Source organism: Hypanus sabinus, chromosome 27 (assembly GCF_030144855.1).
Source record: "Hypanus sabinus isolate sHypSab1 chromosome 27, sHypSab1.hap1, whole genome shotgun sequence".
Classification (NCBI taxonomy): Eukaryota; Metazoa; Chordata; class Chondrichthyes; order Myliobatiformes; family Dasyatidae; genus Hypanus; species Hypanus sabinus.
In genome coordinates this window covers 31,136,685-31,208,773 of record NC_082732.1, presented here as the reverse complement: position 1 = coordinate 31,208,773, position 72,089 = coordinate 31,136,685, and the positions used below count along the sequence as shown (strand labels likewise).

Here is a 72,089-nt window from a genome sequence, read left to right as displayed (position 1 = left end):
TAATTCGCGTTCCTATAGGATTGCCGAAAAGTCAACTAGTGATACTTTGCGTGCAGTGTTATGCAATGCCTCTTATGTTTACCCCCAATGAAGTGGGTTATCAGAGGCCAAGATCCACATCCTGGGCGGCGATGTCCCTCCCACAGCGGAAAATTAAGCGAAAAATTGCTGTTGCTCACTGTGTCTAGATGACAGAGCAATAAGGGGCTGCTGGCCAGTGTCATGGTGGGGGTGCTATTCAAAGCTCATTTCTCGCTCTGTGGTAAATGGCAAATCCGTTTCACGCTCCGCTCTCAAAGCCAGCGCCGTGTTAATGGTCTCCATGTTCTGACACAATCACAATTTTCTGCTCTGAAATCTCACAGCTGTTCCCAGCTCCCCACGACCTTCCCCTATCCACAGCACACCCAGCCACAGCGGGCACAAGTACCTACACGACTCTGCTAAGCACCCCCCCCCCCACCGCATCCTTTTGTGAGAACTTTATTTTTAGTGATGTATGGGAATTGGCGGTCCACAGTTTAAAATATCATTCTATTTAATTGATTTTATCAGCGTGGCCCGGACTTGCATCAATTAGGAGCATTTAGAAGTCTTTTAAGGCTTACACATCAATGGAACTGACAGCCGAATATCCCATATGCAAAGATGTGTTAAAGAAGATAACCTTCCAACTATTGTTCAAATACGCAAAACGCTATTCACTGGGAGCTAAAGTTTACCTGCACGTTGAAGCATTAACACATTGCCAGCAGAACCGACGGCGCGGACAAGTGTTATTTTCTAAAGGTAAATTTACTGCGCAAGGACTTGCAGAAATCTTACTCGGCGTGGATCTTCCGGCTTTTCGGAAGAGTTTTGAAACTTACCATTCCGCTGTTCTACATTGTTTAAGAAGTTGTGGAAAGAGAGAGCTTGACCATTTCACCATGAACTACCGAAGCTCCGAAATACCAAGAGATAACCAAACTACCAATTCACGCTGCTCCGCCGTTCTGTAGGAGTGATCAGACTAATCTTTGTAATCAGCTGATTACATCAGCGTTTAAAAAGCTCAGCTCTGTGTAACACCTATTGCCGCCCTGGCATATCATGTCTCACCTTGAACCCGCAATGCCAGTGGAGCAGTTCTCCAATGAACAGTTTTCCGTTTTGCACCGCTCTCCTTCCCTATGGCACTTTAATTTCGCTCTTTTCAATCAAATATCAAATTGTTATTGAATCTACTAATGCTGATCCCGCAGTCAACGTATTCCAGTACATTTGCTCGTCATAATTACTCAGACCAAATGATTTAGTTTAATGTAAAGGTTCTGGAGAATTTTGGAGAATCAAGTGGCACTAGGAAGTGAGATGTTGTTATGTTGCCACCAGCCTTCAGAGAGCCATAGGATCGACCTCTTTAGGTCGTGCTTCGAGACAACCCACAGTCTTACGCCCATCCTTGCGTAATGACAGATAAAGGGTCCAAACTGGAGGGAACTCGGGGTGTGTCTTTTCTTGACGACGATTGAAGACAGTGTGTGTTGCACTCAAAAACTGATGGGTATAGAACAGGCCTTGGTCACTTTAACTTACTCTAAGATCAATCTAACCGCTCCCCCCCCCCAAACACATACACATAGCTCTCCATTTTTACTTCACCCATGTGCCCATAAGACCCTTAAATGTCCCTAATGTACCAGCCTCTACCACCACCCTTGGCAGGGTCTCACCACTTTATGTATAAAAATCCTATTCTTGACACCCCTCAATACCTTCCTCCAAACACCTTAACAATGTCATCTTCGCCATTTCTGCCCTGGAAAAAAGTTTCTGTCTGTTCACTCTATGCTTCTTTTCATCTTATACACCCCTATTAAATCACATCTCATTCCCCCCCCCTCACTCCGAAGAGAAATGCCCTAGCTCGCTCTAGACATGCTCTCTAATTCAGGCAGCATCCTGGTGAATCTCCTCTGCACCCTCTCTAATCCAGGCAGCATCCTGGTCAATCTCCTCTGCACCCTCTCTAATCCAGGCAGCATCCTGGTCAATCTCCTCTGCACCCTCTCTAATCCAGGCAGCATCCTGGTGAATCTCCTCTGCACCCTCTCCAATCCAGGCAGCATCCTGGTCAATCTCCTCTGCACCCTCTCTAATCCAGGCAGCATCCTGGTAAATCTCCTCTGTACCATCTCTAATCCAGGCAGCATCCTGGTGAATCTCTTCTGCACCCTCTCTAATCCAGGCAGCATCCTGGTGAATCTCCTCTGCACCTTCTCCAAAGCTTCCATACCCTTCCCGTAATGAGGTGACCAGAAATTATATTCCGAGTGTGGTCTAAACAGAGCTTTCTTTCCAGAGCTGCAAATAGCCAAATAGTAAATGGATTTTTTGTAATTTTTTTCATTGGACTTCATCAAACAAACATTTCCATAAGATGTATTTCAGTCATTGTACATATATATCATATATATCACAAAATCTCCACAAAGTATTTGTAACGTTCTCCTTCGCGTGTAACGAACGCCGAATTAAACGTCGAGATAAACCACAGTTAATAAGAACCAGATCGCAGTAAGATTAACCATTTACTGTTCACTCTTCACATTAACATATGGTGAAAACTGTTGATAAAACAATACAAGATTGATACAGAATTTGTTCCTTCCTTAATATCACATTTCAATTGTAAATACTTGCAAAGGTGACTATAACTACATTACACTAAGGTGCAGTATACAGGGAGAGTTTACCTGCTCCATTGACCACTTTAAATACACTTCCATGCAAACTATCCGCAACTCTTTAACTAACGAAAGCATAAACATTATCGACCGTCGTTACTTCTAACAGGATCGGCATTAACATCTTAGTTCAATATATCGATTATCTATTAACTTACAGCGTTGCTCTCACTGTGATTTCTCATGCCTGCAAAACAACTTCTGCTCAGGTGAGCCTCGTGGAAAGCCCCCACCCTCGCGCTAATTTCAAACCGGTACTTTCCCACAAGACGCGGCGAAACCGGATGTGACGTCATCGCATGCCGATATATTTTACATGCAATGAATATACTTTAAACACTTCTAATTCTAACTAGAAAATACTATAGAATGAATTACTAAGCAAAAATATTATAAACTAAATAACTGTCGTAAAGACAGCACAGTATTTATCTAGGGTATACACTTATAGAAAAGAGTGGAAAGAAAAAACAAGCAAAAGGAAAGAACTATGTACAAGTAGGGAGTGATCCTTTTTTAACAACATTCATTGATTTGTGAGAATAAAATCAGGCCTGTGAGGCATTATGTAGTTAAACCATTTTTCCCAGTACGAATCAAATTGTTCCAGCTTATGATTAACAGATGCTGTTATCTTCTCCATTTTGTAAATGTCCATTGTAATTTCCATCCATGTATTTAAGGTTGGGCTCTCTTGTGATAACCATTTCCTAGTAAGAGTCTTTTTACCAGCTACCAACAGTATATTCATTAAATATTTATCTCTTTTCAACTATTCTTGAGGTATATATCCAAAATATGTGGTCTTACTCTCCAAGGGTATTTCACATTTAGAGATGTCTTGTAGGGCATTGTGTATCCTCCTCCAATAGTTTTTGATAACAGGGTAGTCCCAAAAAATATAATGGTTTGCATTTTGATTTCCACAATTTCTCCAGCAAACAGGGAGGTAACTATCATAATGGGATTTCTGAGAGGGTGTAATAAAATATCTTATCAAGTTTTTCCATCCAAACTCCCTCCATTTCTGTGAAAGAGCTTTGAAAGATTTACGAGGTGTATGGAGATAAGGAAGAACGTATGAAAACATACAAACTTGCAAATCGTTGCGGGGAGTCGCATCGAACCGTTCAGAACGCTAGTTAACCCGCTGCCGGAATATTACTTGCAACACTGGTCGTTTAACTTTGAGAAAGGCAGGTTAGGGTTACCAGAATAGTTTCAACTATAACGTTCAGCCAGGGAAGCTGCGATCGAGCTCCGCCTGTCTGTGTTTGGTGTGCGGGGGGAGATGGTTGAACAGCTTCAGTAGAATACAAGATTCTATCTTCCCGTGTTCGCTTCCCTAAGAACTGTGCGGATTAAACCGTGGAATATATTCATGGCCGAGAGAGAGGCAAGAAATTTGAACAGAGGCCAAGAAAGACTCAGAATCAGAATCATGTTTGTTATCACTGATGTGTATCATGGAAGTTGTTGACTTGTGACAGCACTACAGTGAAAGGCATAAGTAAACTTTACAAAAGAGGAAAACCGATCCCAGCGAGTAAGAGAGCGGCAGCGGGGCTTTCGCTTGTTCCGTTTTCTAATTCCGGGTAGCAACAACAAATAACGTTTGCCTCTGTCCTGAGATGTAATTAGGGGGCTTCAGTCCGTGGCGCAGTCTCTCTGCGAGGTCCAGACACAGACTGAGCGTCATTTTCACTTTCTAACGAGTTCAAAGAAACTGTTTTAATTCCTGCGAAATGAAAGGAACAATTTGCTGAGCCGGAGCGAATCGGCGGGGCCCCCGTTTACCATATTAAATGTGACCCAGTCCCTGACAACAGCCTTCAGCCAGGACGGCACCTCGCAGCGAGGAAAATCGCAGAAACGCCTCCGTCCCATTCAGCTCCCACGGCCCGAATTCCGTGGCCACGGAGAGGGGCAAGTCACCATCCCGGGGCGCACGATAAACGTGGGGGCATCTCGCGACCAATCGATTCGATACCGCGAGAAAAATCCCGAGTGGAAAAGAGGAGGCAGTTTTTGGGAGCAGGTTGAGAGAGGGGTTGGCACGCGACAGGCCTTTGAAAGAAAGTCGAGACCAAACACAATTCCGATGGACTCTCCCAGAGCTTGTTTAAGTCACTCGAGTTTGATTAGAGGCATAGAGGGTTGGTAGGGTTATGAATGGGTGAGGAAGCCCCAATAAGCCGCATTAACATCACACTGAGTGCAGGCAGAGAGGTGAAAGGGGGCTGTGAAGAGGCAGCAGTGAGTTTATGGGCAGCGACCGGGACAAATACTTCATTGTCTTTGCGGAGCTGTTACAAAAGCGGCCGGCCTTCATTGTTATACGTGAGCTGCCTGCGATTGCTCTGGGCTGATGTGCAAACATCTGGCGGGGATAAAAAGATGCCAAGTAAAACTGCGGGGCGAGGCAGAGAAGGAACCCCAACTCCACCTGCCACGGTGAATCCCGCTTTGATTTGGAGGCAGTCGGGGGGAAATGATATTCCCCATCGGTAGCGCCCTCCCATCCACTCCCCAACACACCCACTCTCACACAAAGTTCAAAGTAGATTTATTACCAAAGTACATGTGTGCCACCGTAAACAGGCATGAGATTTATTCTCTGGCGGGCATTCACAGTAAATGCAAGGGACATAATAAAAACAACGGAAAATCACACTCAACAGGACGGGCAACAACGAACGTGCCACCCCCCTCCCCCCATAAACTGCGCAGATACAAAAAGAGCGAAAAAAGTAATAATAATAAATAGCTAATAAATATCGAGACCATGAGACGAGGAGTCTTTGAAAGCGAGTTCATAAGTTGTGGGAACAGTTCAGTGATGGGGCGAGTGAAGTTATCCCCTCTGGTTCAGAAGCCTGATGCTTAAAGGGTAATATCCGTTCCTGAACCTGGTGCTGTGAGTCCTGAGGCTCTTGTACCTTCTTCTTGATGGCAGTAGCGAGAGGAGAGCGTGGCCTGGGCGGTGGGAGTCCCTGGTGATGAATGCTTCCCTGCCCTCTGCCCAGGGAAGCAGTTGAGGCTTCTTCACTAAATATATTGGAGCTACAGTTAGTAGGTTTTTACATAGGAAGGGAATTAAGGGTTATGGGGAAAAGGCAGGTAGATGGAGCTGAGTTAACGGACAGATCAGCCTGATCTTATTGAATGGCGGGGCAGGCTCGATGGGCCGGATGGCCTACTCCTGCTCCTATATTTTGTAATGCTGCTTTCTTGTGACAGTGCTCCTTGTAGATGCGCTCAATAGCGGGGAGGCTTTTCGTGGGATAGTCTGGGCCATATCCACAACTTTTTGTAAGCTTTTCTATTCAAGGGCATTGGAAATTCCATATCAGGTCGGGATGCAACCAGTCAATATACTCTCCTTTACACATCTGTAGAAGTTTGTCAAAGTTTTAGATGGCATGCCGGATCTTCGCAAACTTCTAAGAAAGAGGAGCTGCCGCGCTTTCTTCGTAATGACACTTAGATTTTGGGTCCAGGACAGATAGTCTGAAATGGCAACATTGAGAAATTTTAAGTTGCTGACCCTGTCCACCTCCGATCTCCCGATGAGGTCTGGTTCATGGACCTCTGCACTGTCGTGTTGACAATGAATGAGAGCTTACTGTCGTGACGCCACTCAGCCAGATTTTGAATCTCCTTCCCATATGCTGATTCGTCATCACCTTTGATTCTGCCGATGACAGTGGTGTCGTCGACAAGCCTTGCTCTCGATTCGTGCTAAACCTCACAATCATAAGTATAAAGCGAGTAGAGCAGCTGGTTAAACACATCTACTTTTGGTGCACCTGTGCTGGGGAAATTCTGGAGCAGATGCAGTTGCCAATCAGTTGTGGGAAAGTAACGAATAAAGGCTAATTTGGAAGCCCTGCTTTTTCAAAAATAGGCTGCAGCTTCTGTTGCTCAGGCGGAGATATTGGAGGCAGAAGGTGGGCAGGAGGGCGAGGAGCTTCACAGCAGAAAAAAGCCACTCAGCCTCAAACCAGGGCACACAGGAACGTGTGAGTGGTTCCGTCAGCGGCCAAGGCGAACGTCTTACCAGCAGCCCAATTCTTCTGCCTGCTGCATAACCAGGATCAACGGCCCCACTCCATTCAACTTAGCTCTCCAACTTTGCCCAACCCTTTGGAAAAAGACAGTAATCAGCAACCTGCAACAACGGTTATCCCCCCTCCCCGCTCCACCCCGCCCCCAGTAAATTGCTTACAGCAGAGCTCAGAGATCCTTCGCATCTGTTACGCAACTCTTGCTTACCCGTCTAGCACCAACAATGAATTTACCTGCGGTTAAAACAGAGGAGACAATGCCAAGATTTGACAGGGAACAATCCACACTGACAGCCAAGGTTTAACACGCTTCATTACAACAGCGGTTTACCAGAGAGGGTCTCCGGGAGTCTTCAGGCATGAAGATTATGGCAAAGTATTTGGCATGCAAAGAGCTCGTGAGCACCGGCCTATCACACCTTCCGATTACCGCCCGGGAGGTTACAGAGCTTGGAAGCAATCTTTTAATAATACAGCCCAAGCCCAGGACCTTACAGCTGGTGAGGACCCGGAATTGTTAAAGCGGCTTGGTAAGGAATCCTCAGACTTTGTCAAGCTCTTTAGAGCAGTTAGTACGTGGCCCAGTTGCAGCTTTAAGAATGACCCGGGGTAGGAGCGTACTGGAGGTTATGGAAGGTGCATTTTTCAAGAAGCTGGATGGCTTTCCAAAGATTTCAAATGAGGATAACTTACAGTTAGGAGAGCTTGTGGATCTGTTAAGAGCTGCTTTCAGCAAAGGTTGGGGGGGGGGGGGGGTGGTTATCTGCCTGGATTAGCATTTTTAGACACTTCCGGCGACGTTAGTCCTGTTGTTGAAAAGCTGCCACATTCTTCGCAAGAGAAATGGATTTCTCCAGGTTCAAAGTGCAAAGAGGAAAATTGAGTCGCACATCCCTCCCTTTTCTTTCTTCGCTGATTTTGTCTGCCCTCAAGCTAAAATAAGAGCTACAGCTCATCTGAGGCACACAAACATTAAAACTCCAGTGTCAGAGTCATCCTACAGTTCAGAAAGAATCCGTACTTAAAGGTGACCCAACAAAACATTGTCCCATCCATAATAAAGTTGTGAAAGTGCAGTGGCTTCAGGTTAAAAACCATTGAGGAAGGAAAGGCTTAGCTGAAAGAGCAAGGGGTTTGCTTCAGATTCTGTTCTTCGTCATGACTCCTCGCACATAACCATAAGTGTGATGAATGCAACAAAAGTCATGTTACAAGCCCTACATCATGGTCTTCCTCCGTGGGCATCCAAGGTTTCACATCACACACTTCAGAGCATGTGGGGAGGAAGAATCTTTGCCGTCTGTGAAGTCTTCATGCACAGTGGTCACTAAAATCTGTCCCAATATACTCTTAATGTGTATCTTAAAGGGCGTAGGGTGTCTGGGGAAGGGTTGCACCTCTGGTGAAGGGGCTTGTCAAGTCTTTTCCGGAGCAGTTCACTTACCTTTAGTCCCCACTGGACACTCAGCTCTCACCTGTAGCACCATGGTACACCAAGCGGGCTAAACCAGGTGAGGGTACCCGGCGGCCTCATACCCCGGTGAGAAAGGCAGCCTGTCCAAGCATTTGAAGTCAGCTCTGGCAGACTGGGCAGATGAGATCTACAGTGAGAGCCACCTGCTAGGAAGATGGTGCTGCAGTGGTCAGTGGAGAGCAAAGGGCATGAGAAGGCATAGAAGATGTCATGATCATTCACTGCAACCAACAAAGACCCCAGTTGGTGACGCTTGCTCGTACCCAGACTTCTAAGGTCGACGGAATGGAAATGCCCCAGTGCAACGGCTCTTCCGCTTAAAAAAATCTCTCCAGTACTGGTTTCCTGTCATCGTCGGACATGATGTACACCCACCAACGCAAAGGGCAACGGGAGAATGCTTTCAAAATGTACACTACACTCAATAACCAGAACAAGAGATCCTTAGCCCTGTCAGAGTTCTTCGTTTGCCATCCGTTGAGATTCATTCTACATTTTGAAGACCTGTGCTGGTGTAATGGGGAGATCAGGCAGAAGAGCAACAGGTTATCAGATTGAAGCATGGAATGGTGACAGATCTCTTAAACCTCCAACACTGATTGAGTTCAATGTCATTCCACACAATTGCGAAGAAACACTGACTCCTGAGGCTGCTCTCTACCCACCTCAAGTGTCTTGCCGACCAGATCCCACACTAGCCCAAACCTTACTTCAGCTTGGGCGAGATATCCTCAGAGCACATCGAATCAGGAAGCATCTCAATGGTCTTGGCAATGCACCCTTCACATAGGATGGGTCCTTGTTAGTGATGCGTACTCAGAGAGCATCCACAAGCCAAATGTTCAGAGATTTCAAACAAACATTTTGGAAAATGGGAGGGGTTTACTGTTCGGACCTTGCACAAGCTATGCTAACCTTAAAGAAAAGGTAAACTGCAGTTCACATTCTCAACATGGTCCCTTGTAAAGCATCAGTATCAGCAGAATGTCCCAGGATAACCTACATCTTCAGGTAGATATTTCAGACACCAGACTTGGCCAGAGAGAAGATTTAGCTGAACACAATTTCTCTAGCAAAACCGCAGGGCAAATTCGGGATATGCTGGAAAATCTCCAAAGACTAATGGAACTGGTCCCAGAGATGAAAAGGTTTCTGGGCAGGCATTTAGAACAACAATTGTGTGATTAGATAGCAGCGAATGGAGGGTGTGTCAACTCAGTGTTTTGAGTAGAGCGTGGACCCGGCAACTGTGCAAGATGCAGTGAAGGCACAGAGGCGCGTATATCAACAGCCAAGGCTGCGCTTGGAACTTTCATCCACCACACTCCCCACCCACGGGTGGGGCACGGGAGTGCATGACTGGAGGGTCGAGGAGAATCTTGGACTCTATGCGGATGTGCACCTTTCCAAGTAAAGGTTGGAGAGTTCGCAAAGTAGGGTGCAAACTCCCAGCTTGATGCCATGAGGTTCTGAGCAATCTCAAGGCAGAAGTAACGGCAATGATCAACTCGATGCTATTGGTTCCTGTCGCTACAGATACAGACTTATCTTTAGTTCTTACTCCTGCCATGCTTCTCACACAGAGAAGCAGTGCACTGGCCCCTAGTGGAAATATTACAGGACAGGACCTCTACAAATAGCAGTGGGGTCAAGTGCAAAGTTTAGCTGATCAGTTGTGGAGGTGATGGAAACATGAATATCTGCGGGCATCACAAATGGCGAGAGTCATGCTCTAACACTGAAGAAGGTGATTTGTTCTTCTGAAGGACGGCAGAGTAGTCCGAAACGACTAGCCCACGGCATCGGTAACAGGTGAAGATGGGAGAGTTGGAAAAGTAGAGCTCAAGGTGACAAAGCAAGGGTCAAGCAAGAGGTTTTTTAGACCTGTGCCTGAAATTGTAATGCTGAAGACTAGGACTGAACCGCTGGAAGATACCCCCCCCCCCCCCCCATCACTGTCCTCTCCAAGGTGAGTCCAGCTTTCCCTTAGTCCACATCCTGCATTCACCTAAGCCGAACAGGTTTCAGAACCCTCATTGTGAGTTAATGTTCTTCATCTGTTTATGGAATGAAAGATCATTCAGCCCACTTAGGTATTCCAGCCCTCTGAAAGAAGTATCCACTTTACATTCAATGCTGCATCCTTTTGATTCTGTCCGTTCCTCTACAACCTGTAATTCACTGCACACCTACCCCTAGTTCACACTCTCCATTTACCATTTCTCAGCTGTGAAACTCATTACAATCGTAGAGCAATACAGCAGAGATCCACCAAGTTCACGCCAACCACAATGACTACCCATCTAGCTCCGTTTTCCTGCACTCAGCCCATATACCTCCCCTCCAGGTACCTACACTAGTGCTTAAATGATACTCTTGTAACACTTCCTCTGGCTTCCAGTTCCATGTACTTATCACCCTCTGCTTCAAAACATTGTCCTTCAGGTCTGCTTTAAATCTTCCCTTTTTCATCCTATATCTATGTCTCCTAGTTTTGATCTCTCCTACCCCCAGGGGAAAAAGCTGTCATCATCCACCTTATCTATACGTCTCATCATCTGAAACATTTCTGAAAGGTAGTTCCTCATTCTCCTATGTTCAAGGGAATAACGACCTAGTGTGGCCAAACTTTCCCCTTAATTAAGGCTGCTTATTCCTTTGTAAGTCTATTCTGCACCCTTTTCGGTTCAACCACATTTTTCCATAACAGGTGATCAAAACTATACACAACACTCCCAATACAGCTTCACCAATGACTTATACAACTGCATCATGATGTCCCAACTCCTATCCACGGTGCCCTGATTGAGTGCTAAACACATTTTTTACCACTCTGCCTGTTTGTGATGCTACTTTCAATGAACTATGCACATGTCCCTCTGTTCCATTTACACTCCCCAGTGCCAACCACTCAGAGTGTAAGTTCTATACTGGTTTAACTTTCCAAACTGCATCATCCTTCACTTGCCTGTACTGGAATTTATTTGCTTCTCCCTGGTCAAGATCCCATCATAATCTGTGATAACCATCTTCCCTATCAACAACTTCTGCTGGAGGAAGGACAAGAAAATCTCAAAGTCAACTGTCCACACCCGATTTCCACTTGGTTACTGAATCTCTAATATTCTGATGAAGGGAAACATGAAACGTTTACTGTATTTCATTTTCTACAGATGCGACCTGGCCTGTTGAGTATTTCCTGGATCTTCTGTTGTTAATTTAGGTTTCCAGAATCTGCAGATTTTTATTTATTTTTCACTATTATAAGGTTGACGATTGAGAATGGTCACCACCAGCTGCAGAATCCAAACGTCCACCAACTTCCCCCAGTGACTTCAGTTGTGCTAAGTCTCAGTTAAACCAGGGGAACTTTTACAAGAAACACAAACAAGATCTGTGTGCTACAGACCGGAATCCTTGTTACCAGAGACTTCATCGATGTTTACACTCGTGAGAGTTCTACAGCACAGAAAGAGACCCTTTTGGCCCATGCCTATTAAGTTGCCAATGCATACTTATCCAGTTTGCCTGCTTCAGCTCTTAACCCCCTCAGCCTTTCCTATCTGCAGCATGGACCTGTCCAAGTGCCTGTTAATTGTTGTCATTGCACTTGTTTCTGCCACCTCCTTTGACAGACAGTTTAATACACTCACCAATAGCTATAAGAAAACTTTCCCCACATCTTAAACTGCTGCCCTCTAAACATGGGCATTTAGACCTGCAAAATAGACTAATTATCTACCCTATCTATGCTCCTCATAATTTTATAAACTCTATAAGGTCATCCCTCAGTTTTCTTAGCTCCACAAAAAACAGTCCTAACCCATCCATTCCTCAGATTCCTTTTTGCATTTTCTTGAGCTTATTCACACCCTTCCTATAGCATAGTGACTACAATTGCACCTTATCTTCCAAGTGCAGCCTCACCAATGATTTGTACAACTGTACATAATGCCCCAACTCCTCAACTCAATATCTTGGCCAGTGAAAACAAACTTAACATACAACTTCTTCACTCTCTCTCTACCTGTTCAGGGAACCTTGTATTTGTACCCCCAAGGTCTCTCCGCTCGGTATAGCTCTTCAGTGCCCTGCCATTCACCATGCCTGTTCTGGCCTGATCTCGCTTCCAAAATGCACCACTTTGCACTTGTCAGAGTTAAATTCCATCAGCTCTTGTTCCCAGTGGATCTCAACCCCTGTCATAAGGTGGGCATTGAGAGCGGACCCAAATGTAAGCCACAGACACTGAAATACTAGGGACAAGACTGGGTGTGTCAAGAAAGCAAGGGAGGTGGGGAAGAAATGATGCTGGACAAGACACAGGCTCTGGACAAGACTAGAATACAGGGCCAGGGCTAGGACTAGACTAGGAAAGTGGGACCTGGATGAGGAACTTGGAACTTGGAGCCGGGACAAGGACTTTGAGCCAGAGACTGGACAGGGACCCGGAACCTGTGTCTTGACTCAGGCTCGGAATCCGGATCCAGGCGAGACAAGACATGGCAAGGCAATGGGACTGGAAGTGGGGGCAGGACGTGGGGCTCCTGGGCTGGATGAGGACTTGAAGCTCAGACTTGGACCTGGGAGACTGGAACACAGAGCCTTGATTTTGGGAGACAGGAACACAGAACACAGAGCTGGGACCACTCCTTTGGAACAGGATGTAGGGTCGGGAGTCATACACAGAAAGCTGAACACACGAGACAGTTCCCAACACAAGGTAGCGGCAAATGGCCAGACCTACCTAGCGAAGGTGAGGACACAAAGAGACAGTTCCAAATAACGAAAGACTTTTCCTTATCTAGTCACAGCTAGGCTCTGGTCTTGCTCTAGCAGTAGAACTCGATGGCAAGAATAGGCGAGGCTTCAGGTGAAAGGTAGCAGGTGAGGCCCCAGGAAAAAGGTAGGTGAGGATTCAGGAGGAAGGTGAAGGGAAGGGAACAGTCCAGTCTCAGGGTAGCAGCAAAGACAGCCTGGCTTACCCAGTGGAGGCAAGAACAGGAAGGGATAAATCCAGCTGCAGGTTAACAGCAAGGACAGCTTGACTTACCCCATGGAGGCAAGGACGGAATACTGATTAGACAAACCAGCAGCCACACTCGAACCCAGGGCCACTTATATTCACAGCCCCAAGATGAGCATCAAGTGCCTATGATTAAGCTCAAATGAAACAAGGGACAGCTGGAAGACCTGGAGTCCGGAGTCTACAGACTGGACTGTGAACCGGAATGCAGACTTCATGGATCGGACCATGACAACCTCATTGTAGCCTTAAGGCAATCTTTTCCACTCTTTGCTATACCACTAATTTTGGAGTCTCTTACAAACGTACTAACAACGCACCTACCTTATCATCCAGATCATCACTATACATGATGAAAAATGAAGGACCCAGCACCAAACCCTGCAGCACACTACTGGTTAAAGATCTCTAAACTGAAAAACAACTTTCCACTACCACCCTCTGCCTCCTACCAGCAGGCCAATAATATATTCGAATCCCTGTCAGATCCTGAACCCCGGGTAGGCTTCAGGATCTGTATAGCAATGTGGGATCTTGTCCAAAACTTGCTAAAAGTCCGTGTAGTCAACATCATCAACTTTGCTCTGAACAATCCTTTTGGTCACCTCTTCTTAAAACTCATTCAGATTTTTGAAACATGATCTCCCAAGGTCATGCCGACTATCCATAATTGGTCCTCAGAATCCCTTCCATTACTTCTCCCACTTCTAGCGTAAGGCTCACTAGCTTGCAGTACAGTGGATTGTCCTTGCAATCTTTCTTAAATTAAGGTATGTCATTAGCTGTCCTCTACTCTCCTGTGGCTAACAAAAATCCCTGCCAGGGCTCCAGCAGGGCCTTATTTCCCACAACATTGTAGGAAATTCCTGGTCAGGCCCCAGTGATTTATCGATCATTATGTGCTCAAAGACCGTAAACACTGTCTATTTCATAACATTGATATGCTTTGGGATCTCTCTGTTTTCTTCCTTGAGCTTTGTCTTCCATGTCCCTCTCCATGTTAAGTGCAGATGAGACATATTCATTTATGGCCTTGCTGATCTCCCATGGCTCCACACGTAGATTCTTAAGTGGATGTACTCTCTTCCTAGCTACCCTTACTACGCTTACAGAATTTTTTTTTTAGGGTTTTTCTTTACTTTATCTGCCAGGGGTGTCTCATGTTCTGTTTTTTTTTTCCATCCTAATTTCCTTCTTGGGTGCACTCCTACATCACTTATCCTCAAAGAGAAAGCTTTATTGCAGCGCTTTATATCTGACATATGCCTCTTGCTGTTCTTGATAAGAAATCACTATCTTCCCTCAGCTAGATTTTCTAATCTCACCAGTGTTGCTCTTCACTATAACAGAAACATGCTGGAACTGAGGGTTCTTTCTGAGTTTTAAAAGCTTATTACTTGTCAGAAGTCCCTTACCTGTTAACATTAAACATTCCTGCCTAATGCCCTAAATATCAACCTTGCCCCAATTTAACTTGGGTATTATTCTTATCTTTTTCCTTAACTATAGAACATAGTACAGTATAGGCCCTTTGCCCTGATGTTGTGCCAATCTTTTAATTTACTCTAAATTCAATCTAACTCTTCCCTCCTACATAGCCCTCCATTTTTCTATCATCCATGTGCCTTTGAAATGTCTTAAATGTCCCTAATATATCTGCTCCTACCACCATCCCTGACAATGTGTTCCGTGCACCCACCACTTCCTGCGTGAAACCAAACTTACCTCTGATGCTCCCCCTATACTTACCCCCAATCACTTTAAAATTATGCCCCATGTATTAGTCATATCTGTCCTGGGAAAAAGTCTCTGGCTGTCCAATTGATCTATCTCTGCCTGTTATCATCTTAAAAGCCTCTATCAGGACATGTATACCTCCATCAATGATCTTGAAGCTAATTGGATTATGGTCCCAAAGTATTGCCCCTCTGACACTTGCCCAACCTCATTTCCTAAGATGAGGTGGCTCCCTTCTCTGGTAAAGACATTGATTCAGACACATTTAATAATTTTTACCCTCTGTAGTCCCTTAGCAGTAAGGTAACCCCAATCAATAAAAGCAAGGGATGTTAAAATCAACTACTATTACAACCCTATTGTTGTTTTACCTATCTGCAATTTCCCTACATACTTGCTTCTCTAATTCCCACCGACTACTGGGTGTCCTTCACTCCAAAAATTATCTGAATGATCAGCAAAACCATATTGATAGAACTTAGAACTACAGAACGAGGGACCACTTTGATAGGATTGTACAATATGGTTTTGCTGATCATTCAAATAATTTTTGGAGTGAAGGACACCCATGCACACACAAGGACTCAAATACTTGCACCAACGGCACTTTGTGCATTACTGTGATATTCTGGTGCTGCTGCAACTTATTTTCTGCTACTTATCTATTTAATACCATTTTTTAAAAATTACTGTCTGTTTTTATCTATCGCTTTATTTAATTGCCTGAGACGAAGCTAAACAGAGTTTCATTGTACCTATGTATAACGACAATAAAGATCATTCAATTCAATTCAATTCGAAAGGTGACTTGTTGGAGGTGTGTAAGATAAGGGGCATAAATAGATTAGACAGCTGGAAAACTTTTCCCCCAGGGTGGCAATGGCTAAAATAAAAGGGCATAATTTTAAGGTGATTGGAGGGAAGTATAGGTGGGATGTTGGAAGTTTTTCTTAACACAGAGCGATGTGTGGGACGCCCAGCCAGGGTGGGTGGTGGAGGCTGTCCAGTCAGGAACTCTTAGATAGGCATGTAGATGAAAGAAAAATGGAGGGCTGCATTGGAGAGAAGAGTTAGATTTATCTTGGAGTATCTTAAAAGGTCAGAACAACATCGTGGGCCAAGGGGACTGTGCTGCTCCGTGTCCCATATATTGCAGTGATGCTTTCACAAATCAATCTTCCCTCCTACCTTATCTTTCCGTCAGCTGGAACACTGATCTGTCAGTCCCTGCTCATCCTTCAGCCCTGTTCCTGTAATATCAGAATCCCATCTGCTGATTAGGGATAGAAGCTGTCAAAATAGGAAACAATTGACGTGGATCTCACTACCCTGAATGCACATCTTAAAAAAATAGTCTCAAAATGTAAGGCTGCTGCTAAGGGAAAGGTTGTTTATGATCCAAAAAGGCAGCACAAATCCTCTATTTCCGCTGATTTTTTCCCCCTTGCACTTCAAGGATTACGAGCGGTTCTGTTTGTCAGCATATTTCTAAAACGTTACTAAAGTTTGTAACTTAAAGAACACAGAGCTGCGCAGATCTGACTGGGGAGAAAAGAACAACTCCGATTATTCAGCTTATTCCGTGGGTCACTGCACTCGAGCCGTGTCGCTATTTCCTGCCCATTTCAGTGAGTGTGAGGTCAAAACCTTTAATCCAAAAGGTCAGCTTTAGTCAACTCTCGGTTAAGTCTTTTCCTTTTGTTGCCTGCTCACTTCTGACTGGCTGACACAACTGAACATGTTGAGGAGGGATTTTGAATGGCGTGCTCGGGCTGCAGCAAGCATGCACAAAAATCACTGATTTCATTGAGGGGTAATTGAGGTCTATGAAATAGGACTAATCATGCGTAGTTAAGCTGTCACAGCTTGTGAAGAAAGAAGCATTTTAAGTCTGGATTTGGTCATAGAAGTAACTCTGAATATCAGGAGATCTCAGTGTTGTACTCGGTGTGGGGCTGCTGGTTGGCCGGCCTCAGGTAGACCGTGGCTCGTGGACAAGGAACTTCATTGTCCTCTGGTCGTGCTGTGTAGCCTCTGTTTGTACTCGCCATCCCGCTGAGAAGTATTAAGCCATGGACACTGAAAAGGACCATTTCCCTACGTTGGCGCTGGCTTCTGACTTTAGATTGTTAACCCTGAATTTTCTCAATCTATTGGTAAAGTGTTTTGGATGCCAGAGTCTAAAAACTCTTATAACCTAATACCAGTGTTTGGCCCAACATTGCTCCCATCTGCTCAGTCACAAACCAACTCCACCACAACTTCCGTTGGACAGGCACCTCTCAGCCCATTTCTACCAATCTTGGTCACATCTTCCTTGACTCCTTAGGTGATCAATAAGCCAACCGCATGCCTTTATGGGTTTCTGTCATCTTGGGTTTAAATGGCAATGCTATAGGCTTGGCCACAGGTAGATTAGCCACTATATTTCTGAAGGCTCCCTTTTCTCACCTCTGCAAGAACAATCCAGAAACTGGAATTGTAACTGGTAAGTTTGTAGTTTGTCATCACTGATGTACTTTGTCCAACTGCTACTCCATTTTTAATCATCACCACCTCTGGGGGACATGGCCCACTCACTTTGATCTGAAAGTCCTGTTATAAATAGTTCCATATCTGTTCTCGGAACTTAATACCTCTTCTATCAAGTGTATAGATACCTCTCCTAACTCAGTGTTAAATTTTACCTGACGCTCAGTCTCTCACTTAATATCATTAAAAATGTTGGGCTGATTATTGACAGCAGGAGGAAGAAGGAAGGAGGCCCATCAGCCAGTCTTCATTAGGGAGCAAAGGTGGAGAGGGTCAATAGCTTTAAATTTCTTGGCACTAACACATCAAAGGATCTGTCCTGGGACGGCACGACAGCACCTCTATTTAGTAATCTAGTAATCGACACTCAGTGGCCATTTTATTAGGTAACCCAGTACCTAACAAAATGGCCACAGTCCACCTGTGGTTGGCTAACTAGCAGCCCAACACTGAATACAAAACTGGGATATCCTAACATTCAGTGTTGCTTATATGTGCAAATCCACATTTCACATATAACAACAGTCCTGTTGAGTTACTGCCAGCTTGAACCAGTTCTGGCCACTTTTATTTGACCTCTCGTTAACCAGGCATGTTCACCCACAGAATTGCCATTCACTGGTGCATTTTTGTTTTTTTTTGTATCATTCTGTGTAAAGTCTAGAAACTTGTGTGAAAATCTTAGGAGATCAGCAGTTTCTGAGGCACTCAAACCACCCTGTCTGACGCAGACATCATTCCATAGTCAGTGACTTAGGTCACATTTCTTCCCTATTGGTCTGAACATCAACTGAACCTCTTGACAATGTTTACATGCTTTTATGCATTGAGTTGCTGCCTTATAATTGTCTGATTAGACATTTGCTTTACCTAATAAAGTGGCCACAAGTGTATATTTAATATAAACCCCAAAAGGTAGGGTGAACTGATGATCGGCACAGGTCTAAGTCACGTTATTGAACTACTAAGGGCCCTTTGTCAGGACCTTTATCCCTCATAATGGAATGCAAGGATATAGTCACAACCGTAAGTGGTGCCGGACGGGGTGGGCTAGGCCAAGGTTCAGTCTCCCTGCAGGAAACGTGCTCCAGGAGCTGCACAGCCAAGTGGAAGATTAAGTAAACTAAACAGGAAAACCAAAAAGTTATGTAAGCAGAGCATTGATGTAGTCCAGGCATGTCTACATACCAAGAGCCAAGTCATGCCCTTTTCTCACTGTTACTATCAGGGAGGAGATACAGAAGCCTCAAGGCCCACACTCAGAGATTCAGGAACAGTTTCTTCCCCTCTGCCATCCGATTCCTAAATGGACTTTGAAGCTTGGGACACTACCTCACTTTTTTAATATACAGTATTTCTGTTTTTACACATTTTTAATAATCTATTCAATATATGTAATTGATTTACTTGTTTATTCATTATTATGTTTTATTCTGAGGAATTGCTGCTGCGGTTCTACACTGCAGTCATTGAGTCTGTCCTGTGCACCTCCATCACTGTGTGGTTTGGAGCCGCCACCAAGCAGGATAGAACCAGACTACAGCGCACAGTGAGGACTGCCGAGCGCATCATTGGAGCCTCCCTGCCCTCTATTGTGGACCTGTACTCTTCCAGGTTGAAGAAGAGGGCGGGGAACATCATAAAGGACTCCTTCCATCCTGCGCACAGACTGTTTGAACTGCTTCTGTCTGGTAGGCGCTTCAGATCCCTCCAGACTAAGACTAATAGGCACTGGAGAAGTTTTTTCCCTACTGAGGTCACTTTGCTGAACAGTTAACTGCCGGTTAACTGTTGGCTAACTATTACTTGGATCACACTACCTGTATGTATAATCTATATTTTCATTTATATTTATCATTATTATTGTTATGAGCAGAGAGACAACATCTGCCGGAAGTAAATTCCTTGTATGTGCACAGGTACTTGGCGATTAAAGTCTGATTCTGATGCTGATTTTATTTATTATTATCATTTTTTTCTCTCTCTGCTAGATTATGTATTGCTTTGAACTGCTGCTGCTAAGTTAACAAATTTCACGTCACATGCCGGTGTTAATAAACCTGATTCTGTTTCTGAGATGGGAGACTAAATGGTGCTTCAAGCACCACCAGTGGCGGAAGAGTGTAATTACACCCCAATTTCCAATATAAAATTATAATGTTTATTCTGGGAAAAAGTTAAAACAAAAATTATTTCCAAGTTCATCCTATAGAGAGGAAGAAAATGTTAAGGATTTAATCATTTATTTGTTTAATTTTGTATAACAATAGGCTTCAGAGGTGGGACACAGAGAATCTACATTCTCTTCTCTCCACATCCACCTGACTTCATTGTCCTCGTCCCCCAGCTGCCAATCGAAGATACACTCCTGCCACTGGTTCCCCTCCCCACCTACCCTTTATTCCGTGATCTATCTTCCTCCCCACCAGCCTTTTCTCACGTCCATCCATCACCTCCCAGCTTCTGCCATCATTCCTACTCTCCCCATCATCTGCCTGTTGACCCTTCACCTGGATCCACCCACCACCTGCCAGCTCGTACCCAGCCCTTCCTTCCACTTTTTTAAAAAAGCGTCTCTCCCCTTTCTTTCAGTCTGGTTAAGAGCCTTGACTGCCGTTCCCTCTACACAGGTTTACCCCCTGAGTGTCTCCAGCACTTTCTGTGTTGCTGGCCTGAATGAGTTACGCAATTTTATGGCTTTCAAGAACCATCTGCCCGGTCTTCACTGAGGGGGTGGAGGAATGCAAATTGGGCATATGCAAGAGGACAGAATCCGAAATAGATTTGGGAAGGCAGCAGATTTGAAAAAGATTAGAACCAGGGAGACAGGCAGTGTTGGCAACAAGAGTAAGCAGTGGGTAAGACGAGGCATGGGTAGCAATATTGTGAGCTTGGGTTTATGGAGGAAGCAGGACAGGAGGACAGTCGGAATGGTTTGGAGGATGAGCAGTGGTAGAGGAGGTGAGCTAGAGGCAGCCGAAAAATCAGGTGATTAGACGCCGCTGCATCATACTTCCAGTGTTAATGCGTGGAGTGCTGAGACATTTTGAAAAGCTCATCAAAAGTCCTTTGAGTCTCAGCAACTTTAAAAAGTCTTGGTGCCCAGCCACATGTTTAAAAACCAATAGATTTTAAGACAGAGATTCCCAACCTGGGGTCCACGGCCCCCTTGCTTAATGGTATTGGTCCAAGGCATAAAAAAGGTTGGGAACCCCTGATTTGAGGTTTGCCTGTGTACTGACATTGGAAACTGATGAGCAAGCAGTGATAGATGGTTCTCGGGAATAACAGCGTAAAGAAGCTATTCCCTTGACTGACAAGTTCCAAAATACAGTATGTTAACATGTTTTAATGAGATGGAAAGAAAGTAGTTTTGTCTGGGGAAGTAGTGCCACAATTTAAGAATCTTCAACCTTTAAGTTATAGAGACTGCTGTAATGCATCAGCAGGTCAACGATGCTCTTAGTACTGCTACTTTGCCACTTGCTTTAAAACACCTTGCTGCATGACAGACCGACTTCCAGGTTAATAAAAAGAATCGTGCATTTGACCTTGCATGCAAAATCTACCTTACCGAGAAATGTTAAAGAATTTTGACAATGCAAGGCAAGTATACCAACTCATGGTCAGCTACAGCTGTATAGGACCCTGGTCAGACCCCACTTGGAGTACTGTGCTCAGTTCTGTTCACCTCACTACAGGAAAGATGTGGAAACTATAGAAAGGGTGCAGAGGAGATTTACAAGGATGTTGCCTGGTTTGGAGAGCATGCCTTACGAGAATAGGTTGAGTGAACTTGGTCTTTTCTCCTTGGAGCGACAGTGGATGAGAGGTGACCTGATAGAGGTATATAAGATGATGAGAGGCATTGATTCTGTGGACAGGTAGAGGTATTTTCCCAGGGCTGAAGTGGTTAACACAAGAGGACATAGTTTTAAGGTGCTTGGAAGCAGACACAGAGGAGATGTCAGGGGTAAGTTTTTGACGCAGAGAGTGGTGAGTGTGTGGAATGGGCTGGGACTCCGCCTCCAGCTTTCGGACATATAAGATCCAGTTGCTTACTGTCCGCCTTTAATCTCTCCCTTTTCCGATTTAAACTTTGAAATTTCAACTTTATTCTGTCGAATTTGTACAACAATAGTTATGGCTACTTCGAGGACCACCAGACGAAAGCTGGACCCGTCTAATGGGAGATCGAAGAAGACCAACGAGTATGCGGAAGAACCCCCTTGAGTTAAGAGATTAGAATCTCGAATCAGCAGTATCTGCACTGAAGTAGCTCAACTAAAAGGGAAATTTGAAGAAAAAATTGACTCGATCTTAAAGAAGTCAATCAAAATGCGGCTGATCTCTCTTCTTGTTTGGAAAGGCTCAAAAAAGAATCGTGGATTTGGAAGCTCGATCACATCGGAATAATATTCAAATTGTTGGATTAAAAGAAAAATCAGAATCTGCTGACACACTGGATTATTTTGCTAAAATATTTCAGTCTTTAATTCTGGAGGTTTGTTCGCAACTCCTGGATATCGAATTGGCTCACAGAACTGGTGCTTTAAAATCTTTGGATGAAGGTAAAAACAGGCATATTGTGGTGCGTTTTCTCCGTTTTAGAGATAAGGATCGCATTGTTCATCTTGCAAGAAAACAAAGAATATTTTCATTTCAAGGCTCAGAAATCCATTTTTTTTGATGATTTTCCATGTGAAATTGTGAAACAACGCGCTGCTTTTGGTCCTTCCATGAAACTAGCTTTTCAAAAAAAGCTTTTTCCATCACTGCAGTATCCAGTGAAATTAAGGATCATTATTAAAAATTCTGGAATTCGTATTTTCCATGATCCAGCTGAAGCATTGCATTTTATTAACTCTTTGTCTGACGAGCCCGATGGCGAATCTGAAGTTTGAAGATTGAATGATTTATAATAATTTGATGGTCTCGTGGTGTAAAGTGAAGAAATTGGAAGATTTGATGGTTATAAAAGTTTTTACCTTAAAATGTATTTTTATCTCAGAAAAAGTCTGGTTTGGAGGGTTTTAACCTCCGAAGATATAGCGGGAGAACTGTTGAAAGATCGTAGATAATTCTGAACCATTTAGACTTTTTTTTTCTGTAGCATCTAAATGTACCAACTGTTTTTTTTGTTTCGTATGCTTTTGTAAAGTTTCTTTTAAGTAATTATCTGGATTTTCTTATGTTTTAAAGAAAGACTGGACAACTTTAAAGATAGCGATGTTTTTCCTCTGTGTAAATATTTCAATGACAACAAATTTGAAGTCTGAAGTTGAAATACTTATAATGGTTTGAGTGTTTTGAGGTGTAAAGACTGATAAAATTGGAAGATTTGATGATCACAGAAAGTCTTTATTTTAAAATGTATTCTTATTTTTGAAAAAGACTTGTTTGGAGGGTTTCAACCTTAGAAGATATAGTGCGAGAACTGTTGATAGGCTGTAGTTAAGTTTGAACCATCTGGAACTTTTTTTTGCAGTATTTAAATGAATCAATTGGTTTTTTTAATTCCGTATGCTTTACTGAAGATTTTTTAAAAGTAATTATTTGGATTTTCTTGTGTTTTAAAGACAGATTTGACAATTTAAAGATGGCAATTGTTTTTCTTGTGTGAAAATATTCCAAGAATTATTTTGGATGTGTTTTTCTTCCCTTATCTAATATTATGAAAGTTACTTACAAATTGAAGGTCGTTTGCTTTCACAAGAAAAACACTATCCTTGCAGTTAATCATACTGAGATATATGTTGACTGAAATGAGATTTATATTCGGTAGAGGGAGATAGAGATGCCTTTTTTTATTATTATTTTTTTACTCAGCTAGGAGGAGCTGCATTCATGTCTATGCTTTTCTTGGGGCTTGCATCAATTGACATCGACTTGTTTCTGGGCTTTGTAGGTTGGGTTTTTTTTTTTCTTTTTTAATCCCCATTATGGAATCTCGGAGCATACGCTAATTATTTTTATTGTTGTTCATCTCCACCATTTTCAATCACTTTATCCTGACATGCGTCTAACTACTTTTTTTAGATACAAAGTTTCATGATGACATCTAAACAGTTAAATGTTTTAACTTGGAATGTTCGCGGTTGGAATCACCCTATTAAGCATAAGAAAAAAATTAAGGTTATATTTAATAATAATCCGGTTAATATTTATGGACCAAATGTTGATAATCCCTCATTTTTAAAGCCGTTTTTGCTCTATTACCTGATTTAAATGAATATGTTATTAATGGGTGGTGATTTTAATACTTGATTAAATCCTTTAATGGATAAGTCCATCCAAACATCAACTTGCTAATCATTCTGCATCACTTATTAATTGATTATGGCTTAATTGAGGTCTGGAGGCATATGCATCCTAATGATAGAGAATATTCCTTTTTCTTACATGTTCATAACAAATATTCAAGAATTGACTATTTTATAGTCGACCCTCGACTTTTATGTAATGTTCAGAAATGTGAGTATGATATGATTGCTATTTCTGATCATGCTCCTTTAAACTTAATAGTTGAATTGAAAGATGTTGTTTCTACCAGACCATTTTGGCGTTTTCCAGAACATTTGTTACGAAGTGCAGAATTTGTTGAGTTTATTGAAATTCAGATAAAAGAGTTTTTTCTCTTTAATAATATAGGAAACATCTCCAAGTTATTAATTTGGGATACATTGAAAGCTTATTTACATGGTCAAATTATATTGTAGATAGCTAAATTGAAGAAACAAACAAGAATGGAATTAGTTAAAATTTCTAAACAAATTAAAGAATTGGATAACATTAATGCAATCTCTCCAAATGTTGTTTCATTTAAAAGAAGAGTAGAACTACAATCACAGTATAACTTATTACTAACATATCCTATTGAAGGATATTTGCTTAAATTGAAAAGTCAATTTTATATCTCTGTGGATAAAAATAATAAGCTCTTTGCTTCCCAACTAAGAGCAGTTAGAGCTAAAAGACAAATTTTAAAGATTTGTAAAAACAATGGAGATTTTGTAAGTAACTATGAGGATATTAATAATACTTTTCAAGATTTTTATTCTGATCTTTATAAATCTCAATTTCCTGCAGATTCCTCCAAAATGGAAGCTTTTTTACATGATTAAATTTCCACAAATTGCTGATGAAGATCAACAGATGCTTGATGCTCCAATTACCGAGCGTGAAATTCAGAAAGCTATTTTATCAAGGCAATCAAGTAAAACTCTCGGACTTGATGGTTATTCAGTGGGATTTTTCAAAAAATTTGAAAGATTACTTTCGTATCTTTTGGAAATGTTTCATGAATCCTTTGAGAAGGGTAAGTTACCTTCTTTTTATGAATCATCTATTTCCTTAATTCTTAAAAAAGATAAAGGCCCTGTTGAATGTTCATCATGTAGACCTATTTTGCTATTAAATGTGGACGCAAAAATTCTTTCTAAAATGATGGCCAACCGCTTGGAAAATATTTTAATTAAAATTATCTCTATGGACCAGACAGGCTTTATTAAAGGCCGTTACTCTTTCTCTAATGTTAGGAGATTGATGAACATTATTTATTCACCATTATCTGAGCAACCTCAATGTGTTATCTCTCTTGATGCAGAAAAGGCATTCGATAGAGTTGAGTGGCCATACTTGTTCAAAGTATTAGAAAAATTTGGTTTTGGTAATAATTTAAATAGATGGATTCTAATGATCTATAAGAACCCTATTGCCATGGTCATTACTAACAATTATAGATCTTCTTTCTTTTCACTTTCTCGTGGTACTAGACAGGGTTGTCCATTAAGCCCTTTATTATTTAATCTTGTATTGGAGTCTTTAGCTATAACATTATGGGAGGGCAAAAACATTCATGGTATTTCTATAAATGGAACCATACACAAGATTTCTCTTTATGCAGACAATCTTTTGATTTTTATTTCGAATCTTGAGGAATCAATTCCTAATCTTTTGGAAACACTTAAAGATTTTGGAAAATTTTCAGGATATAAACTTAATTTGAATAAAAGTGAATTGTTTCCATTCAATGCTCCTGTTAGTACATATAATGATATTCCTTTTAGAATTGTTAATATATTTAGATATTTAGGTATTAGAATTACTAAAAAATATAAAGATCTTTATAAAGCCAATATAGTTCCTCTAGTAGACTCCATGAAATTACTATTTTCTTGATGGAATCCATTTACTCTTTCTTTAATGGGTCGCATCCATGCTGTGAAACTGATTTTACCTAGATTTTTATATATTTTCCAAAATATACCTATCTTCTTAACTAAAAATTTTTTTGATCAAATTGACTCTCTTATTTCTTCCTTTATTTGGAAAAATAAGAGACCAAGAATTAACAAATACCATTTACGAAAACCCAAAAAAGATGGTGGACTTACACTTCCTAATTTAAGACTACTATTGGGCTATAAATATTAGACAATTATGTTTTTGGTTATACTGGCTCAATAAGAGCCAAAAACCACTTTGGGTTGATTTGGAATTAAAAGCTGTTAAACAATTTCATTTAACTTCTCATTAGGAGCTCCATTACCTTTACAGCTCTTTAAAATTCCAAATTTAAATTTTTACCCAGTTATTAAACAATCTTTACGGATTTGGATTCAGTTTCATAATTAAAAAAAATTTAAACAATTTAAGTTGTCTAGATTTTTTATATCAAAACTTTTCATTTTCTTCAACTTTTTTTCAACAACCGACCCCATTTTTCTCCTATGGAAAAATAAAGGGATCTGTTTTTTTACAGATTTATTTTATAATGGTTGATTGATGACTTTTGAAGAGTTAATTAATAAGTACTCTCTTGCTCATACACATTTTTTGCAATATTTTCAGGTTAGACATTTTTTACAACAATATTTACCTAAGTTTCCATTCTTATGAGAATCTGATTTGTTGGATAACATTTTGAAATTGAATCCCTTAGTGAAAGGTTCCATTAGCAGAATTTATAATTTAGTCTTGTTACAAAAAGAGAACCTATCACTAAAGATTAAACAAAATTGGGAGAGAGAACTTATACGACTTTTGTGAATGAAGATTGGGTTTGAATTTTGAAAAATGTAAATTCTTCTAAATGTGCCAATCACTGTCTAATTCAATTTAAAATTGCCCATCACTATTATCTAACAAAGGAGAGACTATCTAAAATATTTCCTAGTTTAGATAGTTATTGTGATAGATGTAAAACTGAAGTAGCTACTTTGACACATATGTTCTGGTCACATTCTTCATTAAAATTGTTTTGGAAATCTTTATTTTCTACAATCTCTAAAGCTTTGAAAATTAATTTACAACCTAATAGGGTAACTTCTATTTGGAATAGTTCCACATCATATTCAGGTATTTCATCTTCAGATCAACATGTAATTGCATTTGTTACATTGTTGGCAAGAAGGGCTATTTTATTAAAATGGAAAGATATCTCTTCCCCTACATTAATTGAACGGTTTTCTCAAGTAATGTTATGTCTCAGCTTGGAAAAAATTAGTAGAACTTTTGAACCTCGATTTGATTTTGAGAGAAGATGGGGTTCTTTTGTCAAATATTACCATTTAATTTGAATTATTCTATATGGTTTCCTTCCAATTTTATTATCTTTTTAAAAAAAAATGTGAACCGGCTGTTGATGAATTTTTTCCTATATATCTAGATGATGGTTAAACGTATTGCTTCAGGGGGTTGATTCCTAATGGGTTTTTTTGTAGTTAATGGGTTTTTTTTCCTCAGTTAGATGGGGTTCTTTTTTTCTATATAAAAAAAATTCATTTTTATATATTATGATTAGTTTTTTCTTCAGCTCTATTAATTGTATACATATTAATTTGTTGAAATTTTATATTATTCTATAGTTATAGAAGATTATGTGTTAATAAAAAGATTTTAAAAATTAAAAAATGGAATGGGCTGTCGGTGCGGTGATGGAGGCAGCTGCAATAGGGTCTTTTGGATAGGTACATGAAGCTTAGAAAATTAGAAGGCTATGGGTAACCCTGGGTAATTTCTAAAGTGAGTAAGTGTTCAGCATAGCTTTGTGGGCCAAGGGCCTGTATTGTGCTGTAGGTTTTCTATGTTTCTGTAGAGCAAAGCCTCAAATTCCAAAGTGAAATACGAAGACCACTGTTAGATTGGTGAAACGGCTGTGGCAGATGTAGCATAAACAGTTCAAAACCTATCAGTTTATAACAGCAACGCACACGAAATACTGAGGGACTCAGCAGGCCAGGTAGCATCTATGGGAAAAGGTACAGTCGACATTTCGGGCCGAGACCCCTCGAAGGTGAGGAAAACTACTGGAGTGGGTAAAAGGCATTAGGAAACATCTCTGCAGCAAGGCTCATTTCTGATTGACTATGCCTTTCTACTTGTTCAGACTATAAGTTCTAAAAATAAAAAGTTCTTGGCTTATATCACTGCTTTGAGAATACAAAGATAATCTGTTCTCTCATTTTAGCAATCACAAAATTAAAGTGTTGAAAGAGAATGCAATTTTAGGTACCACTTGAGAATTCAGACAGAATGCGAAAGGCATGATGCTCAGATTGAGAATAGATGAGTTACTGATTATAGTAAGGGAAATAGTCGTCTGGATATACCCCAAATGGCAAACTCCTACAGATACACAAACCTGTAGACACAAAATCACTTTTCACAGAGAAAATCAGCACACTGTAAATCTAAATATCCAGTTAGAAGGATGGAATAAGCAAGACTTCTCTTAAGCTTCTCACTTCATCACCCCCACCTCCCTCACCTAGCTTCACCTATTACCTGCCAGCTTATACTCCTTCCCCTCCCACCACCTTCTTATTCTGTTCCGCTTCCTTTCCAGTTCCAATAAAGAGACTCAGCCATGACTTTTCATATTCCTCTCCACAGATGCCACCTGACCTGATAAATTCCTCCAGTATTTTATTGGCATTATTCTGGACTTCCAGCATCTGCAGAATCTCTTGTGTGTAGAGACTTGCTTTAGCAGCTCTCCATTTCTCTAGCAGGCTAGAATTCATCGAATCCCTAGCAAGAACAAGAACGCACACATTAGATTCAGAATGAAATTTATGAACGTTCATTTTGTGATCAAATAAAACATTAAGAAGCTCAATTGTTTTATTCAGCTTCAAGACAGTTGAAGGAATAAGAATTAGTTGGCCATTGAACTTGGAGTTTGCCTGCTGCACAGGTCCTCCAAAAAGAACACCCACATTACGCAGTAGTGGATCTGATCAGAATTCTGTGTTGGTTATTAATGCAAATGACTCACTTCACTGTATGTTTGATAAATAAATCAATCTGAATTGCCCTCCAACCGTGCTATGGGAATTCTACAGAAGATATACATAGTCCTGTTAGCTGCAGTTGCAAATAGGGCAGTCCCATGGGGCTGAATGGTGCATGAAGGATGTTTGGCTCAGCTCACAGTCCAAGGAGAACAGAGGATGTAATTGTGATATTGATTGCAGTTTACCCTTTTGCAATTGCTTCACCATAGCTTGTCTACAGAGTGTCCACCGTTTCTACAGTTGAAAAGCTATTAGATTATCCAGGAGCATTTTAAGAGTAATTTCATAACAGCCAGTCACAGTATTGTCCAGACTTGGTACTGTATAATATTCAGTGAGGCTTAAAATATTCAGGATAGCAATGCCAGTATAACTTCAGATCTCAGAATTACAGCTACACCACCCCAGTTAACATTAACAACGGAAACATTGTTAGCTCTAATTGCAACCTCCCACCAGCTGGAATACTGAAGAAACTTCCTATATATTGCAAATAAACAGCTAGAAATTCTAATTCGATTATCATTCAACCACACATGAATATAGCCAATGAAACAGTGTTCCTCCAGGGCCAAGGCGTAAAACAAATTACCAACAGTGCACAGCACAAATAACATGTACGCTTACAATTTCAGAAAAAAATAATACAAAGAATAAAAATATAGCCCTCATCCCTGAGGCTCCAGCTTGTACTGCTATGGAGCAAGCATCAGGGGGCAGTGCCCAGCTCTGAACAGATTCCAGCATGCCCATAGCAGTCTCTCCCACAACACCTCAGTGTCTCCTCCCCTGGTCGACTGCAACAGGTGACTCTGTGGCCTAGGCCTATAAATTGGGGGACTGCTTCATTGAGCACCTCTGCTCCATCCACCAGAAACAGAACTTCCCGATGGCCAGACATTTAAATTCTGATCCCTGTTCTGACATGCCAGTCCATGGCTTCTTCTTGTCCCATGATAAGGCCACCTGCAGGATGGAGGAACAACACCTTATATTCCGTCTGGTTAGCTTCCAACCTGATGGCGTAAATATCCCCCTCCCCCTCCCCTCTTCTACTCCTCACTCTGGCCTCTTATTTCTTCTCACTTGCCTATCACCTCCCCCTGGGTCACCTCCTTGTTTCCTGTGATCCACTCTCCTCTCCTATCAGATACCCTCTTTTCCAACTCTTTACCTTTCCTCACCTATCATCTTCTATTTTCCTTTGCCTCCCTCCACCTTTTTGTTTTGGCATCTTCCCGCTTCCTTTCCAGTCCTGAAGAAGTGTCTCGGCCCGAAATGTCAACTGTGTTCATTGCTATGGATGCTGCCCAAAGTGCTGAGATCTGGATGATGATGTGGTAAACTGGATCAGCAAATTTGTAGATAACCAAAATTAGAGGTGTAGCGGACAGTGAGGAAGGTTTGCAGTGGGATCTGGATCAGCTGGAAAAATGGGCTGAAAATTGGCGGATGGAATTTAATACAGACAAGTGCGAGATGTTGCATGTTGGTAGGACCAGCCAGGGTAGGTCTTACACAGTGAATGGTTGGGCATTGAGGAATGTGGTAGAACAAAGAGATCTGGGAAAACAGGTCCATAATTCATTGTAATTGGTGTAACAAGTCAATAGCATCAAAAAGAAAGCTTTTGGCACATTGGCCTTCTTAAATCAAAGTATTGAATACAGGAGATAAGATGCTATGTTGAAGTTTTATAAGACATTGATGAGGCCTAATTTAGAGTATTGTGTGCAGTTTTTGGTTATCTACCTATAGGAAAGATGTAAAGAAGATTGAAAGAGTTCAAAGAAAATTTACAAGGATGTTGCTGGGACTGGAGGATCTGAGTTATCAGGAAAAGCTGAATAGGTTAGGACTTTATTCCTTGCAATGCAGAGATTGAGAGATTTGATAGAGGTATGCAGAATTATGAGGGGTATAGAAAGGGTATATGCTTTTTCTACTGATGTTGGGTTAAGGGTGAAAGGTGAAAAGTTTAAGGGGAGCATGAAGGGAAACTTCTTCACTCAGAGGGAACATGAGCTGCCAGTGGAAGTAGTGCATATGAGAAGTTTGGGTAGGTACATAGATGGTAGGGCTATGGTCCTGGTGCAGGTTGATGGGAGTAAACAGTTTAAATGTTTCAGCACAGACTTGATGGGCTGAAGGGCCTGGTTGTGCTGTACTTTTTTTTAATGATGGTGACTTCTTATTTCTTTTGCTCAAGTTTCTGGTTATCTGCTCATGATCTTATGTGGCATGGAGTCAGATTTTGACTAAGCAGCAACTCGGACATGGCTGTTGCGAGCTTATTAAGTCCAAGCTGACAATACTAGGCAGTGGTGGCTGATCTCTGCTTGGTATTGTTTTGCATGAATGACTAAAACACTGATGTATACTCAAGGTGTTTACACCAAGAGGACATTAAGAGGTAGTGGAAGCAATGGTTTAGGCATAGGACCAAAAGCCACTGCAGGTTAGTTTTCTGCCATTGACAAAAATACAGCCCCACCCAGCTAGCAGTTTACTCAGAATGACACATCACTAACAGCTTTCACCTTTGTGTATCTCACAGCCCACTTCCAAAAAAATGTGAGGAAGGTGGTCTAATGTGGTGGAGAATTTTACTTTAAGTTTATAAATATTCTTGCAAAATTAAACACTGGCAGTTTGCAAATGAAGAATAAAACAATCAAGCCCCATACCAGAAACAGGAACATGTCCTTTCATCCATTTACCATTGGAAATATTCAATGCAAGTTACCTTTCAAAAAAATCATCCGTATATTTAAAATGTAATTCTGGGATTTAATTTGTGAGATATTTTGTTGATTGTTCTTCATATTCTCCAGAGGGATGGTGAACAGCCAGAACTTGTGGTCCATTTAGATACCAGTGACAAGGTTCTGCACAGGGAGTTCAGAGAATTAGGTGTTAAGTTAAAAAGGCAGGATCTCCAAGGTTGTGATCGCAAGATTGCTATTCATGCCACATACTAGTGAGGCTAGAACTAGGAAGATTATAGAGGTTAATGGCTAAGAAGTTGGTGTAGGAGGAAGGGCATAAGATTTTTGGATTATTAGTCTCTCTTCCAAGGAAGATGGGACCTGTACAGAAGGGACTGTTTGCACCTGAACTGGGGTGGGGGGGACGGACCTAATATCCTGGCGGGAAGGTTTGTTAATGCTGCACAGTAGGTTAAAACAAGAGTTGTAGGGGAACAAGTGCCAGAACAGTTATTGGAGAGGTTGCAGTGGCGGATGTTGGCAAAACCTCAAAGTTCGGAATGAAAAGGTTAAACATGGTGCAACAAAATTGAACAGGGTGAATACAGGACTGAAGGTGTTGTATCTAAATCTGTGCAGTATATGGAATAAGGTAGATGAACACAGTTGCAGATTGGCAGGTATGATGTTTAAAGATGATCGCTGGGAGCTTAATGTCCAAGAATATACATTGTATTGAAAAGATGGTGGTGGTGGTGGGGTGGGGGGTGGTTTGACAGCATTGCCCTGTTGGTAAAAAATGAAATCAAATTATTAGAAAAAGGTGATGCAAGGTCAGAAGGTGTTGAGTCATTGTGGATCAAGCCAAGGAATTGCAAGGGTAAAAAGACCTTGATGGGAGTTGTATACACCCCTAACAGTAGTAAGGACTTTGCCTACAAATTACAACAGGAGACAGAAAATGCATCCCAAAAGGGGAAATGTAATATAGTCATGGGGACTTCAATATACAGGTTGGTGCCGGATTCCAGGAGGGAGAATCTCTATAGTGCCTACAAGATAGCATTTTAGAGCAGCTCGTGGTTGAGCCCACAAAGGGATCAGCTATTCAGGATTGGGTGTTGTATAACAAACCAGAGCTGATTAGAGAGCTTAAGGCAAAAGAACCCTCAGGGAAGTGATCATAATATGACAGAATTCTACCTGAATTTTGTGAAGGAGAAGCTCAAGTCAGATGTATCAACCTTACAGTGGAGTAAAGGGAATTACAGAGGCATGAGAGGAGCTGGCCAGAATTGATTGGAAAAGAACACTGGCAGGGATGATGGCAGAGCAGCAATGACCAGAATTTTTGGAAGCAATTCAGAAGGGACAGGGGATGTACATCCCAAAGAGGATGTTGATTCTAAAGGAAATATGACACAACCATAACTAACAAGAGAAATCAAAGCCAACGTAAAAGCTAAAGTGAGGGCATGCAATAGAGCAAAGATTAGTGGAAAGTTAGAGGATTGGGAAGCTTTTAAAAACCAACAGAAGGCAACTGAAGAAGTCATTAAGGTAAAGATGGAACACATAAGTAAGCTAACCAATAATATTAAAGAGAATACCAAAAGTTTCTTCAGATACATAACATGTAAAGGAGAGGGGAGAGTTGGATATTGGACAACTGGAAAATGATGCTGGAGAGGTAGTAATGGGATGGGGGTTGGGGTAACATAGAAATGGTGGACAAACTGACTAAGTATTTTGCATCAGTTTTCACTGTGGATGTCCCAGATGTGGGACACGAAGTGTGCGAAGTTATCATAACTAGAGAGAAGGTTCTTGGGAAATTGGAAGGTTTGAAAATAGATAAGTCACTTGGACCAGATGGTGTACACCCCAGGGTGCTGAAAGAGGTGGCTGAAGTAATCGTGGAGGTATTAGTAATGATCTTTCAAGAATCATCTGATTCTGGAATGGTTCCAAAAGCCTAGATAATTGCAAATGTCACTCCACTCTTCAAGGGAGAGAAACAAATGAAACTATTGGCCAGTTAGTCTGATCTCAGTGGTTGGGAAGATGTTGGAGTCAATTAATAAGGATGAAGTCTCAGGGTACTTGGAGGCACATGATAAAATAGGCCATAGTCAGCATGGCTTCAGGGGAAAAATCTTGCCTGACATCTGTTGGGATTCTTTTAAGTAGTAACAAGCAGGATAGACAAAGGAGAATCTGTTGATGGTGTGTACTTGGATTTTCAGAAGGCCTTTGACAAAGTGCCACATATGAGGAGCATATGAAATTACAAGTTAGGAGCCCGTGGTATTACATTTGTTACATACCCCGTAACTGGGTGCCTTACCAGCAAAGTTAGAAGTGTCCGTTGGAATCTGGTACTATTTTCAAAACAGTGTTTATTAGGAAAATATATGAATTAAGATCAACAATGCAAATATACAGATAATACACATTAGCAATAACTAAACCTAAAAAGTGTGGATATAATAATAATCAATAATAAACAAGCTCTATCGTTGTCTAGGGGATAATGAATTATCATGGGAAAATATAAAGTTCAGTTCAGTTCATACGGCTGAGGTAGTTGTTGGTCGATGTGTTCTAATGGTTGGAAAGAGAGAGAGAGAGAGAGCGAGCAAACAGTGACAGCTATTGTCTTGCAAACCTTCCTCTACGATCTTGATCTGCCGATGTGTTGTTGTGGCCATTCAGGTATGACCCCTCTGTCCTTTAGCAGGACCGTTTTCTATGGGGGACTCGTCACCCAGGCAAGGGTGGACACACACACAAGCCCCCACCGGACACCCACTCACACTGTGAGTTAAAATTGACCGATCCTTCGTTCGGTCTCCGATGCCCCACACTTTTCTCATGGGTTCCAACACTTAAGCAGTTCTCACTAGTGTCTCTTGGTGCGTCTGAGGGGTGTCTCCCCAGACCTCACTTTTATCCCCACTCACGGGGTCTCAGGTGACAATCAGATTTGAATGGCTTAGCCCAACAAACCAGCCCACTCTGGCTGTCCACGGAGGAATTTTAATGAACAGAATAGTACCAAGTAAACAATCCTTCTCCGAAGCCATAAGTCTTTCAGGAGTCATAATATGGTGGAACAACAAGTCTCTTTCTCCCTGTGTTATCTCTCCCTTGTCTGAAGCAAATGTTCCAGTCCCAAAATGTTTTTGTTCCATCTCTTTCTCTCTCATTAGCAGCCTGGCAACAGTAACGGTTTGTAATTCTCCCAGGGGAGGGGGACATGGGCAACCCTGCACCCTTCTGCCCATCAGAGTTGTTCATCCTTTGTAACACATGAAAGATTCTAGCATATATAAAGCAGTGGTTGATTGACAGGCGGCAAAGAGTGGGAATAAAGGGAGCCTTTTCTGACAGTCTGCCAGTGATGAGAGGAGTTCCACAGGGGTCTGTGTTGGAACAGATTCTTTTTACGTTATATGTCAATGACTTGGGTGATGAAATCGATGCCTTTGTTGCAAAGTTTTCAGCCAATGAAGATAGGTGGAGGGGCAGATAGTTTTGAGGAAGTAGACAGGCTACAGAAGGACTTGGATTAGGAGGAATGGGCAAAGAAATGGGAGATGGAATAGTGTCAAGAAGTGTATGATCATGTACTTTGGTAGAAGAAATGAAATGGTTGACTGTTTTCTATATGAGAGAAAATACAAAAAACTGAGGTGCAAAGGGTCTTGGGAGTCCTTGTGCACAATTCCATAAAGTTTACTTTGCAGGTCAAGTGTGTGATGAGGAAGGCAAATTTAACATTAGCATTCATTTTAAGAGGACTAGAATATAAAAGCAAGGATGTAACATTGAGACTTTAAAAAGCACTGCTGACCTGTCTGTGTTTCTCCCTATAGATGCTGCCTGGCCTGCTGTGTTCCACCAGCATTTTGTGTGTGTTGTTGCTATACTAATAAGGGTTTTTGTATAGGATGCGGTGTTGATGTCTATATTTTGATGGAAGTGTTCTGATAGCGAATATCTGTGAGGGGAAGAAATGTAAGTGTATCTGGAAATTGAAAGTTTTGTTATACTGAACAAAAAAAAAATAGCAAAAATAAAATTAAAAAAAGCACTGGTGAGGCCTCACTTGGAGTATTGAGAGCAGGTTTGGGCCTCTCATCTTAGAAAGTTTAAGCTGAAACTGGAGAGCGTTCAAAGCAGAATGATTCCAGGATTGAATTGCTTGTTATATGAAGGGCATCTGATAGCTCTGGCCCTGTATTCACTAGAATTCAGAAGAAGGGGTGGCCTCATTGAAACCTACTGACTGAATGGTAAAAGGCCTCAATAGAGTGTACGTTTCCTGTGGTAGGAGAGTCTTAAGACCAGAGGACACAGCCTCAGAATAGAGAGGTGTCCTTTTTGAATGGAGACTCAGAAATTTCTTTAGCCAGAGGGTGATGAATCTGTGGAATTCTTTGCCACACGCAGTTGTTGGGGGGGGGGGGGGTGGAAGAGGAGCAAATCTTTATGTATATTTAAGGCAGAGGATAAATTCTTGATTGGTTAGGGCATGAAGGGATATGGGGAGAAGGCAGAAGTTCGGGGCCAAGAGGAAAATTGGATTGGCCATGATGAAATGGCTGAGCAGACTTGATGGGCCAAATGGCCCAATTCTGCTCCTATATCTCATGGTCTTGTGTGACAACCACAGAAGAAAGAAATCCTATGCTGAGCTGATATGACTATGCCAATACTTGAATTCTGTTTACCTCATTCACCAAATTTAAACATTCAACCCACTATGTTTAAGCATTATGTGGATAATATGCTGTTATTTAGGAATGAATTTGGCAAGTGTATCAAGGACTCACTCTCATCACTGTTGTCATTGGAGGGGGATGCATGTGGAGGAACATGAGTATTAGGTATCACACCACCAGAGTGGTTGGATGGGAGATGCCAGGTGGTGGATAACTGTTTGTCAGGTTGGAGGCCGGTGACTAGTGGTGTGCCTTAGGGATCTGTACTGGGTCCAATGTTGTTTGTCATTTACATTAATAATCTGGATGATGGGGTGGTGAATTGGATTAGTGAGTATGCAGATGATACTAAGGTATGTGGCGTTGTGGATAATGAAGTAGGTTTTCAAAGCTTCCAGAGAGATTTAGGCCAGTTAGAAGAGTGGGCTGAACGATGGCAGATGGAGTTTAATGCTGATAAGTGTGAGGTGCTACATTTTGGTAGGAATAATCAAAATCGGACATACATGGTAAATGGTAGGGCATTGAAGAATGCAGTAGAACAGAGTGATCTAGGAATAATGGTGCATAGTTCCCTGAAGGTGGAATCTCCTGTGGATAGGGTGGTGAAGAAAGCTTTTGGTATGCTGGCCTTTATAAATCAGAGCATTGAGTATAGGAGTTGGGATGTAATGTTAAATTTGCAAGGCATTGGTAAGGCCGAATTTGGAGTATCGGGTACAGTTCTGGTCACCAAATTACAGGAAAGATGTCAACAAAATAGAGAGTGTACAGAGAAGACTTACTAGAATGTTACCTGGGTTTCAGCACCTAAGTTACAGGGAAAGGTTGAACAAGTTAGGTCTTTATTCTTTGGAGTGTAGAAGGTTGAGGGGGACTTGATAGAGGTATTTAAAATTATGAGGGGGATAGATAGAGTTGACGTGGATAGATCTTTTTCATTGAGAGGAGGGGAGATTCAAACAAGAGGACATGAGTTGAGAGTTAGGGAGCAAAAGTTTAAGTGTAACACGAGGGGGAATTTCTTTACTCAGGGAGTGGTAGCTGTGTGGAATGAGCTTCCAGTAGAAGTGTTAGAGGCAGGTTCGGTATTGTCATTTAAAGTAAAATTGGATAGGTATATGGACAGGAAAGGAATGGAGGGTTATGGGCTGAGTGCGGGTCAGTGGGACGAGGTGAGAGTAAGCGTTCGGCACGGACTAGAAGGGCCGAGATGGCCTGCTTTCAAGCTGTAATTGTTATATGGTTACAGGTTCAGGAACTGTTCTATCTGCAGTCTGTTTCCCTTTTGCACATTGTTTGTCAGTCTGTGTGTGTAGTTTTTAATTGATTCTATTATAGTTCTCTGTTCTACTGTGAATACCTGCAAGAAAATGAATCTCAGTAGTATATGGTGACATATCAAACTTTGATAATAAATCTACTTTAAATTATATTCAACAATTTTGTTTTGATGAATTCCACCACTAAACAAAGAACTACAATACAAGACAGACCTGGGTTCAAGTACAACAGTCATTTTTAGTCTTTCCCTTCAAATTCTGTGGGACTACACCCACTTAGCTCATTAATCTTGAGTTGAGTGTGCATCCTCGTCTTTTTATTGGCAGACAAACTCATGGAATCCATCGGTTCCAAAATTTAGCCATCTCAAAACTCATCTATGTCCAAGCTTGCAGTCTGCTTTATTTTTTCCCTTTTCTATCTTCTCATGTCTTACTACAGTGAAGTACAAAGCAATCATTCAGAATTTAAGCCAATCTTCAGCAAAATAATTTGAAGTATAATAAATGCCAGCCTTTCCTTGAAAAAAAGTTAACTAGTTCCTTAATTAAAGTTAAACATTTGGTTCTAGAATTAAGTGCTTTTGCATTTTCTTCACCCAGTATTTTAAACCAATGTTGTGTGCATGTTAATTCACAATCAACAAGTCTTCAGATTCTGAAACATTTTATTAATTTTTTCATATTATAAAATACAAGTGAACAGACTTAGCTGCAATGCTACCCTAGTCAAGTTTTACAAATGTATGTTTAAATGGGGCACTATAGTCAAGAGGCACTTTTTTTGTTTTGGTAATTGTTGGGCACCTTAGCCCCAGTGGCAGTAACTCTGGCACAAAGCTAAACAATAAAACCTTAAACTTGCTGGCTGAAGTACCTGATGAAGTTTACAATTACCTCAATTTACAAAGTCACCTCAACTGATGGTTAAGCAAATTCATTAAACATAAAGAGCGGCAGATAAATATACTGAACTTTCTAGTGATGGTTAATTAAAATTCTGATCAAAAAACCCAAAGCCCAATTCAACAAACAGCCCTCAATTCACCCATTTAGCATGCACTTTGGATCAATTCTGCAATTTAGCAAGAGGGCTGGCAGAAGTTAGTTTTGTGTTTTCCTTTACATGGAGAGAATCAAAGTGAATGAGCATCATAAAATATATCCACTGCAGTCATCTTTTTTCAAAATATCCACCAATTTACTATTCGGTTTTTGTACAGTGCAATACAAAGACAAGTGCTGGACAACTTTAAACATTCATCCAGGACCATCACTAGAAAATCGAACAGTAAATACAGGTGAACCAGAGACGAAGAAAGAGCAGTTTACTTGCTGTTTAGTATATACATTAAGATGTAAGTGTGCTCACAATTCAAGGTCTATACAGAATATTCATGAACCTAGGCCAATAATTTAATTACAAATTTAGGGCTTACTCTGAATAAAATATTTAGCAAGCCTAGAGCCAAAGTTACTACTACAGTAGCTGCATATTGTACATAAACATAAAAGTTTCTTCTCCATCCTTTTACAAAAACATCTTGTCACACATAAACTTTGTACATGGTTCATTAAAGTTTATTTTAAGTTAGTAGGGCACAAATTTCCAGTGGCAATCCAGATAAACCTCAAACTCAGGTTCAATCCAGAACAATAAACAGATAAGGCACTAGAGGGTCAAAAATTCTTGGCTAATTGTTTTGGAAATGACAAGGCAATTGGCACATCTTTAATTAAAAAAAAACATTGTTGCTCAAATCTAGTGTTGCAAATTTAAGCTCTTAAGGAGCCTTTGTACTTTTCTGTTGAGGAAAGGATGGATTTTAAGTAGACCACACTTATAACTTATTACTATTATAGCTCACAGCCTTTCAATTCCTTTGTTCAAGGAGCACTATTACAGGAACAGAATCCAAACAAATCTTCACTTGAAATAAGTAGTTGAGGTTACAATTAGCTCATCTATAACCGCAAAAAAACTTCCTCTCAAATGAAACTAGAATAGGGCAGGATTTTCATATTGAGTACACCCTTATGCTCCAACTCTGGAGATACTTTAAATAGCTGCATAAAAGAACCCTCTTAGTGAAGAAACATCAGGTTCTATTATAATCCACCAATGTAACAAGGAATACTGTTTTGACTAGCTGTCTGGTCTGTGCAACCAGCCTGCATCCCCTGTCCAGAACAGTCAAAGTTTGATGAAGAGAGAAACCATGCCTCCATTTAGCACTCATGATCCGTTACTCAATATTTGCCCAAGCGAAGTGGCCAAAACAAGTGGAAGTCAATTCAAATGTTGGCAGGCCACAATCTGGCTTCATCTAAAATCCCTCAAATGGATGGGCTTTAAACTGTCAAAACTCCAAGTATGATTTTCATGGTTAGGACAGTACTTGGAAGTGGAAAAACAAGCCATGAAATACCTCAAAAGTTTGACCATTATCAGGAGTTGAATTTTATGGCAACTTGCTTGTTCAGGCTTGGGAGGGGAAAAAAAAAGGCACAGTAGGATTAAAATATTAGAACTTCCAAGATGCCTGAAAAAGTTTGGTCCTACCAAGTCCAAGATGGTGTTAATATCGTGTTAAAGATTGAGAATCGCCACTTAAGTTTGTTGTGTGATGGATAAGGTTCAGGTGACAAAGATCAATACATATTATACAACTTTCTATACTCCTGATTACACTCAATTTTCTCCAATTTTTAATTATGTTAAAGCAGAGACAAAATGAACTTTTAAAACTGTAGATGCTGGGTCAAAACCTTAAAGTCCACCTTCAATTTTCAACAGACAAGAATTTGGTTGCTTTTTTATGAAGTCTGCCAAACTGCAAAGGAAAGAAAAATAGTTGAGCTACAAGGTCATTATACACAATACTGGACTACATCAGCAACTGTTTGTTATGAAAGCAGCAACAAAGGGCAGATTTTAGCTCTAGGAAACTATTACCAAAGTGCGATACTTTGTAGTCGCTTACAAGCCTTCAGCGCATCTTAGAGTCAACATTTAAGCTTACTGTCTTGTTCATGCACAAGGTTTGCTGCAAGTCTGCAAATCTGAATTTTTAAAAAATTCAATGCAAGCATTACTAGCAATATTTATTGCCTGCCCCAATCAGACACAAGTGCAGATTGGTTGGTTTAACAAATCTCTTGAAATCAAACGCATCCGGTGCAGACTGGGAATCATCAGAAGGGATTTGTAAATTGGCCAATTTGTCCTTACAGTCTGAGTTTCATGACCACTTTGAACATATTATAAATTCAATTTTCACAAATGTATGTTAATAAAGCAAAGTCTCGAGGGGCAGATTATAAGTTAGAAGGCCAGGAAAGAAGGTGTAAAACAAATAGACAAGCATGGATACTCACCAATTATGATGATTATGATGATCAGGATGACAGCTATTAATATTGCCCACATCTGTTGAAACAGTTCAGAGGAAATATCAATATTCATGTAGGAGTTACATTTTCAGATGCAGTGATAATAAAAACATCAATTCTGAATCTTAGGGTACAAAGCTAATGTAGCACAATTCATCCATTCCAACTTTCAACAAGCTTTTTTATATATTATCCAAACAGCAGATGTCTTGACTGACTGATGTATCCTCATAATTGAAAACAGTTACATAAAATATCCAAGATTCAGATTTATTTATCTTATGTACATCGAAACATCATGAAATGCATTGATTGCATTAATGACCAACACACCCGAAGGTGTGCTGGGGGCAGCCCACAAGTGATGCCACACAGTCCAGTGCAAACAGCATGCCCATGATGCTCAACAGAACATAACAAGCACAAAAACAAACTCCATTCCCCTTTCATCCACACACATACAAGTCCAGAAGAATATGGCAGCTCACTTTAAAGTTTAACTTGCTCCAGCAGCTTTCAATATAATTCATTTGAACAAGTGCCCCTCAACACAGCAGCCAGTATGGGTTCAAACAAAACCCAATTGTAAATCAGGATTACTGCCCAGTGGAAACACAAACACTTCAAAGTGAAGTGTATGAAACGGACTTAAGCAAATGACTCATTTTTTTTAATGCCTTTCTCGTTACTGCTAATGGAAGAATCACAACCTTACCTTACAGTTTTTCCACCAATATTTACGTTTCAGCTTTGCTGCACTGGTCTCAAACTGTGATGCTCCTGCTTGAAGTGCATCAGCTCGGTCATCCAATTCTGTAAGCTTCTGGTCTCGTTCAAGAACTCTATCTACATTCACTCGCATGATATCAACCACCTAAAAAGTATCAAAACAGAATTGAGGGCACAGGGGGGAAAAAGTCTCAATTATGAATCCAAAACTAAAAGTGATTGAAACTATCAAAATGGTACCATCAATGCAAGGCTATTGTGTGAAAGAAACAGGGAGCAGATAAGGAGTTGATTCTTTGGAAGCTTTGAGGGTGCACTAGATTTCAGGTAACTGGTACAAGTTAGGGGAAATGCAGAAATTAAAACAATTATTACCAGGAATGCAAAGACTACACAGCAAGGTAGCAGGGTTTTACTGATGGCTTTCTAAACCATACATATTAAAGAATTCCACAAGGCTATCAGGAAAATAATAAATAAGGCTAAAGAATTTTGTGTAAGTTTTACAGCCATGAATCAAGATACCCTACACTTTGATATCAAGCTGAAAGGAAGTCCAAATTTTCCATTGGATATGTGTTCAATTGATCTGGTTGTGAAGTAGGAGCTCAAATCTCAGTTCCTTAAATTAGCTGAACCAAAACTCCAGCAAGAATGAAACAGCAGCAGAAAACAAAAATCAGATAACTGGAAGTCATTTGCACAATTTCTATGCAGCCAATTTCTTAAGACAGATTCAAACTTAATTGATAATTATCAGCGAAGTCTTTACAAAAATCTCCAAATCCACTTGAAGAATTAGCAAATCAACTCCCGTGTCTTCTCTCAGGTCAACAGTTACACTCAGTTAACACAAACAGAATGCTGAAGGAACTCAGCAGGCCAGGCATCTGTATGGAAAGAATAGTCAGCATTTCAGGCAGAGACTCTTTGGCAGCTCTACGTGTAGTCAAAGCCTGCAGGTAAATGTGAACACTATTGTGCTCAAGGAATCACTTGTTCCATGAAGGGTATGACTGAATCAGTTACAAAACCTGGTAGTGTTTTGATTTCTCACACCCCTCTTGTAGATTTTCTTGACATTGAGAATGCATCTTAATTTAAAAAAAAAATAGGTGACTGCAAATGGGCTCAGGGCCGGGGGGGGGGGAAGAAAAATTGGTAGTCACATGAATCATAATCTTATTACATTATTTAAGAGGAGCACTGAAGATCAAGGCTTTTGAATATTTACTTTAGGAATATTACCAGGGATAAGACTTGATTACAAGGTAATTAGAAAATTTGGAAGAGCTGTCCTCAGAACAAAATTATAGAAAGGAGTGGGTCACCAGCCAAAAAGTCTTAAAATCATTGGCAAAGATCTTATGGAGAAATGTTTCTACTTGCGCCTGAAACCTGAAGTATTTCAAAATTAATAATTTTAAGTTATTAGAACTTGAGGCTGTGTGGTTAGAACTAACAAGACTGCTCTGAACAGGCTGAATGGCTAGAGGTTTATGACTATATGAAACAAGATGAACATGGGATAACCATAATTCACTAGAAGGCAAATGAAAATAATTGAAGAAATGCATTAGCTTGCCAGAAGTTCTACATTCCTTTGTAGGACACAAAAAGTCTTAAAGTACAACTTTGGAGTAATTCTTGACAAACACAGGCCAACAACAAGGTCAGGTCAGCAAGCATCAGTAACAGCTGCCTAATTCAGTTCAAGATGGGAATCAAACCATTGGCTTTGACAGTCACCCAAAGGCAGCTGGCAATTAAGAATGTCACAAATACAAAATGCTAAATGTATTCAGTAGGTTAAGCAGCATCTATGGAAATGAAGGGTCTCAGGCCAAAAAGTTGACAGTTTATTCTTTTCCACAGACGATGCTTGACCTCAGTTCCTCCAGAATTTTGTATATGTTACTCTGGAGAGCCATCATCTACAGAATCACTTGTCACTGGGAATTAGAGATACGTTCAAACTAAAAATAGTAGACCAATACAAAGCAAGGGAATGGTGACCAAATTAGTGGCAGTTTTAACCAGCACAAGTTAGGGCTCAGTGGCCCATGTCATTAATGACTGTGACAAAATGGAATCGACACCAAATAAGCTTCCACAACTTCAAGCTCCAAAAACTGATACGTTTCAAGGTAAATGGAAGTTGCAATTTTAAAATTGAACATGCTGTCACTTAACAGCTTTAAGTTTACTAGCCAAAGAATATGAAACAGTACCTTTTAAGCAATCTTACACCAGAGAAGAACCCATCAAGCAATACTCTATTCTTAAAACAGTCCTCTATTTTGTCCTCAGGATTAACACATTAAATGACTTACAACACAAAACTACAAAATTAGAATAATTTTCCCATTAATACCCTATTGGTTATTACCAATTCCAGTAGGAAGTACAGGAGAAGAAGCACCATGATTTTACCACAGTTCCAACTGGAGGCAGATCAAGTATTACTGGACAATCAAGTTAGAATCCTTAATAGCACCATCTTTTGTTTTGACAGTTACAACCATTTAATGGATGGCAGCTATTGTTCTGAATTAGCAGCTCCAACTTTTAGCTAATTCACTGAAAATCCTTATGAACTTTAGATGCAAGTGCCCCTTAATTTTTTTAAAGATTTATTCCAACAATTAAACAAGTTACTGCATTGGGACATAGTTCTTACCTCATCCACTTGTGCTTGGGTCTGCTGTAATTTCCGGTTGCTGCCATAGGGTCCTGGTGCAACAGGAGGAGTGCCTGAGGGGCCTGGGGCGGACCTGTAACAGAAGGAACAAGATATTCCCTCAGATCACCATAAGTGGTTGACATTTTAGCTTCAGTTAGAAGTGGAAACAAGACTGAGAAGTGTGCTTCATCCTTCTGTTCTGTTGCACAATGATTAGCTTACAAAGTTATCCCATAGCATAGGCAACTGCTCAGCTACGATACCATACTCAGTTGAATAGTCTGCAAAACACGAAAAGAATTCATTGCAACATTGTAGTATTAGTGTTTCATAGTAGCGCAGCTTAACGCTTTAGTGCCAATAACTGGAATTTATTTTCCGCCACTGTCTGCAAGGAGTTTGTGCGTTCTCCATGTGATTCCAGGTTCTCGAGTTTCCTCCCACATTCCAAAGATATATGGGTTAGTAAGGATTAGCAAGTTGTGGGCATGCTATGTCAGGGCTGGAAGTGTGGTGACATTTATGGGCTGCCCCCAGCACCTCTCCAGACTGTGTTGACCGTTGATATAATACGCTTGACTGTGTTTTGATGTTTATGTGACAAATAGAGCCAAAGTTCAAAGTATATTCATTATCACAGAATGTATACCACATAGAACTTTCAGATCTAACAAAAACAGTTATCTGGAAACCATATTACTGGCTACAAAGACCCATCAAGTTCAAAAAGGTGGTCCCACATAAACAACACAAAAATGTAGGCCTTGTTTTCTTAAAGTTGATAAATCTAATTTGAAACAGGCACCTGATGTAATAAACTGGGGGGGGGGGGGGCCCGAATTGATGACTGCAATTCAATCTTACGTCACTAGAGGGAGAAGCAATATACAATACTGTACTGACACCAGAACAGCAAAGCTCTGCTTTACAAACAAAGCTCTCCAAGGATAAGTTAGCACAATGTTTGCATTTCCTACATTTGACTGATAACAAGTTTGTTCTTATTATTCTTGAATTTCAACTACCCCTATTATGCCTCACATCAATTAGAGAAATGCCAAGTTGTAGTAAACAAATTTGCTGGACTAAAATTCATCAGAAAACTACTACACAAACAACCACAGAGATTAATTGAGGTCAAGTGATTATGATCATATATGCCAGTAAGTTTAGCCTGATCTTGGTTTCAGCAGCTCTAAAGAGAAAAACCATGGATCTGCTCTAAATGTTAGTTCAAGAATAAGTACTATGTTTTGTTTGAAAAATCAATAAAAAGATTTAAAAAGAAATAAATACTGAATAGGAATACTAAAAAAATGCTATTCAGAACTGTTAGCAACATTTGAGGAGCATTTATTCAAGACTAGTGGATTCTCAGTATTTAAAAAATATAGGAACCATCAAACTGGTTCAGACTTGGAGCAAACAATCGTGGAATTATATTTTGCAGTAATAATGATGGTGACTGTTATCCCATTAAATCTGTTGGTATTTTTACATAATTCAGCACTGTAATCCCCCCAAAAGATAGATGTCAATGACTTAGTAATTCTCCAGAGGGTTAACTGCTTACTGCACTCTGCATCAGAAAAATGTAACCCATGTAAATTGTGCAAATTCTGGTTGCCACATTACAGGAAGAATGTGGACACTTTTTAACAAGATGCAAGTCTGTTGGGGTCATATACTGTGTCCAGTGTTCCTGGTGTGGCCTCCTGTATATTGGTGAGACCTGATGTAGATTGGGAGACCACCAGAAAAAAGTAGGATTTCCTAGTGATCACCAATTTTAATTGTACTTCCCATTCTGATAGGTCTATCCATGGCCTCCTCTACTGTCACAATGAGGCCACACTCAGGTTAGAGGAACAAAACCTTATATTCCGTCTGTGTAGCCTCCAACCTGATGGCATAAATATCGATATCGCGAACTTCTGGTAATGCCCCCCACCCTCACCTTCACCATTCCCTTTTCCCTCCCTCACCTCATCTCCTTGCCTGCCTATTGCCTTGCTCTGGTACTCCTGCCCCCTTTTCTTTCTTCCACGGCCGCCTGTCCTCTCCTACTAGATCTCCCCTTCTCCAGCCCTGTATTTCTTTCACCAATTTCCCAGCTCTTTACTTCACCCCTCACCTTGTGTTTCTCCCCACCCTTTTAAATATGCTCATCTTTTTTTCCCTCCAGTCCTGCTGAAGGGTCTTGGCCCGAAACATCGACTGTACTCTTTTTCACAGATGCTGCCAGGATTAGAGGGCATGATATACAAGTTGGACAAACTTGGATTGTTTGTTCTGGTGTGTCACAGGCTGGGGGAGTGAGGAAGACCTGACAGAAGGCTAGTAAATTATGAGAGGCAGAATCTTTTTCCCAGGGTAGATTAGAGGATGCATATTTAAAGGTAAGTGTGGGGGGGTGGGGGGGGGGGGAGTTTACAGTTTTTAAAAAATTACACACAGGCTGTCAGGGACAGTGGTGGAAGCAGATACCATAGGCTTAACAGGCTATTTGACTCCAGAGTATGCAGGATAGGGATCATGTACAGGCAGGATATTTAGTTTAACCTGGCACCATTTACAGTGCAGCCATGAGCCAAAAGGGCCTGTGCTATGCAAGTGAACCAAAGCGAGCTGTAAACTTGTTTCAGTGAATAGTTTCGAACATCTTGCATTGTGCATCTCAGAATTCAAACTTTAAAAATGTACAGTGATAATTACTACTTAGCACACTATCCCTCCCAAAGTGTATTGAAACTTCTTTTGAGATATAATGAGCAATATTTAACTGGCCTATTTCTTTACAGCCAGGAAGATTGAGAATATTTTAACGTGACAAGCTGCTTAACCAGCTGTTGAATACCAAGGATCCCCTGACAGCTGATAGCAACAGATGGTGGAAAGGGAAGTGCTTGGCACAGATCACTAGGCTCATGCTTGGAGATCTGTGGTAATCACTCAGGCTTTGCTATTAACCACAAATACTTGGCCAAAAGTGTGCATTTTGTGCTTGGCCTTTATGGGTCTTGAGCACATCTCTAATCAGAAGCAACAGTCACAGGTGGAACTTATTCTAGTATTCAGCTTAAGCAACTGTTGCTGATTCCCAACTCTAGGGATTTAAAGTCTCACATCATTTCAGCCAATCTAAGATCAGTAAGAGAATAGATTCACCAGGTAGATTGGCTTTGTTTGTGACATTCACCGCAGCCCAAACTGATTCAAATTAACTCTTAAAACCAAAGAACCCAATTAATTTTACAGCACGTGTGTACACGTATGTAACTAATACATACTCCCTCTTCCTTCCATAGAAGCACAGCTGCTTTCTGCTCCAATCACTAATGCTTAGCTCAAAATGGCAGTACAGATTCGATGGGAGCAAAATTTGGCAATTTGACCCATGTCTTTTTGGTATTACTGTCTAAAACTCTTCCTTTCCACTAGCCCCAGATTTAATCATATTTATATGATGTCTTTTTCTGAACCATTTACCTGAACTACTCCTGTCTCTGTACTTTTATAAAATGTTAGTAACTAATGGTTTAGCAATATTTACATTGATTGCAGTTACTCATGTCAGGTAAAAGTAAACATTATCCTACCCACGAGTCCAACATCGCAAACTTATTCCAAATTAGTAAAAAAAGTTGCAACACGTCAACTTCAGTGCTTATTGTATCCATAGAATTTAAATAAAAGTGACCACATCTACAAAAGCTTTGGACATCTTGAACTTAAATGTTAACCCTTCTGCACAAGGTAAAAAACTGGACCAGAAACAATTTCTTGTGAAATGTCCCCATAAGCTGGAAGATGTGTCATGTTATTCAAACTCCTGCTTCATAATTACAGTTCAAGGCATTGAAGTTTGGAGTTCAATTCCTGTGCTATCTATAAGGAGTTAGTACATTCTCCCTATTACTATGTGGGTTTCCTCTGGGTGCTCTGGTTTCCTCCTACAGTCCAAAGACTGTAGGAGGAAACTAGTAGGGTAATTGATCACTAAATTGTCCTGCAGTTAGGCTAGTGTTAAATAGATGGGTTGTTGGGTGATAGCTTGTTGGGATGGGAGAGTCCACATCTCCAAATAAATATAAAGAGTCTAAACACAAGTTGGGAACATTTTATAAACGCTTTTATTAAATCAAAAAGCTTCAACTGGCACAATCCATTTCTTATCCTACCATAAAGTGTACTAAATCCCCAAGAAATGTAGAAAAACTAAAAATAATTTCTACTGACTCTGCACAATAGCTTAAGGATTTAACTTCTAGGAAGTCAGTACCTCCTAGCAGAGAATTGCTGTGCAATAACTTTACACTCGCTGGGCCTTTGCTCTGTACTAACATCCTTTGAACAAGAATGGGCATTCCTTCGTTGTTGTTTGTGGGAACACAAGATGCCCAAAGCAGTTTCCATTGACAACAAAAATGCATAGCCAATGGCATCAGGGGAAACAATATTTTGAAGTTTGTACATTTAACAATTATAATTGGATCAGCAATAAACTTGGGATTCAGCCAGGAAAGGTTTGGTCAGTTGTTATCTCAGAAGCAGTTGGTTATGGAAACCAATGAATAAAATCCTAAATGGAACAGATCACCTTGAGGGAAGTAAATTTAGGGCAGTCATGAGGGTGTTTCCCCAAAGGCGTCTATTACACACCATAATACTATCAGCAGATGGAGCTTGGAGAGAAAGTGGTACCATATCCCTTACCACCGTTGTCTGATTTATTAAGAGCATAGATTAAATCTGGGAGAAGGGAAGCAAACTGCTGACGTTTGCTTTTAAGTGCATGTCAATTTAAGCAAAGAGCAGACTTAAAATGCTCAGTTCTGAATTAACCACTTAAAAGCTCTAATCAACATTTATGCAAGAACTGTTGAGATAATTGGAAAAGTCATGAATAAATTACTGATGTAGTCATTCATGGAATTCATGATTCATTAAGGAATTCATGTTCAGCGTTCAAATCCAGAAACAATGAACCCCCTCATTCATTTGGTGATCCTGCTTTTTGGAGTCAGTCTCCAATGTCTCCTGCTCTCACATCTGCACGGTTTATTCAAGAGGAAAGATGTCATATTCTTTACATTTAGTCAATATTTAAGAATGATGCCTTGACAGAAGACTCAAATAAAATAGAAATTCAAGACACGTAACAAGGACTGTAAGAATTCTACAAGATCCTCAAAATAAAACCTAAAATCTACTAGACACTAATTCTCATCACTATCCTGTAGTATGTCACCAATACCAGCCAGCATTTACTCAAACCTCATTAGTCTTTTCAGAAAAAAGTCATCTCAAAACCCTGCAGTCCAAGTGACTGCAAAAGGTACTCCCCCTTACCATGTCATTAGGCAGAATGCCAGGAGTTTTGCTTCATCACATGTATCAACAGGATACCCACATTAGGATGATGTGCAACTTGGGGATGTTAGATAGCATAGAGTTCCAACACATGGTGATAGAATATTGGCCGAATCAAAGGTGGTGACAAATCAGCATGTTGGGGGGAGATTGAAAATCTGGTTGAATCACGGTAAAGAAACAACTCATTCGATGTCTGCAAAACCAAAGAGCTTATTTTTGACTACAGGAGAAAACCAGAGATCCATGAGCCAGTTCTCATCAGGGAATTGGAGTTGAAATGAATTCCTTGGTGCTAATTCAGAGGATGTCCTGGGACCAGCACTTAAATGCCACTATAAGGAAGGTATGGCAACACCTCTACTTTCTTAGAAGTTTGCGCCAGTTCAGACTGCCATCTAAAATGTTGACTCCTATAGATGCATAGTGGAGTATACTGACTGATTGCATCACGGTCTGGTACAGAAACACCAATGAATGGAATGAAGTGCCACAAATAGAATATCCTATAGAAAGCAGAGGATATGGCCCTCGCAGGGAAAGCCCTCCCCACCATTGAGCACTTCTACAAGGAGTGTTGCCATAAGAAAGCAGGATCAAGGGCCCTCACCATCCAGGCCATGCTCCCTTCTCACTGATGCCATTAGGAAGGAGGTACAGGAGCCCAAGGTCTCTCAACCACCAGGTTCAGGAAGTCATTGCCCTTCAACCAGACTCCTGAACAAGCAAGGATAACTTCACCCATCTTAACACTAAACAGATTCCATATCCGATGGACTCACTTTCAAGGAATCTACAATTCATGTTCCCAATTTTTTTTGTATTTGTACAACTTGTCTTTTACACATTGGTCGTTTGTCAATCTTTGAGTGTAGTTTTTCAATTCCACTGTAATTCTTTATATCCACTGTGAATGAATCTCGGGGTAGCATATGGTGCATATAGCACTTTCAAAATGTGTATATTTGTACTCAAATCTTGTTACAGGGCGTGGGGGGGGGGGGGGAAGAGAAAACAACATTGAATGCAAAGACTAACAAACTGACCAGGAGCTTCATGTTCAAATCATAAACTTAAAAATAATCTTCTTCCTTTATATGTCAAACAACATTAGAGAAGAGATGGGATCTTCTAATACACCTATAAATGAAAAAAACCTCTAATTGATTGCATCTTTCCCACAACTTGACTTTGCAAACATCTTCACAATATTTGCCAGATCTTTAATGCAATTCAAAGAAAATTCTATGTGCTGGTTTTACAAGATATGTAACAAAGTGCAAGGTCAAATTGGAAACAAGCAGAATAAATGTCTGTTCTAATGCCTGAACATCAGAATATGCTGCCCTGGTGCCTCTGAATAATAAAATGGAACTCCCAGATTAAAAATACTCTAAAATACTACCTGCAAAGAGTCCAATGGGACTTTTATCCAGCTTTTTTTTTGGGGGGGGGGGAAGAGAGAGAAACTGGATCCACACCCTTTCTACTCAGCACTTGCTGATAGTGAAAAAAACAGACCAACTGACTACATCTCACTACAAGCTTTTTAAGGCAATTGTAGCATGAAGCCCAATTCTAGCTGAAAATTATTCTAAAACTGTCCATGCACAAGCAGAGGAAAAGAAACTCTTACTGCAGCATGTACCCACTAAGCTATACAACTTGAAAATAAGTAATGGATAAAACTGTCCTCCAAGATGAGAAAATATAAGATTAACAATTCAAGCAAGGTGGGGACAATAGAAGTGATGGGATAGAATTTACTGTATTGTTTAAAAGTACCATCTTTCTGACAGATATACACCCTTCAGCTTGATTAGTTCCAAAATTACATTCAAAAGGCACGAGTGCTGTGTCCAGAGCTGCAATTATTAGAAAACAGGCCTGTTATTATATCCCTGCTGCTTTTCTGGGGGGTGGGGGCTTGCTTATAAATTAGCTTTGCATTACTAAGAAACGAAGTGCAAACATTGTGAAAGTAGTAAGCTTTCTGAAATTCTGTATTTGTAATTGGTGCATCAGAATAAAGTCTTCAATATACTACTATTGGACCAAGAATGATGAAAAAGTCAAAAGTAGATGCAAAGTAATCATACCACGTGCAAGCAAATAGGCAGACAATTTGGGATGCCAATTTTCAGTCTTAACCAACAGAAAATTGTTATAATGTTTTTGGAGAGGGTGTGGTACATTATTCCCAAATGATATTACATACAAGTATGGAATTTTTTTTCCATCTTCGTTGGCTCCAACATGTAAACTCAGTTGACCCTGTTCAGCTCAATGCAAATCAAGACAACAGTGTTACCCTGGAGACCTGCAAACCACTGGTATTTGAACTCATGCCAAATTTACTTCTCACCAACTAGAATCTTGGTCAGGCACACTTCAAGACCAAGGAGCTAACTATTGGATTTCAGGAAGAGGACACCAGGAATCCATGAACTAGAGGATCAGATGTTGAGAGGGTGAGTAACTTCAAATTCCTGTGTTTATCATTTTGGAAGACCCGTCCTAGGCCCAGCGTACAAATGCAATTATGAAGTAAGCACAGCAGCACCTCTACTTCCTTTGGAGTTTGCAAAGATTCTGCATGACATCTACAACTTCGACAAACTTCTACAGATGTATGGAAAAATCCTACAAAAAGTAGTGGATATGGCATCTAAAAGTGAGACAACTGCTGAATTTCACACAAACACACAGCCCAGGTATCTGGGAATCCCCTTCTCTGCCAACGATTCATTGCGCTAAATCTATGCTGGCTACAACACTCAACTGACCATCACAGAAGAGGTTTACCAGGATGCTGCCTGGGTTAGAGGGCATGTGCTATAACAACATGTTGGACAAACATGGGTTGTTTTCTCCAGAGCAGTAGAGGCTGAGGTGGGATCTGATGGTGATTATGAGAGGCATAGACAGACAGAATCATTTTCCCAGGGTTGAAAAGTCTAATACTAGAGGGCATGCATTAAGGTGAGACAGGAAATTCAAAGGAGATGTGAAGGGCAAGTTAAAAAAGAGTGGAGGGCGCCCAGAATTCACTGCCTGTGGAGTTGACATTAGACTTTTAGGTAGGGCATAAATGTGAGGGAAATGGAAGGATATGGGCATTATGCGGACAGAAGGTGTAGTTTAGTTGGCCATTTGATTACAAATTTATTCAGTTCTGTTAGGGCCTGTTCCTGTGCTGTACTGTTTTATGTTATGTTTATGTTATGATCTAAAATGAGTGGTCTCAGTGAAGGAACAACTAAAACTATACACCCATTGATCTAAGCATAAGCCAGAAACTTTAAATACATTGCTGAAAAATATGCATGCTGCCTCTCCAGGCTAACACCCATTTTCCTCTATCTCAGCAGGTCCAGAATAATAATCAGAAACAAGCAAACTTCAGATCACGCAAGTCAGCTGTTCACAAAGATAAACTGCCTTCCTATGAAATCATTCCATGTGGTAAAGTGCTCATTGTTTCAGAGGAACAGAAGCCGGATTTATCAAGTTGTTAATCACAAATCTTGTTCAGGTTCAGTTCTAAAATTCGGGTTCTAAACATCTCAAGACAATTTTGATCCCTTTACTCTTCACTGGCAGTTTTCCCTTCAGATTCCTTAGTTCTAATTTTGGATATTCTTCAATTACCTCTTCCCAAAACATCTCTGGTCAATTATCTCAATCTCTCTTCACCTGGTTCATGTAGTGAATTGTTCAATCCAGTTGCACTGCTGCTGCAGCAGAATTCATTCAAATACAAGTGCCACTGCATCAAATAAACTACATGCCTGGCCACATACAACAAAATCACACAAAGGTCAACATATTTCAAATGCTGATGACAAATGCACATGATTTTAATCACTTTTTGGCTTTAGTAGCTGTAAGGCGTGCGACTCCAGACAAATACTGTATTTAAAAATCACTAAACAGTTTAGGTAAGTTTAATGAAGCCCAGAAGGGAAGTTAACCCACCCCTGCTTTTTCTTTTAAGGATTTGACATCCCAAGAGGGGTTGAGATAGACCTTAAAGGCTCAGGTTGTTTTAACAAGTTCAAATATAGGAAGACAACTACCTATTGGGGATAAAAACAGTCAATGAACAAGCTTCTGTTTGGCCAATATGGATGAAGGCAGAGATTGAGCAGAATGCACAGAAGCTTGATTGCAACCAGCACACAAACTGATTTGCCTAATGCAAATAAATTCACAGCAATTCTGGGAAGTCTCTTGTTAAATACTTTAGCCATCAATTGATTATACCTTTGCTTCCCAAAAACAATTTAATTCAAACCTCAAATGAGACAAAGCCCAAATAGTCCAAATTAAGTCACCAGATGGCTCAGTTACTAGATGCAAACAACCAACTAGCTGCAAATCAAAACTGACATTAAATATTTCATTATAAACAGCACATGTAAATCCAAGGAATGTTTTAGCCAGAGGGTGATGAACCTGTAGAATTCAGTCATAGATGGCTGTAACAGCCATGTTATTGGGTATCTTTAAAGTGGAGGTTGCTAGGTTCTTGATCAATAAGGGTGAAGGTTACACGGAGAAGGTAGGAGAATGGCTTGAATGGAAAAATTGTTAGACATGATTGAAAAGCACAGCAGATTCAATGGGCTGAGTGGCCCAATTCTGCTCCTATTCCTTTTTGGTTTTATGTAATTATGCCAATCTGAAAGCCATCAAACCAAATACTTAAAAAATCATTTTACATACATTTTAAAATGACAATTTGTTCATGGAAATGACAAAAGATCTATTGTTTAATCCAATATACTTTTACTTAATTACATATAAAATTCTTACACAGTATGATGGAAATTGGACTCCAGCAAACTTCGACCAAGTTTTGAATTACTAGTGCAGTAAATTTCTTCCACTTCATTTGCAACATGAAGTGTTAGCTTTAAGAATAGGAAGGGCAAGGTAAGGAAATATATTTTGACAGACTACAGGCTCAGACTACAACTCAAACAGGTGGTCAGAATATTTGAATAAAGAATGTGTCACAAGAGTTTGAGTAAATCATATGCTTTAAATCAGATCGATCACGACACTTTACTCCAACATTCTTTTACATTTCTCCATCATGCCATTCATAATATGCACATGCTCTTATAATATTTCAAGTGGATTTAGCAGAACGCTATCCTACTTTGTAAATCCCATCTTCACTGAGACAGGTTACACAAGTTTAAAGAAAAGCACGTTTAGATTGAGTCTAATCCTAAAAGTTCCTCACAGTAAAAAGAAACACACTATGTTTCCTTCAAATAAAGACGTTTGAAGTATTTGATCGCCATCAAACCTCGTTTTCAATTAAGTGTAACGTTGTTTTGATACTTTTTTTTGTTATCCGTGACTGAAAGCAACAACCAGTGAATCTTATGGGGGAAAAAAAGTAGTTTCAATTTTTCTGAGTCAGCAATGAAATTACAAAAAAAAATTCCAAAAGTGATTCCACCATGCCCGCCCCTCTAACCCACAAAATTATACCTGGAAGGAAACCTAGACTACAAAGTCGCGGACGGTTATAACCGCAGGATAACGTAAAAACTCGAACCAAACGCGAGCATTTGGAAAGCAAGTTGAGAATTACTCTCTTCCTACCAAATGAAGGTCTTAAAGTTTGGTGCTAAACTTCGACAAAAGCTCGGACCGAGGTTTCTAGATTCTGAAACTAAACAAACCTCACCCCGCGGCCTTGCCTCAACACAAGCCTGCGAAGTCACCTAGAAACCGGAGAGCACGGACGCCTCAGGCCGGGGCCGATCCAGAAATAGCGGGAAGAAAGTGTGAGAAAAGAGAGAGAAAAGAACATTATACAAAAAATAGAGTCCCCAAAGAAGCACAAGCTGAAAAACTTAAGAACTTACATGATTTTTTTTAACAATGGAGTGTCGACGCAAGAGCCGGGAGTTGGGTGTTGTCAGGTCAGAAACGTCACGGGCACCCAGCACTTCCCTCTTCTCACCAACACTGAGCCAATTTCATCGGATCCTCCTGATTATTATGCGTACAAGGGAGGGAATAAGTAACGTGGGAGAAACCTATTTGGATAAGCAGTCGTGTTGTTAAAATGCAGTAATGAGGGGGAAAGAAATAGGGTGTTTGCTCTTGCTGAAAACCCATCGAAAATACTGTAAACGTTCAACAGGTCAGGGAGTATTTCTAAGAAATAAAAGCAACTGACGTTTCGAGTCAATAAGAACTTGGTTCTTATTTCTGATTAACGCCGTCAGCAAATCTTTGCTTTATAATTCCTCTTCCTTACAGTCCTCATGGGTTTGATGCACCAACTCCCTGGGATAATAATATATGCAGTATATAAATAAATAAACGACCAGTTTAAATGGTTTGGCATGGACTAGATGAGCTGAAGGGCCCGTTTCTGTGTTCTACTTCTCTATGACTATCTCTCTCTCTAGTCCATGCCTCAATTATTTAAACCGCCTACACCCATTGACCTGCACCGGGACCATAACCCTCTATACTCATACTATCCATGTACCTATTCAAAACTTCTCTTAAATGTTGAAATCAAGCTTGCAAGCACCACTTGTGCAGCCAGCTCATTCCACATTCTCAGGACCCTCTGAGTAAAGAAGTTTCCCCTCATGTTCCCCTTAAACTTCTTACCTTTCACCCTCAACCCATGACGTCTGGTTGTAGTCCCACCCAAACTCAGTGGAAAATCAAACACACACAAAATGCTGGTGGAACACAGCAGGCCTGGCAGCATCTATAGGGAGAAGCGCTGTCGACATTTCGGGCCGAGATCCTTCATCAGGACTAACACGGTGGAAAATGCCTGCTTGCATTTACCCTATCTATACCCCTCATAATTTTGTATACCTCTCTAAAATCTCTCATCCTTCTATATTCTAAAGAGTACAGTCCTAACTTATTCAATCTTTCCTTATAACTCAGGTCCTCCAGACAAGGCAACATCCATGTAAATTTTTTCTGTACTCTTTCAACCTTATTTACATCTTTCCTGTAGGTAGGTGATCAAAACAGCACACAGTACTCAAATTAGTCTTCACCAATATCTTATACAACTTAAGCATAACATACCACCTCTTGTACTCAGTACATTGATTTATGAAGGCCAATATGCCAAAAGCTTTCTTTACAACCTTATCTATCTGTGGTGCCATTTTCAATGAATTATGTACCTATATTCCCAGATTCCTCTGTTCTACCACACTTCTCGGTGCCCTATTGTTCCCTATGCAAGGTCTACCTTGGTTGGTCCTACTGAAGTGCAAAGCCTTGCACTTGTCTGCATTAAACTCCATCTGCCATTTTCAGCCCATTTTTCTAGCTGATGCAGATTCCTCTGCAAGCCATAGCATTCTTCCTCATTGTCCACTAATTGCCTCACCTTGGTGTCATCCGCCAATTTGCTGATCCAGTTATCTACATTATCACCCATATCAATACACATTGATATAGATGGCAAACAACAAAGGACCGAGCATCGATCCCTGCAGCATACCACTAATCACAGGCCTCTTGTGAGAGGCAAACCTCTACTGCCACTCTCTGGCTTCTGCCACAAAGCCAATGTCTAATCCAATTTGCTACCTCATGCTGAAAGCTGAGAGACTGAACCTTCTTGACCAGCCTCCCATGCAGGATCTTGTCAAAGGCCTTACTAAAGTCCATGAAGACAACATCCACTGCCTTGCTTTCATCCACTTTCCTGGTAACTTCCTCGAAAAACTCTATAAGATTGGTTAGACATGACCAATATCCACAAAGCCATGCTGACTATCCTTAATCAGTCCATGTCTATCCGATGACTTTCCCACAACTGGTGTCAGACTCACTGGCCTATAATTTCCTGTGTAAAGGGGGTTTCTTTTTTTTCTTTGTTACTGTTGGGAAAGGGTTTCCTTTTGTTAACTAGCAGGAATGCTAATTTACTGATAACGAGAATGGTATTCCTTTGTAAACCAAATGGGGATTAATGTTCTTTCTTCTGAGTCTGTAAGCTTTTGTTGACGGACTTTTGGGCAGATCGGCGCGAGGGGGTCGAGAGAGAGGACGCAATGCTCTAAGCTGGGCGAGGATCGGACCCCAAAGGGGGGTCCAAGGCCGGGAGATTCTCCGAGGGGGGGGGAGGGATGAAGCTAGATGTGCTTGGTTGACCACTCGGAGGGTCCTGAGCTGTTTGGAGAGTCGAGGAGTTCGGAGGGTCCTGAGCTGCGAGTCGAGGAGTTCGGAGGGGATCGAGTGGTGGCCAGAAGACTTCAGTAATTGAGCTCCAACGGTTGTGCACGAAGTGGTTTGGACTTTGATAAGTTTGGCGCCTTTTCTTTAATTTTCTCTTCATATATACTGTATCGTTATTAATCACTTAGTTATAGTAACCTTTATAAATTGTACTCATTTAATTGCATATGGTGTACTGTCTGGTTTTGGGCGAGGCGGGGACATCACACAGCATCCACACCAGCTGATTACCCAGTTTGGCGGGGCCGAAGGCTGCTCCCCCTAGACAAGAACGAGCTGAGCGAGCCTGAGGCGACCCAGGGAGTTACATTGTGGGGGCTCGTCCGGGGTTGATTTCTCTGGAAACTGTGTGATCACCCTCTTTAAATTGTGTCTGCGGCGAAGAGCTGGTGTGCCTTTGTGGGTGTGCGATTGCTGGTTATCGCTGTGTGTGTGTTGGGTGGGGTGGTTGCTGTTGGTAGCAATTGTCGTTGTTCGAGTTCCGACTAGTGCTGACGAAATGGTGGTGGGACCATGGGTTGTCCGTACTGTTTGGAGAGTGAGGAGTGACAGGTTGGGATGTTTCAGCAGTGGTGAGCTCCGCCCGGTTATTGGAATAATGTCCAGCCCTAAAGGGGCGGAGGCGTGGGCGGAGTGGACCTCTCAGTTGTTGGGTGAGTGGCAGTGCTTGGCTGAGGAAAAGCGACAGGGACGGGTTGAAAGTTTGAGTAGGCGGGCTGGTGACTTTGTTAGAACTGTCAGGCGCAATTACCTCGAAGTGACCGCTGCCAGTTCTGGGAAAGTGTGGGAAAATGCGTGTGGTTCGACTGGAAGTCAAATGCCGCAGCTGGGGGGCTTATTATATCTGTGGCAGGAGATTGGTGGGAAGTTTTTAGGGTATCCCTTTTTGCCTAGGGGGGCAGATAAATTGCTTGTGGTGCCAAGGGGATCTGTCAAGGGGATCAGTTGTTCCGTTGATTCGAGAGGTGTCGGGAAACTTAGAGGAGGCCCAGTGGGGGAACGGCTTGGGGTCTCTGGTTCCCAGCAATGTACCAAGGAACTCCCGAAAGGAACAGACCCTATTCCTGAAGGCTTAGAGGGGCCATGCGCCCAGGTGTTGTTACGGATGGATGGAAGTCAAGTTAAAGCCATCCTCGGCACCGGGGCGCCGGTGAAGTTGCTGTACAGTTTGTTTCATAACCGTTATTGGAAGCATTTACCCTTGACAACATTGAGGACACTGGAGATTCGGGGTACCAGTGCCGGTGATTATCCAGACAACGGTTGTTGGTCAGTGAAAATGGAGTTCTTAGAGGCAAATGTGGAGGAGACTGAGGTTCATGAATCGTTAATGCTGATGTGTCCGGACCCTGTTGAGACGGGCAGCGTTTCTGTTCTAGAGAGAACCAAAATCCTGCTGGTGCGCTTGGGAGCCTGCCCGGAGGAGGAGGGTGAGAGCTGTTTGGAGGCATTGTCGATGCATCCAGGGTTTCGAGCTGCTTGGGTGGACGTGTGTAGCAGCATTGGGCCGGTACCGAATTCAAACAAGAGCCAGTGGTGGTACGGCCTGGGGGAAGTATCTGAGGGTGAGACCCTCTTAGTGGACGCTGCGAAATACCACGAGGGAGGGGAGTTGACTGCTGAAGACACCTCGGAGAGAGAGAGGTTGTGGCGACTGGCCCCTGAAGATGTAGGAAGATGTAGGCAGCGTGTGTCTGGATTATATTGCGTTGAAGAGGCGCACTGTCAGTGACCAGAATATGGCCCTGAGGGCCAGAGAGGCGATGACCTGTCTGAGTGGTGTGAAGTGGTTTAAGGTGCTGGATTTGAGGAGTGGATGTTGCCAGATCCCGATGAGTGGGGCCAACAAGGAGAAGACGGCCATTATAAATTCCCTAGGAGTCTTTGGGTCTGAAAAGATGCCACAGGGCATATCTGGAGCCCTTGCAACCTTCCTGCGGGGCAGGTGGAAGACCATAGGGGATGTGGAGGCGTTCGGAGTTTTGGTGTATGTGGATGATCTCTTGGTATTTGGATTTGCCTCAGGAGAATATGAAGTGAGGTCGTTGCAGGAACAGCTGAGAACTACCGAGTTAAAGTGTTTTCGGGACACGTGCCAGGGCTGGCGAAGGTCGCAGCTCGTGAGAGACTGTCTCTACGGAATCAAGTTTGAAATGAAGACGGAGAGACTGGAGAAAGTGATCTGGAACCATTCGGAAGACTTACAAGTTGGAGAGAATGAAGAAAGTTGTCCGACTGAGGGTAATAGCAAACTGAGAACCTGGAGAGGGGAGTTTGCAGAGGTGAAGAAATTACAGACGAATCTCAGAAGAGAGAAGCGGAAGCTTGAAGGGAACCTGAAGATGACCATCGACAGTTCAAATGAAGTGCAAAACCTGAAAGTTGATCTGGAAGAAGTCATGAGGAAGGAAAAGCTGGAGAGAAGTGCAGTGAATACTGAACAGGAGGCTGAAGAGACTGCGGGAGCAGTGCAGGCCACGTGTTTCCGTTTGGAGAAGATCAAACAGCAGCTACCGATCACAGGAATGAGGAAGAATACAGATTCGATGGATGATGTGCTGGATGTGTGGTACATGCTACCTTTTGCTGACTTTCCCTCGATTGAGGAAGAGACCTTTGGCCCTTCTCCCATTGAGTCAGGTGTAGCGGGGAGGGTTAGCTGTGTGCAGTGTGGGGCATGAATGAGAGGTTGAGAGAGGAGTTGGTAGTGGGCCCAAGGTATCCCCAGTTGTGCCGAGCCTGAAGGGTTTAGGTGAGGGGGTACGGAGGCCTCAGAAGGGTTAGAGAACTCCCAGATAGTTGGCCTAAGTAGCGCCTGAGGAACAGGGCGTGAGGGTTACTGTGTGGGGAGGAGATGTCACTGTTTGTGCTTGGGTTACGGTGTGTTGGCAGGAAAGGTGGCGAGTTATTTAGTAGTCATGAGGACATGACTTTTATTTGGTGGAGGAAGTGTGTAAAGGGGGTTTCTTTTTTTTCTTTGTTACTGTTGGGAAAGGGTTTCCTTTTGTTAACTAGCAGGAATGCTAATTTACTGATAACGAGAATGGTATTCCTTTGTAAACCAAATGGGGATTAATGTTCTTCTGAGTCTGTAAGCTTTTGTTGATGGGCTTTTGGGCAGATCGGCGCGAGGGGGTCGAGAGAGAGGACGCAATGCTCTAAGCTGGGCGAGGATCGGACCCCAAAGGGGGGTCCAAGGCCGGGAGATTCTCCGAGGGGGGGGGAGGGATGAAGCTAGATGTGCTTGGTTGACCACTCGGAGGGTCCTGAGCTGTTTGGAGAGTCGAGGAGTTCGGAGGGTCCTGAGCTGCGAGTCGAGGAGTTCGGAGGGGATCGAGTGGTGGCCAGAAGACTTCAGTAATTGAGCTCCAACGGTTGTGCACGAAGTGGTTTGGACTTTGATAAGTTTGGCGCCTTTTCTTTAATTTTCTCTTCATATATACTGTATCGTTATTAATCACTTAGTTATAGTAACCTTTATAAATTGTACTCATTTAATTGTATATGGTGTACTGTCTGGTTTTGGGCGAGGCGGGGACATCACACAGCATCCACATCAGCTGATTACCCAGTTTGGCGGGGCCAAAGGCTGCTCCCCCTAGACGAGAACGAGCTGAGCGAGCCTGAGGCGACCCAGGGAGTTACACCTGGTTTATGTTTACAGCCTTTTTTTGAACAGCGGAACAACAGTGGCTATCCTCCAATCCTTTGGTATCTCCCCTGTCCCCAAGTATGATTTAAATATTTCTGCTAGGGCCCCAGAAATTTCTGCACTTGCTTCCTGTAGGGTCTGAGTGAACACTTTGAGAAACCCTGGGGATTTATCCACACCGATTTGCTTCAGGGTAGCAAACAGCTCCTCCTCTGTAACCTGAAGTTCATGGCACTTTGTTTCACTTTAACAGACTCTGTGTCTGTCTCCTGACTAAATACAGATGCAAAGAATCCATTTCAGATCTCCCTCATCTTTTTTTAGCTCTACACATGGATTCCCATTCTGGTGTTCCAGAGGACCAATTTTGTCCCTTGCAATCCTTTTCTTAACATACCTGTAGAATCTCTTAGGATTCTCCTTTACCTTGTCTGATAGAGTAACTACATAAGCTTCTTTTAACCTTCCTGATTCCTTTCTTAGTGCTCTCTTGCATTTCTTCTACTCCATTAGCACCTCATTTGTTTCTACCTGCCTATATCTGCTATGCATCTCCTTTTCGCTCTTAACCAGGCCCTCGATATCTCTTGCAAATCAAGATTCCCTACACTTGTTATCTTTACCTTTTATTTTGACAGGCACATACAAGCTTTGTACTCTCAAAATTTCATTTTTGAAGGCCTCCTGCTTACCAAGTACACCTTTGACAGAAAACAGCCTGTCCCAATCCACACTTGCCAGATAATTTCTGATAGACACACACACACACACACACAAACACACACAAACTAGTCCATTCTTTCTCCTTTTTGGGCATGAGACCATTTCCAAAGCAACAAAACGTCTTAGCAAGTTTTCAAGCAGGAGTTACTACTTAAGAGTGCTGAAAGAGAACATTTTTTTGTTTCAATATCCACTCACAGATTCTGAGCATTTAATGACAACATTTGATTGGTGATCCCCAACTATTTTTTAAATGTGCCAGTTCAGAGTTAGTTGTTTTGATTGTTTCTCACTAAGCAGAAAATAATTTATGTGCTAAGCAGTTGGAAATAGGATAACCCATACTGGAATAATATTGTTCCCATTTCTTGGCACCAGGCAGAACTTCGATCCCAGAATAAAATAGTGAACACTACTGCACACTACGGCCGACTATATTGCGCCAACTGTTAAACCTACTGGAAGATCAACTGAACTTATCCCTTCCACATAGCTCTCCATTTTTCTTTCAAACATATGCCTATCTAAGACCCTTAAATGCCTCTAATACCACTTCTGATAGTGCGTTCCATTCACTTACCAGTTTCTGTGTAAAAAAAAATGTACCTCAGACATCTCCAGTTAACTTTCCTCCAACAACCTTAAAAGCATGTCCTCTCACATTAGCCACTGCCACCCTGGTAAGGAGGAGCTAGCTGTTCACTCAATCTATCCCTTTTATCATCTTATACACTTCTCATTCTCCTTTGCTCCAAAGAGAAAATTCCTTGAAATGCAGAACTCCTGAAAATAATGCAAACAGGAATGCAGCATTTAGTATTTGTCCCCAACATGATTTGGTTCCAAAAATTGATGGTTGTTGTTTGCTAATCCTGGTTCTCCAAAACTATGGACACTGAAGAAGGTTTTCTAAGATTACAATAGGATCTAGATCAATTTGGAAAGTGGGCAAAGGAATGCCAGATAGAATTTAACTTTGACAAGCAGATACATTTTGGGAAGCTAAACCAGGGCAGGATGTACACAGCAAATGGCAGGGCCCTGTAGAGTGTTGTAGAACAGAAGGACCTCAAACTACAAGGACATAATTCCCTGAAAGTGGCAACACAAATAGACAGCGTGGTGAAGAGTGTGTTTTGAAGTAGTATGTAATCCTGGTGGCCTAGCTATAGGAAGGATGTGATTAAGTTGGAAAGGGTGCAGAAAAGATTCACAAGGATCGTGCACTGACTGCGCAGCTTGTGTTATAAAGACAGAGCGGACAGCCTGGGGTTGTTTTCCCTGGAGCTTAAGAAGCTGAGGAATGACCTTACAGAGGAATATAAAATCACGACAGGCAAAAATAGGTGGTCACAGTCTTCTCCCTACAGTAGGGTGTGAGGGCCCAGATTTAAGGTGAGAGGAGAAGGAGAAAGATTTAAAGGGGATTTCAGTGGCAAGTCTTTTAAATAGATAGTAGTGGGCCTATGGAATAAGCTGCCAAATGAAGCAGTAAAGGTGGTAATAATTACAATGGTTAAGAGACATTAAGAAAAAATTAAAAGGCATTTACACAGGTACATGGATAAGAATGGCTTAGAAGGTTATGGGCCATATGCAGGAAAATGGGATTAGCTCAGATAGGCGCTTTGGACGGCATTGATGCGTTTGGCCTAAAGGCCCCTTTTCTGTGCTCTATGATTCTGAAGGACCAACACTCAAATAACTTTCTCTGCCAGGCTGCTCCGTGGTACTTTGCAACCCCACTGCGTACTCTACTCACACTTAAAAACTGACCCTTTTAGCACCTTTGATGAGTAGATCTGGAGTGATACATTGACCAGATCACATTTCCTTCCATAAAATGATTTTAATGAATGATTACACTTCTACAATAATCTCTATTACTGCTCATAATTTATGACAGATTTCTGTAATTAATATGTGCTGCGGGTACTGCGCAAAGTCATAGTCTGAATCCAGAGAATAACAATGACTGACAAATGTTACAGAGATGCCCCTGTGATACTACCTCCAAGAATTAATCTCTGTGCACTGATAAGCAAACGAGTAGAGGTATTATGAGAAGTATGGTATTTTCATTAAGAGCTACTAAAGCTCAGGTGGTTAGAATAACACCAGGGTTGCAGGTTCGATCCCTGTACGGGCCACCGCCATGGAAATGTAGAGGTTAGCATGATGCTTTTACAGTTCGGAACATTGGAGTCTGGAGTTCAATTCAGGCACCATCTATAAGGAGTTTGTATGTTCTCCTTGTGACCGCATAGGTTTCCTCTGGGTGCTCTGATTTCCACCTACAGCCAAAGATGTATCATTTAGTACATTAATTGGTCTTTGTAAATAGTCCCGCGATTAGACTAGTGTTAAATAGTGTTGCTGGGTTTTTGGACTGGAAGGCCTTGTTTCACAAAATAAACACATAAAATATTAGTGACAGACTATACAGTCATCCAATCTGCATGATTTCCAGTTGGTTAAAGGAACACAAACATTGAGAGGATGGGTATGTCATGTGAGCAATGAGGTGGTTGAGATGAAACATTCAGCATTATGTCCAAACAGGTTTGGGAAACCTGTAAAGGATTTTGTAAGCAATATGGGGATGTTTGTCAAAACTACAGGAAGAATTATGGCCCACATGTCTCAAATGGCATGGCTCCCAGAAGTTAAACCACTTCTGTGTCTCCAAACTAGACAAGTTAAAGAAATATTCAAGGTTTGCAGCTCCTGATCCAGGGAATTTTGCTGGTAAGTGGATTCATCTGGTTGCCTTCTGATTCCAATATTCAGCTATAATGTTTTGCCCTGTAATTAACCTTCTACCAATCTCTAGGTACAGTCACTGACAACAAGCTGGTTACATGCCAGAGCAGTACCACACAATATGAATGAAATAGGACAATAAAAAAAAGAGGTTTTTAGGAAATGTAGTTCAGGTAATGTAGAGGCAAAATATTGTAAATGTTGAGAATATGGCATGAAATAAAAATGATTAAAAAAATCAAAAAAGCCAAGCCAGGTGCTTAACCTGTTCAATATTTCTAGTATCTTCTCTCTTTATTTTAAAATAAATGTAAAAGTCAAACGCCAATGTTTACACTGATGAGCTATGTCAATGTTAGTGCTAGAAAACCATGAAATACTTTCTCAATGAAGTGGGTAATAAATTAATGTAATACTGTATTGCAGGAATTCAAGATGTGCGGCTGGTGAATGTTGCTTGAAGTGCCAAGGCAAAGAATTAATCTCTTCACAGTAAAGATAAGTAGTTTAGAATGATACAGGACTAAACAATGAAACAACCCAAGGTCTTTCAGCCCATCAAGCCCGTGCCAGAGATACATGGTTTTATTTTCTCATCTCCTGATGGCCGAGAAATGACTTTGCAGTCACTGTTGCAATGTGGGAAGCAAAACATGGGATTTATGTGCAGCAAACTCCCACAGACAGCACTGAGGTAAAAAGACAAAGACCAGTTACATTGGTTGACGGTTCAGTATTGGCTCCAGTCTGAAAGAAGTCACCTCTGATTGGGGCCGACCATAGCCAGCAAAGTCACAGAGCTGCGAAAGTTTCAAGAGAGTGCACATGGGGATATCAAAAGAAGTTGATGCCCTCTCTGAATGAATATTTAGCCACCACTCTCAATCAGGGCTCACTGTTGTTGGGTAAAATTGTCTGAAGCATGGGAGTTCTCCTTACCTCTGCCATCCACTCTCTGAATGTGTGAGACAGCCAGAAAATGTCAGGGTTTTCTACATATTGCCATGTTTTAGTCAGTTTACACAAATTGAATATGAAACTTTATTATTTTGAACTGAGGCAATTTATATTGGGCAAACCCAACAAATATTAATGAGAAGCTAATTTAATGCAATATAACTTCATAAGACTGCTATAGTGCAGAAACTCAAGTCTGCCAGGGAAATATAAACACATGTTATTGTGCCTTGTGAGTCTCTGGGGAACTTGCTCTTCCTACGTTTACAGCAGCTTTTGTTTCTAAAGTTCTGTTTCCCTGACAGTAACATCTGTATCCTCAGCGGTAAACACTCAACAACATCCCAACATAACCTCAATCAACCTCTTATTAAAATAATCAGTGTGTACTTAGTGTCATTCTTCCCTCCGAGTCAGAAGATTCCAGTCCCTTTCTATGACAGGAACACTTTCTCCAGGCAGGCACTCCCTGTGCAGAACTGCCGGACTGCCATCTTTTAGATGAGACAATGAACTGTGGCCCCATATGCAGGTGCTAAAAAAATAGGAAGCTATTTATTACGCCTAATGTCAAAAATCAATGCTTTTCTGCTATCAGTAAATTGATTATTTAACTGAGGATGCTACAACGGATGTGAGGTTTAGGGTGTGGCCTAGGTTCTGAGCATGAACCGTGTGTCTTTGAGCACTTGGGACGGATTAAAATCTCCATCCCCTTTAATTCCCATCAGTCACCAATTACTATTACCAACAGACCAGCGGAGGTAGAGGAGTCAGACCAAATGGTTTCTTTTTGCCCCCTTGTGGCTGTGTAATCCTGGGCAGATTTGGCTATCTTATTGGGGAATTTATCCATCAGAGGTAACAGTGCTAAGAACAGCTTTCCCAGGGAAATCAAGCAACTGATTAGAGAGTAAATGAGCGATCATGAGCTTTGATGCAAAGCCCCTCTTCAGAAACACAAGAGGTTCTGCAAATGCTGGAAATCTAGAGCAAGGATTTAAACTCGTAGAATCCAAATGATGATGCAGCAGATGGGGCAAGATCACATGTAGAAAATAGAACACACAAATCCAGTGGGCAATCCAAACAGAGAAAGGTATGGAAGAATGAAAGGGCTGGTGGGCTAGAATTGAAAATACACATGGACTAAGATGTTAACTGTCCTGTGCTTTCATCAGTGGGATCATCAGTTGATCTGCCTGCCACCTGTCCTCAGGAGTTTCGGCCCAGTTATGATCAGGACTCCCTTGAGGTGGTCAAGCTGAAGCACCACCACCCACTGATGAGCTTAAAAACTTGGCATCGGCCTCTATCAGATTTGTTTGTCACTTCCAGCCAACAGATAGTCTACTCTTCAGGTATCTATGCAGCTACCGAAGAGTTTACAAAAGATGGATACACTGTCCGACTATCTGCCCCTCTGGACGTACTTGGTCCACACCCATGATGATCCTGCCTCTGCTGCCTTAGCTACAGCCCTGCAGGTTGACTTGATCTCTCTTCTAGCAAATCCAAGGTCATGCAGCCACTTCTGGAAAGTGAACGCAATAAAGCCACGGCACCGTACTTCGAATGGATAGCATGAGACCTTCCACCCTCTGTCTCTGCACTCTGATCTTAATTCTGCATACTTGGTCAACTTGCGCTCATGGGCTTCATCAATGTTGTCTTCCCAGGGGACTGTGAGTTCACCAATAACCACTTCTCTACTGGTGTCAGACCAGACGATTATATCTGGACGCAATGTGGTGAAAACTATTTGCTCCGGGAAACTGCCTTTCCCATCCAGGTCGGCCTTGACACACCAATCAATCATTGGCTGAAGAAAGTATGCTTGATCGTGGGCCTGCACTGTACACCCTTGACTTGGAGTCTTCTTTCACAAATGATATGTGATGTTCTGTGCAGCATGGGGCATGAGATAAGTTGTGCTGCAGTACTCTTTGCTCAACCACTTCTGTTACAACTTTGAGAACGTTGTTATGTCTCCAAGTGTACATGCCACTGGAAAGATTGACTCTGCATGCACTCAAAATATGCTGAAGTGTTCCCTTTTCACCACAAGCAGCACACCTGTTTGTCTTATCTTCATACCAGGTGCTGAGGTTGGCAGGTGTTGGGAGCAGGTCATACACTGCTCTATATAGAAAAGAAATGCGGAGCGGTTCCATCTGCCACAGGACATTCCAAGATGGATGTCGTTGTTCAACACTTTCCCACCAGGTCCAAGCCCCCTGTTTGGTCAGGCCAGCTGCTTTAGCTAACCTCTTCTCCTCTTCTGCCTCTCGTATTTCATGCATTAACTGATAAACACATGAGATTGTGCAGATGCTGGAAATCTTGAGGAACACACACAGACTGCTGGTGTAACTTAGCAGGTCAAGCAGCATTTATGGAGCAAGATAAACAGGCGCTGTTTTGGGCTGGGACTCTATCACAGGGGTTCCCAAATTGGGGTCCACCGACCCCTTGCTTAATGGTTTTGGTCCATGGCATACAAAAAGGTTGGGAGCTCCCGCTCTTTCAGGACTTGAAAGGAAGGGGGCAGAAACCAGAGTAAGAAGCTGGGGGAGGAGTGGGGATGGAGTACAAGCAGGTAATAGGTGAGCCAGGTGAAGGAGAAGGTGGGTGGCTGGGGGAAGGGAATGAAGTGAGAAGCTGGGAGGTGATGGGTGGAAGAGGTAAAGGGCTGAAGAAGAAAGAACCTAGTAGGAGAAGACAATGGACAGTGGGAAAAAGGGAAGGAGAAATTAAACCTGTGATGCAAGTCTTTGATGAAGGATGTTTAGGACCTAAATGCTGGAGTATCCGAGGCAAGGATCGAGACAAGGTATGAAATTGGAACAAGAACTGAACACAAAACTAAACACTAGACGTTATCTCTAGTTGAGCTTACGATTAACCACTGAGGCTCTGTTCAGATGCTCTTTAAATACCAAATTCTTGGCACCAAAACATGATTGCCAATTAGCGGGATGGTTGTGAACCCTTAAAAGGGCCGCACCGGCTATCCATACTCTGGAGAGTCAGAGCATCTAAACCCCGAAAGCTGGTGCAGTTGGGTGCGTCTCGTAACAAAGCCAGAGAAAGGTGATGCATAGGTGAGGAGAAGGCAAGGAGAGAGAGGGTACCAGAATGGGGAAGGGAAGAAAACAGAAGGGAGGAGGGCAGAGTGATTACCAGAAGACAGGGAAATTGATGATCATGCCATCAAGGTAGAGGCTAACCAGATGGAATATGAAGTCTTGTTCCTCCAACCTGAGTTTGGCCTCGTCTGTGCAGGAGGCCATGAAATGACATGTCAGAATATTGAAATGGGTAACCACCGGAGATCTTGTCTAATCCGGCAGAGACAGCGAAGATGCTCCATGAATCGGTTCCCCGATCTACATCACTTATCACCAATGTAGTGGAGGCTGCGCTGGGAGCACAAGATACAATAGGTGACACCGACAGATTTGCGAGTGAGGTGCTGCCTCACCTGGAAGGACAGTTTAGGGTCCTGAATGGAGGTGAAGGAGAAGGTATAGAGGCAGATGTAGCATTTGTCCTGTTTGTAGGGATAAGTGCCAGGAAGGAGATTAGTGGGGAGGGATGAGTGGACAAGGGAGTCACATAAAGACCCTTTGAAAGCCAGAAAGGGGAGAAAGAGAAAAAGATGTGTTTGATGGTAGGACCCTGTTGGAGATTGCAGAAGTTACAGAGAATGCTGTGCTGTATACAGTGGCTCATGGGATGGTAGGTAGGGACCATAAGACCATAAGAAATAGGAGCAGAATGAGGTCATTCAGCCCAGTTAGTCTATTCTGCCATTTGATCATGGCTGAATTATTCCCCCCCCCAAATCAACTCCATTCTCCTGCTTCTCTCCACAACCTTTGATGCTCATACTAATCAAGAACCTATCAATCACCATGTTAAAAATATCCAGTGACCTGTCCTCCACAACTGTAGATGGCAATGAATTCCACAGATTCACCATGCTCTGGTGAAAGAAATTTCTCCTCATCACTGTTCTAAAGGGACATCCTTCTATTTTGAGACTTCATTCTCTGGTCTTAGACTCTCCCACCACTGGAAACATCCTCTCCATGTGCACTCTGTCCAGGCCTTTCAATATTTGGTAGGTTTCAATGAAATTCACTCTCCCCTTCATTCTTCTAAACTCCAGTGAGCACAGGCACTGAACGCCTCATACATTAATCCTTTCATTCCACACAAGGGGAACCCTATCCTTGTTATGAGGAGATGTGGATGAGGTAAGTATTGATGGTAGTAGAAGGGAAACATGTTCTTAAAAGTATATCTTTGATTTTCTGGAATGGAAAGCCTCATCCTGAGAACAGATGTGGTGAAGACAGAGGAACTGAGAGAAAAGAATAGCAGCATTGTGTTTATGAAGCCACTTTAGTGCAGGACTGAGGAACGCTACATTTTCTGAAGTGTTGTTTTGCAGGTTACATATTTCACTAGGTTTATGTTGAGCCATTTTGGTGTACAGGCAGATCACAGCAAACCCTACTCAAAAAGGAACCTAGAAATCCTCCCCTGAAACCTGGCAAACTCTTTATCCAACACTTTGCAACAAATGTTTACATGCCTGCAAGCAGAAATATGCAAGATGTAAATTGGCAATGGAATTTTCTCAGACTGTAAGTGATTGCCTTTTGAATAAAAAAGGCTGACAAATATTCAACTTAAATGCCTTTCATTTGAAAGACAGGTTCTTCTTAATCTCTATTAATAGCATAACCCCTCACACCCCGGGAATCAAATTGGTTAAACTTTACCTCACTGCCTTGACTGCAATTATATTTCTCCTTAGGTTAAGAGACCAGATTGATCCACACCACTCTCAGTAGAGTATTATTTAGTATTGCCAAAATACGTCTTAATAATATGTACTAAAAACAATACATTGGCTTGCATTAAAGGGCAAATTTCAGTGTTTCTGTACAAGGACATTAAGAACCCTCTGAATGCCAACACCTTTCAATCCCTCACCATTAAAATACTATTTTTCCATTTAAATAGATGACTTAATTTTTTCCCAAATTATATTTCATTTATCATATCCTCACCCATTCACTTATCCTGTACATAGTCCCTTGGAGCCTCTCTGTATCCTCAAAACCTTCTACCCAGCTTTACATCATCAGCAAACTTGGTCATATTACAGCTGGCCTTCTCATCCAGATCATCAATGTAGCTCATGGACAGCTGCGGTTCCATCAATGATCCCTAAAGCATTCCTTTGGTCATCACCTCCCAATTTACAAATGACCCTGTAATAATTGATCTTCCCTATCAGCCCCTGAATAAGATTATTAATTAACCCTTCGTTATTGCATAATATTAGATCTAAAATAGCTTTTAGTTTGCTTTTCCACATACTCATCTGGAAAATCATCTCATGTACCCTCCAAAGTTCAAAGTAAATTTATTATGAAAGTACCTATATGTCATCATATACCACCCCGAGATTCTTTCTCTTGTGGGCACACTTAACAAAGAGAAAGATAATCATAACGGACCAATGAAAGACCACCCAACTAGGGTGTTCAACCAGAAGACATCAAACTGTGCAAATAGAAAAATAAGAAATAATGATAATGAATAAAGCAGCAATAAGCATTGAGAACATAGGATGAAGTTTTTGTGCCGGGGGGGGGGGGGGTGGGTGGTGTTGATGTTTTTCTTTTGAAAGGCTCCCATGATTTTCTTTGTTTCGAGGCTGTCTGGAGAAGACAAATCTCAGAGTTGTATACTACACACCTACTTTGATAATAAACGTACTTTGAACCTTGAACCTTATCCCCTTTAGTTCAAAAGCCCGATGGTTGAAGGGTGGTAACTGTTTCTGAACAGTTCAAAGTGGTGTGAGTCCTCAGGCTCTTGTACCTTCTTCCTGATGACAGCAACGAGAAAAGACCATGTCCTGGGTGGTGATGAACCCTGATGATGGATACTGCTTTCC

The 72,089-nt window shown here is 41.5% G+C and overlaps 1 protein-coding gene across 1 annotated transcript; it reads right to left on the bottom strand.

Moving 5' to 3' along the window:
- Positions 1-38,233: 38,233 nt before the first annotated feature.
- Positions 38,234-55,793, bottom strand: LOC132382188 (vesicle-associated membrane protein 3-like). The gene is made up of 5 exons (XM_059952159.1): positions 55,650-55,793; positions 44,386-44,479; positions 41,692-41,850; positions 40,962-41,013; positions 38,234-40,417 (listed from the first exon to the last, which is right to left on the bottom strand). Coding segments are annotated over exons 1-5 (324 nt in total). The 5' UTR covers positions 55,652-55,793; the 3' UTR covers positions 38,234-40,400.
- Positions 55,794-72,089: the final 16,296 nt, after the last annotated feature.

What these genes read in the sequence shown, in the direction of transcription:
- LOC132382188 (XM_059952159.1), bottom strand. An exon ending in CCCAAGCACAAGTGGATGAG is followed by an intron (nt 41,851 to 44,385) that starts GTAAGAACTATG and finishes GATACTTTTTAG; the next exon opens with GTGGTTGATATCATGCGAGT. An exon ending in ATTGGTGGAAAAACTGTAAG is followed by an intron (nt 41,014 to 41,691) that starts GTAAGGTTGTGA and finishes CTGTTTCAACAG; the next exon opens with ATGTGGGCAATATTAATAGC.